Source organism: Ixodes scapularis, unplaced genomic scaffold (genome assembly GCF_016920785.2).
Source record: "Ixodes scapularis isolate PalLabHiFi unplaced genomic scaffold, ASM1692078v2 PGA_scaffold9__187_contigs__length_104089568, whole genome shotgun sequence".
Classification (NCBI taxonomy): domain Eukaryota; kingdom Metazoa; phylum Arthropoda; class Arachnida; order Ixodida; family Ixodidae; genus Ixodes; species Ixodes scapularis.
The window spans coordinates 84,123,912-84,195,033 of record NW_024609884.1 but is presented as its reverse complement, the minus strand read 5'-3'; the positions used below and the strand labels follow the sequence as shown (position 1 = coordinate 84,195,033).

Genomic DNA, 71,122 nt, shown 5'->3' with positions numbered 1-71,122 from the left:
AACCTACTATTCACGAAATTCGTGAAAATTAGGGGCTCGCAAACATTACATGTTTTATAGTAAATCAAGAGTTGTCGTAATACTTCTGGAAGGTTTTTCTACATAAGTGATGAGAACTAGAGATGCCACAAACGTTTTGCGAACCTGAGGTTCAAAGATTGAACCAAGAGGTTTGTAAAGTTTCGAAACGTCAAACTTATTGGCACATAAAAGAAAAATAAATGATTTTCGAACTTCCAATTTTTCGTGCTATGAAACTCGACATTTGCGAACTCTTGAGCTTATTATGCTAAGAAATTCAACAATTTTCAGACTTTCGAACCTGTTAAGTTCAAAAGTTTGACGAACTTTGAACTTCTGAACAAAAGTTTGACAAAGTTTGAACCAAGTGCAGCCCCATAGGGTCAAGCCAACAAATATAAATAGCACAAGATGTCGATGTGTGAACTGGAGTCGAAATTTCACTAGAGTCTTACTTAGCTGATTGTGAAACAAACAACTCGCTTATGAAGCGCTGAATGATCACTTTGGGGTGGCCTCGACCTCGCACCTTTTTTTTTTTCGACTTCGGCACAGAGCGCCTTCCGCGCAGAACTCCGTAGGTTGCCCCGAGGTAACCTGTGGGCCACCAGATCCCCGATCTGCTGGCTTGAAATTCAACTGAGGCACTTGACTGGGAGCGTCCTTTATAGCATTAGTTGTTTTTGAACGCAAGTCCGCCCCATTTCCTCGAATCAAAGAAAGGCATGTGCGAAGCGTGACGCCTATGCAGTGCGACAAAGGCTGAATTGGCACTTACTTTATTATCATTAGTAACCGGCTGCATTTTAGAGCGGCCAATATCTCCATTCATCGAAGAAGTTCCAGGCAGCAGCAATATATCTAGCCCGATAACAACCGGTTGGGACCTGGTTAGGGGGCCGGGAGGTCCCCTAATTTAGTCTGGTTGAATTCTCCTCAACCTTGACCTGTGTCAGGTTCTGTGCCCGTGTTAAATGTTTTCTCTATCCCACGGATCATCCTGCCAAAAATAAACGCCCAGAGCAGCTAAAAATTTTCGTGAAGCCTGGATGCCTTTATGTGCATGCATTGTCCTGTATATTTAGATGTCTTATGCCAGCATTGCATTTAGGCGATGTTTGATCGGATTGCTTCTAGTTCGCAAATGCCTAAAAAGAATGTTCACCTGACCGCCTCAGGGCTTTTCGATGAACCGTTCAACCTCTTCAATGCTTGTTTCATAAGTTACGACAAATAATGTGTAATACAGGTAGTACAGTCAGTACCACAGCACTGAGAAGGAAGAAGTATATATTTATGGCATATAATAAATGGGCAACTTTTTTAGTAAATTTTGTAGCACATTTTGCGATTTTTTTAGGTGCATTCGTGAAAACTTGGTTTGAACCTGCCGAATTTGATCTCTGCCCATGAAATTGTAAGGCTTTGAACTTAAAATCAAAACTTTCAAACTTTCCGAATTTGTACCTCAAAGAAATTCAAAATGTTTGTATTTTTCTGACTTGAATTTTAAATAAATTCAAAATGTTCAAATTTTTGACCAATCTGTGAAAAATTCGACATCTTCGAACTGTAACTTTTAGAAACCTGGACATTTTCGAATTATTTGAATTTGAACCTCGGCGGGTTTCTGCAGTTGTGAATTTTTCGAATTCAGACCCTAGCAAGGTTAGAAATTTTCTAACATTTTGAACTCTGAACTTTGGGAGGTTAGCGGCATCCCTAATTAGAGCCAACATTTGTTTGAAAATCTGTAAGTATAATGTGTGGTAAAATTGTCGCGGGAATGTTTTAGTTGGTGGAATGCATGAATATGCAACTTCCTTGTTTATTTCTTACCACTACATATTTTCATTGCAAAATTTTTGTTCCAACCAAGAGAAGATCCTAACGACGCCCATGGTTGGTGATGATGTTGCCGCTTGCGGCAATGAACACCTTGCTCAGTGGATGGAGTCCAGCAGCTTTTTTTTATACAGCGATTTAAGTGCTTAAACCATGGCTTTGTTGGCTTAATACCTTGATGCACTGTTACTTTGAAGGCCCAGGAGAGTGTAACACGTGTAGCTTAATCTGAATGTAGTCAAACATAAAAAATCATTGAGGTCAATGTGTGCCGTTATTGTAACAGGAAGAGTAACATGTTACATTTGGGGTACAGTACCATGAATGTTTTGAGGCTTGGTAATGGGCTTAGACTGTTCTTTTGTACAGAGCAACTATTAATGCCATTGATTTACTATTTGATGGAGTGAGTTTAAATGTCTGTGGAATGTGTACATGTTTGCATTATGGCTTATTTGCAGCCGAGGCATGCGCTTCGAGAATGTGTCGGTGCTCATTGACGGCATCAAGGACCTGGTGCGGGACATGCGCTACTGCTGGTGAGTTTAGACTGTTCATCTAGTCAAAGCCCTGAGAGCTGGATTTGTGCACAGGCTGGATCAGCAAGGGCTCATCTGCGGTCAACGAGGTGTCTTCCGAATCAACTGCATCGACTGCTTAGACCGTACCAACATTGTCCAGACGGCCATTGCCAAGACAGCCATGGACACCCAGGTAGCCCAGCACAGGCAGCAAAGACGGGAAGGCTCGAGAGGTGTTCTCCTTGCAGTTTGTTCGGTTGGGACTGCTGCCACCGGAGGGTGTGCTGCCCACAGCCTGTAGGAGGATCTTCCAGATGCTGTGGGCCAACAACGGGGACATCATCAGCCGCCAGTATGCGGGCACCGTGGCCCTCAAGGTGAGCCATAAACAGGCGCGCGAGCCGCAGCTGAGCCATCTGCTTTGCAGGGAGACTTCACTCGCACAGGATCACGGCGTCTGGCCGGCATGATGAAGGACGGCTACAACTCGGCCAACAGGTGGGGCACACACTGTGTGCCGCCTGACTGCGATGCTGAACCTGGCCCTCTTGCAGATATTACATGAATCGGTTTAAGGACGCCTACCGGCAGGCCACCATTGACATCATGCTAGGGAACCCCGTGACGGAGGACTTCATGGCTGTGAGCCCTGAGCAGGAGGACGAGCCCATCCTTGAGATGCAAGACCAGGAGCATCACGAGCACGTCAAGCAGCTCATAGAGCACTGCAAGAAGATGCTGATTCCCGAGAGTGAAGTGGTGCTCGGTGGTTGGGCCCTTATCGACGCTGACCCTGTGTGAGTGGCCTTCTGCCTCGGGTTGGATTTTTTGTTCGACAGTACAGATAGCGTCCACCGTCTAAGCAGGATAAATAGTTTCCGTAATAATTTAGTCTTGTGAAACTCCATAGTTCTCACAAAGATAAAAATCTTAAGAGTACCATTTTGGGGCCTACTAGGTTTTTGCTGAAAGCAGACTTGAACAAATGGAGATTTGTTTAAGTGAGACTCAATGAAAATGATTTTGCAGCACGGGGGACCCAGGTCAGGGAGACATGGATTCAATCCTGGTTCTGACTCAAGACTCTTACTATGTGGCTGAGTAAGTAGGCTTGGGCATTTGATTTTGCTGGGTTTTGCCTCAGGTCTTCTTTGTGGCAACAGGTATGACGACCAGACGGATCGCATCACCAAGTACCAGAGGGTATTTCTGGAGGACCTCGAGAAAATGGAACTGGGTAGGCATTGTCCCGTGGGCTCTTGTAGTCTGTACAGTTATACGTCTCTCCTTTTAGGGCCCGAACCCTCGCTCTTCAAGTCTCGGCATCACTGTATCCGGTTGCACTATCTGGTCAATGGTCAGGGAGGCTATTTCCACATGTTCCGGTCGACCGGCACGCGGTTCTTCAACAATGTGGCCGTACCGATTAAGAGCGAGGAGGAAGCCATTGGTGAGTGATGCGCTTGGGCCTCTGGCCTTCCTTCAGGGCATGTTTTGCTTGCAGAGTCTCTCAAGGCCATTTGCGAGTCCTTCAAGGTTGCACTGAGCGTCAAGTCCCTTAATGTGCCGCTGTTTGAAGGCAAGCTGGAGAGGCGGCGGAGCAAGCTTCCTTTTGTCCAAGGCGAGCGTTCGGGGAGCCTGGGCTTTCCACCCTTGCACCTCGAGCTGCCGTCGCTGAGTCACATGCCCCGCAACGTTTCGGAGGGCCAGCTCATGGCTTTCGTCAACGTGGGTTCGCGGGCCCTGAGCAATGTGACGTCGCAGTTTGCTCGCCTCAACCCGATGCGCAGCGTGCGGGGCCTGACCAAGCGACCGGCTGCAGCTCTCGGAGCCCTCTGCGAGGCACGGGGCTCTTTCCAAGTGGACAGCTCGTCCGACTCGGAAGAAGACTCAGCTCGCTGGCTGCGCCGAGCGGGGCCGCTGACCGCCGACCGCACCCTCAGCTCGGACTACTCGGAGTGCAGTGACTTGGACTCGGACGAGCCGGGCAGTACCCAAGACACGCTGCTCGAGAGCTGCGGCATCCTAGCCACCAGCCCGAGCCTAGCCAATGTCGAGGCCCGGCCACCCTCGGCCTTTGAGATTGACGACTTTGTGCTGGACGCAATGCGGAAGGCGTCGCAGCGGCGGCCGCGGCGGCCGCAGGCCCCCCAGATTCAGGTGAGCCCGCCGGCGCAGCCTGCCGCGCAGCCTGCCCTGCCGACTTTGCAGGTGAGCGACGAAGCCCCCAGCGAACTCCCGAGTCCGGCCCGGCGGCGCCAGCTTTCCAAGTCATCGGAGCAGCTGGACAGCCGTTCGTCGGCCAGCCCCACTCTGGGCGAGCTGTGCCGTCTGCTCGTGCACGAGGAGGCGCCTCGCGAGGCAGAGGGCGGCCTCTCAGGGAAGATGAAGATGTCGCACAGCGAGAGTGCCATTCAGGACTTCTCGCTGCCCTGCTCTCTTCCGAACCCCCTGTCCTCGCCCATCATCATCAAGAAGGACCTGGTGCTGTCCCCCCTGTCCCGCATCGCCAAGGGGGTGCAGACTCTGGGGCTGAACCTGCGGCCCGTCGCCATGGGAGGACGGCGCTCGCAGCTGCCGCTGGAGAGCGAGGCGCTGCGGCAGCGCAAGCGCACGTGCCGCTCGCACATTCTCGAGCTCTGAGCTCACTCCCGTCTAGTCGGCCGCCAGGGGTGGAGGTTACGATGGCCTCCCCTTCCGGGCTCGGTCGTCCGCTCGACGGGCGACCTGAGAGCAAACTAGTTTGGACGTTCTTCGAACACCAAGTGCTGAAAGAAACCACGGCAGAGAGCACACTTGCTTTTCTAAACCATTTACACTGCTGTTGTCACCTTGTAAATATCCTGTTATGGCCAGTGTGTATATAGGTCTACTTGTGATTTTACCGGTACCGTACGACTCGTATGGCATGTACATTTTTGTGCTCTGTGTCGTAACGTTTTATGCACGTAGCTCCCCGACGCCTTGCACGTGCACTTTTGGTGTATAGACGAGGTACAACGGGTGCGTTTGCCTCTTGAGGATTTGTAGTCTTTCCATTTGTATTGAAGACGGCATTTACTTCTGGGAGTTCTTACCGCGGGGGCCTCCCCAACCAACGAGTCTTTTTTTGTTCCCTTCGCCGTGGCTCGGCATCGACTCTCGAGCTTTCCCGGTGACAGTCAGCACTGTGGGTCACACAATGCTTACTGAAATACTCAGCAGTATTGTCCGAAGCACGAAATGTGCGGGTCGGTCAGAATTTTCCTCTTACTTTCCAACAATTCTGTTAACATTCCTATATATATTTTTTCTATACTTAGATCTGCAGATATACTCGACTTGCAGAACTTAACGGCGGAACAAAGAAGCGAGCCTGAGATGGGAAGGGGCTCTGTGAAATTATTTCTACTTGCAGTGCTGTTTTGCCTACCTTTTGGGCCCTGAACTTGTTATTTAAGTTATACACTTGTTTGTTTTTACGGCTCCTGGCCAAAGAGCTATTTATGGTGGGAGTTGCATGGGAGGGCAGAGGAGCTGCGTGCACATTTAGGCCTGTGCCTGGGCGCAGGGACTTGCTTGTCGGCCCGTGGGTGTAGCGCCCACAAATGCTGACCGTGTTAGGCGATGTATCCTTAGGTTCTTTTACAGCTAGAGCACCCACCTTGTCGGGCCACGTTTGTGCAATGTAACAACCAGATCCTGCAGAGTACCGTTGGGAAATGGGTCTAGCGACAGTCAAAAGCTTGCACAATCGTTCCATTCAGCCAGGTGCTGGGAGACACTTTGCCACGTGTTTGCGTGCTCGGGTGTCCCACACTGTTCCCAAGCACTGAAACCCGTGCTTGAGAGTGGACCAACGCAAAGTGTAATCGCAGTGGAAATGCAGTCTCCAAATAAAAGCTATTATCTCAACTTGTGGTGGATCTGATATTACAGCGGGGACAGACATGGCCTCGGTTTGTGGCATGAGCTTTCCACTTCTGTTCGGTCGAGCAGTACTGCAGGTGGCTACATTTCCCCACTTGCTTGTACCGCTGTTGCTGTAGTGTAGGTTATAGAATGGTACTGGCCGATACTGTGTCTTGTATGATGGGAAGAAAATGAAGCTTAGTGATTGGCTGGGGCCATACTGATGTCAGCCAACAGTGGCGTAGGCAGAGGGGAAGTTTTAAGGTCGAAATCCCCCCCCACACACACGCACTTCATGCCCAGCTCCATAGCCAAACCCCCCTCCTCCCATCATTAAAAAAAAAAAAAAAAAAAGAGTTCATGGTTATGCCGCTGTTAGTCAAGATGGCTGTCCAAAGCTGTTGAAGGGATCATATACTCAAAATATGGCACGAGGAGCCTTTCATCCTGTTGACATTCTCGTAACAAAATAGTTGTTGAGTTTGGCAGTCATTTGAAATAGCACCACATACACAGGAGAAGTATAAAGACCCATGGCCAAGATGGGGGCTTGGGTGCATGCCAGTGGCATAGCCTGAAATTTCTATAAGGGGGGGGGGGGGAGGAAGGGAGGGGGCGGGGGTGTTTTGCTTTGCTGGTGGGCAAGAGAAAGGAGGCGGAAATAGAGAGAGAGATGTAAACGACGCATACCATTTTTGTTCTTGTTGCATTTCAACTGAAATAAAAATTCACTTTGTCTTTTTATTGTCATTGCACAAAAAGGACTAAGCATCCATGAGACTGTACATTCAACTGCTATAAAAAAAAAAATATGTGAACGACACAAAGAATGACAAGAATTAGAATTGTACTAGCAAACTAAGGGTAAAAACACGGGCAAGCTGGTGAATAACTTCCATTACAAACCCGAGACGAGGAACGACAAAAAAACAGATGCAACACAAAAAATGTCTGTTTGTTTATCGAGCCTCATCTCGGGGGTTTGTAATGGAAACAATATATTATTTTCCATACATAATATGCATTAATGTAAAAGGTAACAGTGTCACAAGCAAAAGACAAGAGGACAACAGCACAGCTTTCCTGTGCAGTTTTGAAACATGAAATGCTTTCCTAGTGTAGTCACCTCCGCAGTCGGTGTCTCGAAAATTACTGCTACCTCTCTGTCCAGCTGCGTCGTGCAGTCTTGTCAAGGCGACGCTTCTGCGTCACAAATTGGCACGCCTCTTGCTCCAGCTACGTCACCCGCAGCACGGGGAATGCTTGTGCAACTTTTCCACTTGGCTTGGTGTCCGAGAAAGGGCTGCGACTTTTTACTCAGTGGTCCCAATGAACTTGAGAAACAGTTTTGTGACGTAGGGCGACGAATGAAAATATCCAGAGAGAGATTGTCCACTCCCTGGAGTGTGGACAACAGTGGATCGATGGGGGCTTTTAACAATAGCCCCAATGAAAGGGAGACTTGTTTGTATTGAACAGGATGATGTGCGGAAGAGAGTGGTTATGCAGTGTGACCTAGAGCTCCTGCTGAAATATGTGGAGCGCCCACTTGGATGTTGTGATGAAGTGCCGAGGTACGAAGTGGATAGCTTGTGGAAGAAAAAGGGGGGGGAGGGAGGGATAAAATTATTTTTGGGCATGTCCTGACCCCTGAACACCTAACTGCCCGTGGCTGCTCTCCCTTGTGCATGCAGCTTCGTGCTGAGAAGCGTTGCATTTAGTATTCTGCGACACTTCTGCGAGCTGTGACAGTGAGTAGAAACTGCTAGAAATGTGCGATTATAAAATTTCGGCTTGCAAATCGAATACGAATATTTTCAAATACAAATATTTTACATTTCATGTCGATTCAACATGGATACTTTTATGGATGGAAGCCTTTTCTAAGAAATTAACAGCTCTATTACTTCAGAAACATTTCATGTATACTTTTATTAAGCAAGAAAAGGCCCTGATGAGTTGGGTAAAACAATGCAACACCAAGCCAAGCATTAACTACCTCATTGGTTTGAATATAGCTTGAGGTTTCCTTTGCTGGCTCTACCCTTTGAAATCGGGCATCAGACTAGAAATATAACCCAAAAATGGCAGACCCCCATTGGTGAGCAAAATTTCCTAGACCGTCGAGTCAACCAAGTTGCTCCGGCCAACCGTTTCCCCTAGCATGCCGGTGCAAAGCAGAGAAAGTTCGAGGCCAGAGTGCTCGTGTGAAGCTTGATTCATTAATAATTTTTCCTTACTTGAAGAACTTGAATAACGAATCTAATGGCAAGCACTACTCTCAAATTGTTAGAAATTTAGAATATTTCACAACTTTAGCCTCTACCCTAGACTAGTGAATGACCCTGAAGGTGGGCTTTAGGGTAATATGGGCTTATTGGAACAGAAAACCCGCCTTGCATTGTGCAGACCAGGGGCTTGCAACCTTTCTACGTGCGGGGCATATGCAGTAAGAGTGCCGTGCTCTTTCCTTGTAGTGCAGAAAACATTAAATCATTGATTTTACGAAAACAAAATAAAAGGGATTACAGAACTTTTCCAATGACCCTTAGAGACGAGTTCTGCACATGCGCATGTGCTCTCCCCAAACAGAAGTGATGGATGCTTTGCTGGGAAAGACGCTACCTCCCCCGCCTCCTTTGAGTCTCATATGTTGCCATTCTTCTAAAAAATTGTTTCAGTAAGAATGCTCATTCCGCTAGATGAAGAATTTTAGGGGTAACCCCTATCCTATCAGGCTGAGACCTGGTATTGCCAAACGACACACTAACAGTTTAATACATGCCTTGCTCCTTGTCATGAGAGCCACAGTACGAAGAGGGCGCCTCAGGGCAGACTAAGAAGGAGCCAGCGCAAGGCTCTTGTACTCCGAACGCCGACACGATGGACGCACGCCGAATGGCATGCGGGCTCACTGCTAATGTATCTTATTATCTTTAACCCAAATTAAATGCCTTATAAATGCGAAAGCATTAACTGTCCCATGGAGCGAATTGGCGTTATCAGCTCTTGAAGCCGTGCCAAACAGCACCTAAATTCCTTTGTCCCATGGAACCATAGAGATCATACATCATGGAACGAAGCCTGTAGTCTGTAGCAGCGAATTGATAGATAAACTCCCATTGTCTGGCGCGCGGCATAGTTCCAAGGAGCACCACCCCACGGAGAAGCCCTCTCCGTGTCACAGCGGCACGGCCACCGGTAAAAGGGAGAGGGTGGCCGGGCTCTGCAGAGCGGCCGTGACGGCCGGCTCTGCACGCTATGTATAAGAATCAGGGATGGGCAGTATTTTAAATACAAGTATTTGAAATATGTATTTCAAATACTTTGTGTATTTAGCATTTGTATTTAATTACAAATTGGGTAATGTATTTGATGTGTGTATTTAAATTCTAAAACGTGGGTATTTCAAATACAATTGTAATTAAATACAGTTTTGTGGGCGAAAATAATCCCTCAAATTTAATGTCACGACAATTCTTGTTTTTGTGCATGTGATAGTAAGATATAGTCTCCATCCTTTATTTGGCCATGGGGCTTTTTTCTTTCTCTCCTCCGGCTTTATTTTAAAGGCACTGTCCAGAGCAGGAAGAAAACTACCGTTCTGCACCGAATGCAGTGTCTCTCAATCAAGTACAAGCGTTTAGTGACTTTGTGATTACGGTGCTAGTCCAGGGCAAGAATAGTGACGAAATCGACGTTCACAGGCAGACTGGCTAAATAAGTGCCTGTGACAACTTGTGATGCTTTCCAGCGTGATTTCCATCCATATTTTTGCCTGGAACATTCTAAATGCGCGGGTCGTCCAGATTTTCGTAACTGGTGCGAGTTGCAACAATAAAAAATTCTCTAGCTAGTGCTGCGCGTCTTGGTCGTCTCGGTTCATTGTTGGTCTATACCAAAATGTAATCGACAAAAAAAGCTGCTTGAAGCTCTGTACTTTTTTCACCTATTACGTCCAAGCTGATTACATTTTTTTGTAATTATATTTCTACTACGTTACTAGAGCCCCGCACACTAACTCCCGAGTGTACGATGCAAAATTAAAATGAGATACCCAGAAACCCGTTGCAGGTGCCCCGAAGTCGCTGACGCAAATTTTGAGGAATGTATTTGGAAAAGTATTTGGAGGAGACCAAATACATTTGGTTGTATTTGTATCTTGTACTTAAATGATTTTTTGGAAATGTAATTAGATTTGTAATTAAATACATTTTTGACAAAGTATTTTGTATTTGTATTTCGATACATATTTGGATGTATTTTGCCCATCCCTGATAAGAATGCTTTTGCATTCCAACACGTTCGCAGTCTTGGGTGTCTTTTTTCGCCAGCCTCGTCCCGACACACTTGATGTCATTTCCTTAGCTCTCCGACAACCGCAAGCGAAGATGGGAAGGAAAAACTCTTCTCACCAGTACTCTCCTCTTTGTGGCCCGGACATTGCTATTCTTCCTCTAGAAAATAATAGAAGAATAACCCGTCACAAAAATTTTGTAAAGCAGCTCTCCCCTTTCTCTCTTCAGTTGTGGTTCGAAATAGATGATGTGACATCAGTGCAAGGCATGTATTGTTTTCGTTTGCGTTACTTTGATTGAAAAATTGTCATAATGCTTGGAGAGAAAGCGCAAAGAGGCTGGAATTAAGATGAAATGATACACGGGCTTAATACACTCTAATTTTTCTTATTGAAAATTTATGTTGAAACGAGAACATACTGCCGGTACATAGTTTTGCCATAGTTTTGTTTAACCCGAGACTGGGGTATTTCGGAAAAGGGACCAGCTCGCCTGCACCCTTACAATTTTTTAACATAGTTTTGGCTTGTACCTAGGGAGCGAATCGGTGGCGTAAGCCACCCCCTGATTATAAGGGCTCGGTCATATGCATCCATTTTTTTCATTCATCCAACCCCACCAAGTGTAGTGTCTTTGCCAGCTGCTTGGTGGTTTTTATGCGTTAAAGGTCCATTCACAAAACACTTGATCACTAGAGCCACTGTACACACATTTCCATTTAGGTCGGAGCAGAGATAGTCGCAGAGTGAAAAGCACTGTCAGGCTGGAGTGCTTAGCCTGCATTTTCTCTTGGTGTGCTGTCCGCTCCAGGGGTCAGAATGTGCAAGAAACGTGGCTAGCATGCAAACATAGTCAAGTCATAATTTCAACAACTTCACACCCAACTCTGTGATTTTAAACATGTGAATTCATGTAGTAAGTCCGTTGTTTCTTATACTAGCTGTGAGGAGGTAATCAAAGCGTTGACTCATTCATCGTCTGCAACTAAGTTGAAGTTCTCTGCTGACGGGCATTGGTTCCGCTTGCTGCAAGTTTTGAACACAAACCACATCAGTGTGCATAAAATACAATATTTTTTTTTTTCTTTTGCGATTTGGTAGATGGTGAATGTACAGTAAATGTGTGAACATGTGTAGATCGAGACACTTTTTTTAAAATTTTGTTTGTTTGTTTATTCAACTCGGGAGAGTTGGGTCACTGCGATCAGGCGTTTTTAAAGTTTAGCAGGCACAGCGAAGTTCCGCATCTACCGTGCACTGTTTACAAACAAGCCTACACGAGGTGTGGGCCAACGTCCCAACGTGTCCGTTGCAACCTAAGAACGAAGGGCGAGGGAAATGCGGGCCGGGGAGGAGGAAGCAGACGGAACGTCAGCGGGAACCAGATTCGCGTAGAGCTTCTGCGCATGCGCCCTGCCAATAACAGCGTCAGCAGCGCCACCGTCGCCACGGCGCCACTGGCGCCACCGCAATGGCGTGACGTCAGGGCCAGCTACCATCCATCCATCTACTTGCATCCAGTTATCCACCCGGTTACCAATTTTGTATCATCTGCCGGTGCTGCTGGTCTACTGCTGGTGTGCATCAGAGCCGTGATCTAGAACGGCACGTGTTTCCCGGCTATTTTCAGGTGAACGACATATCTCACGATGCAAGTCACTTGTGCTGTGCTTCACAAATGCTCGTTGAAGCACTAAGGGTGAGCCATGTGGCGGAAACCGGCCGTGAGGAGTCTCGAAGTAGTCGTGAGGACAAACTTAAAAGGCTGGTACGCGGATCACGATGTGCGCCAATGCGCTATCTTTTTGGCGCGTTCTCGTACGAGATCCGGTGCTGCGAGGTGTTCGTGGCGCGCCCTTTGTACTACCTCATCTGCCGAAGAGAACAACCAAGTGCCCAAGAAAACGCCAGTTGTGTCTTACATGGGGCTGGGTTTTGGCAGAGTGCGGCAAACTCGACGTGAGCTTCTCCGGGAGGCCACCAAGCCCAAAATCGAAGACGGCACCATCCTTCCAGTTTATTTCTCGCAGCTTTGGGAAGCGGACCGGCAGCAGTTTCGTAAGTTGTACCCAAAGCTAGCAGATGCTCTCGAGAAGGAAGAAAAGAGCGACGCACCCGTCGCTCCGATCAAAGAGGTGTACCAGTACCCCTTCCAGCAGTTCGGAGTTTTTCGGGAGCAGAGCCCGGACAGTGAGCGGGCCGAGACCGCTAGCGAGAAGCTCGACGTCCGCGCTTACGACGTCCTGCAGAAGCGAGATACCGCCATCTCTGGGTTCATTCAGACGCTGGAATCAAGTCCGACGCGCGAAGACATAAGCGAGGACATAGAAGAACTCCGGGCAGAACTGTGGCGAACCAACTACGGCAGCGCGAACCCGTCGGTACCGGCGAGCCGGGTGCCCTGTGGCGGGTGCGGCGCGTTTCTGCACTGCACGGACGTTTCCATTCCGGGCTTCATGCCGTCCGAGGTGTTCGTGAGTCTGAACGAGGACGGGCTGCGGGCGCATTCGTGCCAGCGCTGCCTTTACCTCCAGCATTACAACACTGCCCTCAACGTGAAGGTGGACCGTGACGCGTACCTGACGATGCTGGCGCAGGTGCGGGACAAAAAGGCGCTCGCTTTGCTTATGGTGGACCTGACGGACATGCCGTGCAGCCTGTGGCACGACGTCACGCAGCTGCTGGGACCCAGGCAGCCTGTGCTCGTGGTCGCGAACAAGGTGGACCTGCTGCCCTGCGACACGCCTGGCTACCTGGCCAGGGTTAAGGCGTGTGTCGAGCAAAACCTCAAGGATGTGGGCCTCGTGCATGGTGTCAAGGGCGTCTGCCTCATCAGCGCCAAGACTGGCTATGGGGTGGAGGACCTCATCAGCCAGCTGCACAATGTGTGGCGCATGAAAGGTACCATCTTCCCCATCACTTGCCGAGTGCACAGTTGAGCTCGTTATTTGGGATGCGCTGGAGGTAATGAAAGCCAGTGGCGTCATTTCGTATGGTGAAGTACTGGGTGCATTTGCATGTGTATGTCTTTCTTAGGGCAATGATATTGAAATGTTTAGCTCTGCACTCTCTTCTCTTAGTGACTTTTTGCTCACCTGTACGCATGCCAATCTCTGCCGCGTTCTCTTCCCCGATGTTAATTCATATTTCCATTTTGTTTCATCTTACTGACACATGCTTGGATGAAGGGTCTTCCTCGGGTACTCAAATCAAAATCTGAAACAGAAACTATTAGGAGCAGAATTATTTCGGGAACCGCAACTGTAACGTTTGATGATGAAGCTAAACTCTGGAGAAATGGAGTGCTTACCAGTAAATTGTCGCAGTTGAGCACTAACAGCGTTTTGACGAACACTATATAAACGAGGTGAGGTTAGGCGGCCATGTGCATTAATCTAGAGCTGCTTACCACGAGTTCAAGTGGTGCCCAAAGACTTGTGTATGCTCAAGAGAAAGGAAGATCTTGAATGTCACACTTATGGACACTTTAGTTTTGGTGCCTGACAGAGTTAAAAGAAAAGACATTACTCAGAACAAACTTGAATGTTGGTAGGCTCATATAAACATCTTTAGGAACCCTCCGCCAGATCATACCGCTGTACTTGAAACACTCATTGGCATTCTGTGTTTTCCTATGCAAGACTTTCCTCGTGGGCTTGTCTGAGTACAGGTCACTGTACTCAAACCTCACCTTGTTGAGGACATCATTAGAAAGTCTTCCCTTATGCTTGTAGTTTGCTTGACCTATGCCTTGGGCTCGGTTAAACTACACCAACTATCCAGCTTAGCGGAGCACAGCCCAGGCCTTAGATGGTCGTTTATGGAACTGCAATGGAACATAACTAGCTACTATAGTCGGTGACAGGTTAAGAGTTTAGGGCGAGGGAAAGAAAGGCTGGGGAGGAGGTAGCAGATGGATTGCTGGAGAAAAGGAAACATCACCCTTGCTCCAGCATTCCGCCTGCTTTCTCCTCCTCAGCCTTAAAGGACACATGCAAAGGAAAAAAAAAATTTTTTTAGACAGCTTAGATGGAAAAAGGATGTCATAAAACGATTTTACAACGAAGAAACAAAATTTTTAGAGCTATATTTACGGCGCTATACGAATTTGTAGTTGGCGCTCGCGGGAGCCGCCGCTGGTCACGTGGTAGGCCCGCGCGCCGCCGCGCTGCGTCGCCGCCGCACGCTGAGCGTTGTGCGAACGCCGCTTCAACGCGTTTCTCCACGCCGCCGTCGCCGCCGCCGCACAAGTTCGTCTGCTTCGGGGCGCCGCCGCCGTCGTCTGACCGGCGCGCAGGTCTATCACGTCTGCTTGCGCTTTTTCAGGAGTTTCCTTTGGGCTCTAAAAGTTACTTATTCGTCTTAGTTTTTTGTTATACTTCAAACAAAGATGAATAAGTTACTTTTAGAGGCCATAGGAAGCTTCCGAAAGAGCGCAAGCACCACGTGATAAATAAAGACCAGTCACGTGATAAATACAGACCACTTTTCCGCGGTGCCCGCGGGCGCCAACTACAAATTCGTTTTGCGCCGTAAATATAGCTCTAAAATTTTTTTTTTCTTCGTTGTAAAATCGTTTTATGGCGTCCTTTTTCCATCTAAGCCGTTTAAAAAAAATGTTTTTTTCCTTTGCATGTGTCCTTTAAGAGTTCAGGGCGAGGGAAAGGAAGGCTGGAGAGGAGGAAACATCCCCCTCGCTCGAACATTTTACCTGCATCCTCCTCCCCAGCCTAAAGAGTTCAGGGCGAGGGAAAGGAAGGCTGGGGAGCACAAAGCAGGTGGATTGCTGGAGAGGAGGAAACATCCCCCCTAAACAAATAACAAGGAGGAAGTAGACGGAATGCCTGCTTCCTCCTCCCCAGCCTTCCTTTCTTTGTTCCTTTCTCTTGCCCTGAAGTCTTCACTGACTATAGTGTGGCCTGCTGCATTCCTGAAAGGACGCTATGTTTCTCTGATAGCAATGCCATAGTAGTTTTGAATGTGGGAAATGATCACATTGATCAATTTTTCTTTGCCGTTTCCCATCCAGTTACTAAAAATAAAATCAGACTATAAATGCTCAAAAATATTTATGATTAATGTCAACTGTACAAAATAGCAAGAAAAAAAATAATTCTGTGAAATTTAATAAATGTTGTTCTCTATATGAAACTCAAACTTTTAGTTGCGGGTTTACAAGGTATGCTGGGGTTATGATTTTGGCTATTCACGATTCCAGTGAACTATAGGGGGTGTGCTGGTCAGGCAATAGGAACAAGCCGACACTCAAGTTTCAAGTGTCGGCTTTGTGTGAAGCTTAAGCAGGTAACTGGGGAATGGGAGGGTAGAGTTCGGAAGATGAGGCCGAGCTTAAGGCAGAAGGAGAGAAGCGGGTGGGTCTCGAGGCCCAGGTTGAGGAGCTGACTAGGCAGCTTAATCATAAGAGGGAGCAGTGGGTCGACCTCGAGAAGCAGGTGGAAGAGCTGGGGGAAGTATGGAAGGCGGGTTTAGAGGAGCGTAAGAGGGAGTGTGACAGTTGGGTAGAGTGCCTGGAAGGGGTAATTCGAGCGAGTGAGTGAGAGTAGCGAGGGAAGAAAGGAGGAAGTGTCAGTTCTAGCAGGACGTGTGCTGTTAGGCTTTGCTGAAGAAGAGGAGAACGATGGGGGGTTTTTGGACATATAGAATAAACATAGCGTTTAGACAGGAGGCTACCGGGAGCGCTCTGTGTCAATAACAGCCAACAACACATGGTGTCAGAAGTTCAAGGACCCAGGACCCGAGAGGAACGGTGAGCAATGGCAAACGCCAACTCATTCCAGTGCCAACCTCCCGCGGAATTCGATTTCACCAGCCCCGATGAATGGCCTCATTGGAAGCGGCGATTCGAACGTTTCCGCGTCATCGGTGGTCTATCAGAAAAACCTGAGCCTGAACAGGTCAACGGTCTTATCTACTTTATGGGCGACAAAGCAGACAATATCCTTCTCTCGTTGAACCTGCCTCTAGCAAAGATGGAGAAGTACGAAGAAGTCCTTTCAGCTTTCGAGCGACACTTCATAGTCCGACGAAACGTCATCTACGAGAGAGCGAAGTTCCACAAAAGAAGTCAGCGGGAAGGCGAGGGCGTGGAAGAATTTATAACAGAACTTCATAGCCTCGCCAAGACTTGCGACTTCAGCGTCCTACACGAGGAGATGATTCGAGATCGCATTGTCGTCGGGGTCCTCAACCAAAAACTGTCGGAGAAATTGCAACTAGATCCGGAATTGACACTCGAGAAGGCTACAAATCTGGCTCGGCAGTCTGAAGCTGTCAAGAAACAGCAAGTTGCTCTCCACAAGTCCCCAGAAGAAAACATTGACAGAATCTTCAGAAAAGAAGCAAGTCAACAGGGAGGAAAGGAAAGAAATGGAGAAAAGAAAAGTTCTCGATCGAGTTTACCAACATCCGAGAAAGTCTGTTCAAGATGTGGCAATGAACGACATAAAACAAACAAGTGCCCTGCGATAAAAGCAACATGCAATAAATGCAGAAGACAGGGGCACTACGCACGGGTTTGCAGAAGCTCTACCACCCTGAGGGAGGTAACAACGTCTGAGACGGCATTTCTTGGCACCGTGTTCACGTCAGAGGGACAGCGATGGATAGTCAAGGTTGACGTCCGAGAAGTCTCCATAACATTCAAAGTCGACATGGGGGCCGACGTCACCGTGATTCCTGAGAAGATGTACAAAGAACTTTTCAATGATGTCTCTCTACAGAATCCCAAGAAAGTCCTCAAGGGTCCAAGTAAGAAATCCTTGACAGTTCTTGGTGTCATGAACGAGACCCTTTACTACAGGGGCAAAACATTCATGACCGATATCTACATCGTAGAAGACCTGGAACAGCCCCTTCTCTCAAGAGATGCAAGTGAACGATTAGGCATCGTACAGCGCCTTGATCAAGTTGGGGCCGTGCGAAGCTGCACAGTCGACCCAAAAAGAGAATACCCGAAGTTATTTTCTGGGTTGGGTCACGTCAAGATTCCGTACAAGATCAAACTGAGACCTGACGCTGTACCTTTCGCAATGATGACACCTCGAAGAGTGGCCATTCCTCTCCTCGGCAAGACCAAGACGAAGCTCGAAGAAATGGTAAAGATGGGAATAATCGAGCCAATCGAGGAGCCAACTGAATGGTGCTCTGGAATGGTGATCGTGAGAAAACCCAACGGAGAGGTCCGAATTTGCATAGATCTAACGGACCTCAACAAGTTTGTTGAAAGGGAAGTTCACCCACTACCTGTAGGAGAACATGTTTTCGGGCAGCTCACCGGAGCACGCTATTTTTCAAAGATCGACGCCAATTCTGGGTTTTGGCAATTTGAGCTTGCTGAGGAGTCCCAAGCTCTAACGACTTTCATCACACCCTTCGGAAGGTTCAAATTCAAGAGACTACCGTTTGGAATATCATCGGCTCCAGAATTTTTCCAAAAGAAGATGTCGCAGTTTCTGAACGGTCTCGAAGGTGTTGTATGCAACATGGACGACGTTCTCATTTATGCCAGCTCCCACAAGAGCATGATGACAGACTCCGTCTGGTTCTGGAACGTCTCCAGGCGAAAGGAATGACTTTGAATCCGGACAAGTGCGAATTTAACGTACAAAGAGTGAAGTTCCTGGGCCACATCATCGACCGCAAAGGAATTCGCCCAGACAGCGCCAAAATCGAAGCTGTCGTTGACATGAAGCCTCCCTCAAGTGTTCATGAACTAAGAAGTTTTCTGGGCATGGTCAGTTATTTGACAAAGTTCATACCGAACATGTCACATATCGCCTACCCACTCAATTCTCTTCTGAGCTCAAAGAATTAATAGGTTTTTGCTACAGAACAGCAGAGAAGCTTCGATCAGCTGAAGCACGCACTCACCACGAGTCCTGTACTGACGCTGTTCGACCCAAAAAAGAAGACAGTGATTTCAGCCGATGCTTCATCATATGGCTTGGGGGCTGTGCTTCGGCAGATTCAAAAAGACGGGTCCTACAAACCTCTGGCGTACACGTCACGGACACTCACAGAGACGGAAAAAAGGTACGCACAGGTAGAGAAGGAAGGCCTAGCGGTAGTTTGGGCATGTGAAAGGTTTCAAGATTTCATCACGGGCCTTCACATAGAAATTGAAACCGACCACAAGCCGCTTGTGCCAATGTTCATGTCTAAAAATCTAGCTGACATCACACCGAGACTTCAAAGAATGAAGATGAGAATGATGAGATTCTCCTATGTGATGAAACACATTCCAGGAAAGTCTTTAATTGCGGCGGACACATTGTCCCGACAGCCTCTAAGCGAAACTGGTGACAGAGATCTGGAGCAAGAGGTGACTGCATATGTCAAGGGGGTGACAGCTGACCTTCCCGCGACAGAAAAGAGGCTACAAGAAATCAAAGATAAGCAGGCCACGGACTCTACATGCAAACAGTTGGCATGGTACAGCGAAAAAGGGTGGCCCATCTGAAAAGAAATCCCTAACAGCTGCAAAGAGTTTTGGCAACATCAATCAGAGATCGCCGTTCAAGATGGACTGCTCATGAGAGGATCAAGACTCATCATACCGCTGTCCATGCGTCCTGATATTCTGCTGAAGATCCACCAGGGTCATCAAGGAATCACCAAGTGCAGAGCTCGAGCCAAAGACTCTGTATGGTGGCCAGGACTTTCAACAGCCATCGAAAGTATGGTATGCAGATGTCCAGAATGCATCAAAGAAGCGTCCAAGCGCCATGAACCTTTGATGCCATCCAACTTTCCAGAGCGTCCATGGCAGAAAGTAGCAATGGATCTGTTCTACCTGTCAGGAAAGAACTATCTTCTAGTAACTGACTATTACTCGAGATATCCAGAAATTGCTCTTCTGAATACTATGACATCAAACGGTGTAATAATACACCTAAAGTCAATTTTTGCAAGACATGGGATGCCTGAAGTTGTGTTCAGTGACAATGGACCACAGTTCCAGCGAATCATTGGAAGTGCATTTCAGCAGTTCGCCCAGGAATGGGGTTTTGAACACAGGACGTCCAGTCCAAGATATCCACAGAGCAATGGATTTGTTGAAGTTGCTGTTAGAATTATTAAGAGAAGCCTCAAGAAGACATCTGACAGCTACATCGCACTGCAATCCTTCCGTGCAACACCATTGGGAAATGGATATAGTCCCGCCGAATTACTCATGGGTCGCAAGCTGAGAACGTCCCTTCCCTCTGTTTCCTCTTCTTTGGAACCTAGGCTTGTGAATACCAAAGAACTCCAACAGTGGGAAAGAAAAAGAACAAATCAACAAAAGGCCAACTATGACAGACGACGGGGTGTAAGACAACGCAAACCATTGAGAAGAGGAGATGTGGTCTGGATTACCGATCAGCGAAAAAGAGAAACAGTGCAATCTGCAACGGAGTACCCAAGGTCATACTTAGTGGACACCGATTCAAATACTCTTCGCCGAAACAGCTTTCATCTTACACTGATGCCTGGGAGTGAAGACGCCGATAAAAGTGCAGCACCAGACATCGGATCGACTGCTCTTACACCGGTGCCTGGGAGTGAAGACACCGATAAAAGTGCAGCACCAAACATCGGATCGACTGAGTACACGACACGAAGTGGAAGAGTTGTAAAACTTGTAAATAGACTTCAGTTTTAAAGGGGGGAGATGTGCTGTTAGGCTTTGCTGAAGAAGAGGAGAACGACGGGTTCTTTTTTGACATATAGAATAAACATGGCGTTTAGACAGGAGGCTACCGGGAGCGCTCTGTGTCAATAACAGCCAACAACACAGGACGAGCCACCAGTCTGCAGGCTGGGGTCACTGGTGGTCGGTAGTCCAGCCTGTTGACTGGCGGGCGCGACGACGCTGGAGAGCTGAGGGACCCTCAGCTCAATAGTGCCGTCGAGCAGCAAGCGTCGGGCAGCCAGGTGACAGGAGGTAAGTCGCAGGACAAGGGCGCGCAGGTACCAGGGAGATCTAGGGTACTGGTAGTGGGGAGCTCTAACGTAGCACGGGTTAAGAGGAGTGTACTGAACAGGGTGAAGGGAGACCAAAGGGTAACCGTAGAGGTCCAGCCAGGGAAGTGTATGGTGGATGCTATGACCGCAGCACGTGAGGGGGTGTGGGATAACTGGGAGGGAAGGAACCTAGTAATAGTTCATGCGGGGCTTAATGATGTGCTCAAGGGTAGGAGTCAGAACCTCAGAAAGCAGCTAAACGTGGGAATGCGTAAGCTGAGGGACCTGTCTGAGAATGTGCATGTGGTTGTGTGCACCATTCCAGAAGTTCGGGGGCAGTCCGGGGTAACGGAAAGGAGGGTTGTCGAAGCCAACAGGGTAATTAAGGGTATGAGTCAACAGCTTCGGTACGACGTAATGGAAGTAAACAGGGAACTGTACGAGGCTGGCTCCCGCCCTTTTGCAAATGGCATTCACTACGGCGAGGCCACGGGTTACAGGGTGGGGGATAGGATGGGCCGCACGGTGACTGCGTTTTTGGGGGGACCGAGGGCCCTGGGGGCACCAAAGTAACTGAAAACCCAGCAAAGTCAGGAGAGGCACCCAGGGTTAAAAAGAGGAGAAAACGTAAGAACAGGTATAAACAAACAGCACAATCAGACATTGGATATATTAACATGAAGGGTGGTAGAAATAGGTTAAAATGGGAAGAGGTAGAGGAGCAACTAAGAAAGGAGGATTTAATGGTATATGGGTTTGTGGAAACGCATCTCAGAGACATGGAGCAGCCACCTTTAACCCTGACTATGTGTGGGAACAATGCAACAGAATGGAGGGAACGAGGAAGGGAGGTGGAATTGGAGCATTTATTAAGAAGAATATGAACTTTCAAAGGATCAGAAAGGAGTGCGCCGAACATTTGTGGCTGAAAGGAAAAGTCGCTGGGGAATCAACAGTCCTTGGAGTTGTTTATTTATGGACAGGGACAGGTGCTAAAGAGGAAAGCAGAAAAATGAGATTGCATATCAAGAGACATTAGTGAGCTAGGGGAAGGCTCTGAAATAATTATTATGGGAGCCATGGATGGCCCATATGGAGGGTCTGGATGGGTATACAGACTCAACTGTAAGCATATTACTAGAACTGGTGGAAAAGCATGATTTAGTTTTATGTAATACCATTCAGAAGTGTGACGGGCACATAACGTGGGAAACTGGCAATCTACATTCAACTATAGATTACATACTCATGTCACACAAAATATATGGTAAGTTACAAGTAATGAAAATAGATGAAGAAGGTTCCAAAAGTCTTGGTAGTGATCACAAATGTATTAAGCTGAATTTTGCCAGATAAGTAAATGCTGAGACTAGACAACATGATTCAAAGCAAACTTTCTGCAGCGACAAAGGGTTGGAAACAGTTGCTGAAAGAATAGAGGAAGCAGTTTCAGGGCAACGGTATAAAGATTGGACCTATGAGAGCCTAACTAGGGTTTTTGCTCTGGAACTAGACAAAGTTTAGAGTAAACCAAAAGGGAAGCAAGGACATAGACCAAAAAGCTGGTGGGACAAAGAAATGAAGCAAGCGATACAAAAACGTCAGGAAGCCTCTAGAGAACACAGGTATTCCAAGCGTAGTGGGGAGTCAGAAAGGAAGTAAAAAGAAAATGGGACACTTTTATAACATTTCGCCGAGAGGCATCCAGTTTGATCAATGCGAAAATTCAGAGAAAGGGTGAGGAATGGATGAGTAATGTAAGTAAGAAAGATAGAAACGCGGCCAAGAAGTTTTGGGAGCATTTGAACTCACTCGGTGAAACGATGCAAGCTAGACAGAGGTTCATACTCTCGCATAAGGGAGATCAATTACAGGGAGATGATGCGATACAATATATAGGAGCAGTGATGGAGGAGAAATTTCGGGAACGGGTACATGTGGAAGATAGGAGAACCGAAGGAAGTAGCATTCCAGCTTGTGACATCGCGGATTTTGGACAAAGAGAATGGGAAAAGGCGGAACGAAGAGTCCCTAGTGGCACGTCGACAGGCACAGTTGGTATCCCAATGAAGCTGGTGAAGAATTTGGGTCCTAAATCTAAAGCAAGTAGTGAGCACTATGATAACAAAAGGAAATATTCCAGATGAATGGAGGCTTAGTAGGATGAGTATGATATATAAGGGAAGGGGAGATAAGTCTGATATTAGGAATTATTGTCCCATAACCGTGACACCAGTTATTTACAGGTTGGTAATGCAGATTATAAAGAACAGACTGGAGGGAATGGGTAGATTGCGAGGGCGTACTGGGCGAGTTACAGAACGGGTTTCGGAAGCAAAGAAGGTTGGAGGACAATATATTTTCTCTAACACAGTGTATAGAAATAGCGCAAAAAGAAAACAGACAGCTCTGGCAGGCATTTCTGGATATCAAGGGTGCCTATGAAAATGTGAACCAAAGGAACCTGTGGGACATAGTGGAGGGTTTAAACCTAAATGAAGGACTAACAGCAATATTTAGGAACATTTACAAAGATAATAAGGTGATTATAACATGGTAAGGAAAGGCGACAAGGAAAATAGAGATAAGACGAGGTCTTAGGCAGGGGTACCCGTTATCGCCTTTGCTGTTTATGATATATCTGAGAGGATTGGAGGATAGACTAGAGAAGAGTGGGCTTGGATTCAACCTTTCGTACAGTAAGCTAGGCCAAAAAATTCAGCAATCCTTATCGGGATTGATATGTACGGATGCTATCATACTAATGGCTAACAGGACAGAGTTGCAGGAATTAATGAGCATCTGTGGTAGGGAAGGAGAGGAATTAGGTTTAGAATTTAGTAGTGAAAAATCAGCAGTCATGATTTGTAACGATGATGAAGTTTAGAGGCTGAAGATACAGAATATTACAGTTGAGAGAGCTAGTAAATACAAGTATCTAGGAGTATGGATATGTGATGGTGCAGAATATCTCAGTGAGCATGAAAAGTATATAACAGGTAAGGGCAGCAGAAATGCAGCTTTAATGAAAAATAGAGCACTTTGGAATTACAACAGGTATGAGGTGGTGAGAGAGATTTGGAAAAGGGGTCATGGTGCCTGGCTTGACTTTTGGAAACACAGTGCTATGCATGAAATTCGAAGTGCGTGCAAGACTAGAAATAAAACAGCGCGGAGTAGGTAGGCTGGCTTTGGGGGCACATTGCAAAACGCCAAACCAGGGAGTACAAGGAGACATGGGATGGGCATCATTTGAGAGCAGGGAAACGGTGAGCAAGATAGAATTTGAGGATTGGTTGAGGCAAAGATGGGGAGCAATGGGCACGACAGTTTTCAGCTATTTATACATGAGGAATATAGACACAAAGTGGAGACAGCGCACTAAGAAATTAAGAGGAAAGTTTTTGGGCTATAGTGGAGTTACGGAAGAGCAGGTCTCAGTTAAGAAGAAAGTTAAGGCCACAGAAAGAGATCGGTGGCTAGAGAAATGCAGACAAAGACTGCTCTGGAAGGCTGTAGATTAAACAAAACAGTTGTTGCCAAAGAAAGCGTTTATGACAATGGACCTTTTTCCAGTAAGCGTCTGCGCACGCGCACACCCTTTTCCCTTGCCCTTGACCGCCCTTTCGCCATTCTTGGGGGGCACTGTTTTCTTGCGACACTAATCTGTTTCCATGGGAGAAGGCGAGTCCGGTTGCCCTCCATTTGTAGTAGGCGGCGAAACCGTCATGAGGCGCTCCTTACTGGAAAAAGGTCCATTCTAGGGGAAGCTCATTGTTGTTTGAGGCGAGGACGGGTGTTCTGCGAACCAGAACATACAGAGCGAAGTACCAGGAAATGGATGCAGTGTGCACTGCTTGTGGAGAGGAGGACAAGACGACTGAGCACTTGATACTCTGCTGTAAAGGGCTTCACCTTATGCCTACTGAAGACAACATGGATTAAATAAAGTCATTGGGTTTTAGAGACAGTGAAGGAAAAGTGGATTTCAAGACAGTAGAGATTACCAAGCAAAGATTAAGTGAATGGTGGCAGAAAGCGAGAGAAAACTAGGTATTTTCTTATTAACTGATGGCAAGGGGTTTTTTATAGCCTCACTTTCTTGCAGTGCGGAGTGAATATAGTTTTCACATTTAAATATTCTAAGCTTAAATGGTAAAACAAAATGGCTAGGTGGCGTAAGCTACCGCCTGATCCAAAGGGCTCAGCCGGATTCATCCATCCATCCATCCATCCAGGAGGTCGTTTTCGTTGTTCAGCTTGCGATCCACCATAAATTTCTTGCACAGCAGCGTAATATTGGTGCTTCATATAAAAGCAAACCTATTTTACGGTGATAGAAACCTTTTAGTCGGTGCTTAGGAATGACACGGCGGAAGCATAAAAATAATTACCGGAAACAATGTTTGTTTCTATGCTGCCTACAAGGACCAAGCAGCAAAAGCGGACGACAGAGTCGAAACGACCTCTTCTTTTGAGCTTCTCGGCGTTGGCGCTACGCGGCGTTGATTTCGTTGGAGTGGCCAATATCTCTAGAATGGCATAAGGCAGAAGCATGCCTTTCCTAGCAATATATTCGGAAATGTATGAATATGTTGATAAAACAAAAATCATAGAATTAGTATTTTTGAAAAAATTTAGGTTTTAGGTGGCTTTATACCTTATTAAAAAATTCCTTCATTACATTAGAGTAAAAAAGAAAAAAAGGAGGGACTCTGCTAAACAATGGTAAGGGGTAGACAGAGATAAAATTGCACTGTTTTTTCTCGCCCCTTTTAGAAAAATGGAAAAGTTTTAACATGTTTTAACAAACAGAAACCAAGAACCTAGCAAACCAGAACATTCTCAAGATATGACTAAAGAAGGCCTCAGCATTTTCAATTTTTTCTTTTACACCCTTTCTTAAAATAAGACAGTTCTTACTAAAGGTTTAAAGTTTTGTCCTACCCCTCGTAATAATTATAATGATTCTGATTCACACAAGGGCTTAAATAAATTTGTGAAGCGTGTTAGAGTGTGCTGTTTTTTTTTCAAGACCTTTGTTTATGGAAACCATTTTTGACGCCTACCTTGTATAACTACAACAAGAACATTATAAAATATATTCGGTCTAGAAAGATGTTTTGTCTGCGTATAAAAACGGAGACCTCCCCAAAAAAATTTAACAAAGAATGACAGGAAATGCCTAAAACAACCCACTGATAACAGAGACATAATGGAACAAGTATGGTTTATAATGAGTTTTACCCAGGCTTGTACAAGATACTCACTAAAAGTATTTAAGTTAAGTTACTGAGTACCACGAAAAATAGTAACTGAGTAGACCACTAAATACTCAGATTTGTAAAGTAATTGAGTAAAGTACAAAATACTTCAAAAAATTAACTTGTTACTTTCAAGATACTCTCAAGTTACAATTTTCTCTGCAATTCATTGTCAAGCACAACCGAAGTCAGAAAAAAATTCTCCCTCCCAGCTACTATGGAATCTCCTGAAAATTTCTTAGCTAGACTTTGGCTGCCACTCAGGCTTCTAGGAGTTCCCAAGTAACTATGAATGAAACAAAAATAAAAACATCATTCAATCAACCTTTATTTACTTGTGAAAATGAAAATCAAAATGCCATTACCAAAAAGCTTTGTTCCCTCGCAGGAACAGCTGCTTTTCGAAATTCGTGTCCGATAGTCTGCCCCTGTTTTTTTTGTTTAAACACATGTCCGCCGATGCTGAATAGCCATTCGACAGACGCACTCGAAAGCACTGCGACATTGTGCCGAAGAAAGAGTTTGTGAAGAGTGGGGGGGTATATTTGCACGGAAGTGCACTGTATTACCTGGCACGAAATGTATCTGCAATGGCAGGGCGCCTAGCCAAAATAACTGGAGTTCAATATTTTCCAAGCTTTCCGCCTCTAAAGAAAATAAAAAAATAGAAAGTAACTTAAAGGTAACTTTAAAGTGAGTACAAGTTACTTGAAAAAGTATTTAAAGGGCAACTCCGGTCCATACTTTCGATTTTGGGATTATGACTGTTTTTAGCGCAGTCAGCGTCCCTGAATTGCAAGGTGTAATTTTTTTCTCATTTTTGTGCTTAGTTTAAAAGATATCGACGCCTCAAAGTTTTGTTTGGGACGCGGCCAACAAAACCGAAACTAGCCACTCGAGGTCCCGGCAACACTGGAAATCAGCCGCTATGTGAACGTGACGTCAGGATCGTTCTCTTTCAACGAGTACGCATGGCCGAGCGGCACCTACCCCTGTTGCGCTGGCCGTTTAAAGATAGGAGGTAAGCTGATTTTGTTTTAATTCTGTATACGTGGTAGTTATCCAGCATATGTAGCAAGAGTTAGTGCGTATACCCAAAAGCTAGCGACTGAAAACCCGTGAACTCGTTCGGTGCCGTACTCGACGGCCGCCGCCGTGCGTGCGCCATGCCGTACTCGTCGCTTGTATACCGAAAAGCTTGCGACTGGAAAACGAGTGAACTCGTTCGGTGCCATACTTAACGGCTGTCGCCGTGCATGTGGTCTTCCGTACTCGTCGCTAAGCTTAAATTGTCATCAGGGCTCCCGTCAATGGAGCGGTGTTGCTCTACGCCGCGCTGCCAGTGACGTACACTACTGGGGGCCCTCTCGCTTTCGCGCTGCGGGTCCAATCCCAGACACAAAGGTTTGAGGCTCTCCGGCGTGGGCCGCGGCGCCCGAACACACGTGTGCTGGGCTGTACAAGCCTGTATTTTCATTCTTTTTTCCTCGGGCGCGTAAAAGCCGAAGTCCAAAGTCCACTCATCGAACAGCGTTCACCCACAATTTCTCCGATTTCCGGTCCGTTAGAAATTTGTGAAAAAGCACCTCCGGATTACGGAGCGGGTTGTTTGAGCAGCCCACAGCGCTACAAGTTGTACTCGGCATCTTTCGAGGAACAGCTGGGCAGTCTTGGGCGCACCGAGTTGCTCGCTAAAACGAGTCTTGGAGCCCTCGCACGCAAATAAACAAACGGCTATACCGAAGCTACACTGGCTACAGATAAAAACAGCGGCTAAACACGCCAATCACAAGCCGAAGTGGCGGTGGTAGCGGCCCAAAGAAGAGCACTCCGCGCAACGCCCGGGCCGGAGTAAAAAAAGAGAACGATACTGACGTCACGGCCCAATGTTGCTTTAGCGATCGGCAACCCGCTGACCGCCCGCTAAGGCGCAGCGGCTCACTGCTGGTCGCATTTTTATCATCGGCATTAGTTGAGAATGCGGCGTCCCCCGGACGTAATTTTTCGGCTGGGGTCGTATTTTGTGTCACCACAGCGATACCAGTAATTTAAGTTAGAGTACTAAATACTGACGTTCGAAAGTATTTGCAATAGTGTTCTTTACTGTCATGGCTATGAGCGTTTTTGTGCACCACAGTTGGCACCTTCACATATCCCATTTTTGTATATTGTATATGTTAGAGTTACGCCAACATAAGATGACAGCACTGATGCCGATTCAATCTCGGTAAGTTTACTTTGCTATGCCGAACCATCTTAAAAATAAATGCTGAGCAAAAAAAGAAAATCATTAATCAATCGTCACACAGAACCTAACTTCCCTGCTGTAACTGAGGGGCAAATTCAACTCCACCTTCTCCAAATCACCACTGTACTCGGTTGTTTAGGAAATTAGACTTCGGAGCGAAAAAAAATATGCCCTTACTTACAGGGGTGCTCTAGAAGGAAGAGCAATATTCTTCCTTGCACACATAACAAGAAATGAGTGTAGAATGAATCTAAAAGAACAAAGTTCTAAGATATTCATCTAATATAGCTTTTGGAGCCAGTTATTGTACTTTTTAATAAAAAGGGCATACAGGTGAGGGTGCTCTCTTGTGAATAAGACTTTGGTGATCACAGTGAGAAACTGTGAAAGTGCAGCACTATAATGCAGCCAAGATGGGGGTGGAGTATTTTATATAAATGCCTGCTCGTTTCTTTTGGGGACTGCACTTGGTTTCCATTACTGACCGCCACTCAAACAAGATCTCACCAAATGGTTTGAGCACATATAGCAGAGCATGGATTTTTAAAAAAAAATTTGTGGTGTATGGAATTTAGACAAACTATTTAATTTCCATTCATTGTGTTGACTGATTGGACAATCCAATTGACTGTGTTACTAATCATATTTAGCTTTTAAATAAACAGAGAATAAACCGTTTGTATATTTTATTCTTTTTGGTGAAACAGCTTTCTCGCAACCCATTTCACAATGTTTGTCAAGTACCGACATACACTGCTTTCTCAAATCTTGTTACAGAAGTGATAAAAAACTAGACTCCTGAAAAATACAGAATGAAACTAATCTTATGTTGATTCTGGCACCCATATTTTTCCCCTCGAGTGCGTTCCCACCCAAACAGAGGGTGTTAAAGGGGTTAGGACACGTCAAAAATAAAATGTGAGATGATAACTACACCGCTAGGACCCATTGTATGTTAATTTTTTTGTTGCAAATGGCGCAATAGTTCTGTTGATAAATATATTTATATGCAGGACCGTTCAATCCACCCCATTCAGGAAAGCCGTCATGGTTGGTGGTTTGGCGACGTCATTCGCCCAGTGCGCATCGTCCCCTTGCATGCACTCGCAGACCTTACTCTCGGCGTCTTACGCTTCAGCTTTCTCGTTTACCTTCTGTGTTTTGAGCATGCGGTTTCGAGACGATGACGTCTACGGCATCGCTCGCTTTGTCGAAGTCTTGGACACTCATCGCAGCTGCAATGAGAGGTATTGCTTTCAGAGATGTTGGAAGCTGGTCGTTTTGACTTATGGCGACCAGCTCCAGTGACGAGGTGGTCACAGACAAACTCACTGTCGAGACCTCTTACCTGCATGCAGGGTGGAAGGGCAAGGGGGCGAAAGCAAGAGTACCGGAATATCGTGAGAGTGTATGATCGGCCTAGAATGAGGGCATTCAACAAAATATCATGCTCACATGGTTTATGGGCACCATGGTGTGACTAACTTGGGCACTGTTGCCTGTTCGCCACATGAAAACAATCATTTGTAAATTAATTATTGCAATTGCTAGAGCTCTAAAAATCATGAAACATGAGCATTTCATTTCAAGAATAATCTACCCATTTAATTTTCGTGTTCTAATCCCTTTAGCAGCCTATGCTTCAGGTTTTTACATCAGGTGTCCAACATATCGTTCGTAATGTAATTCTTTGGCACTTTGCAACAAATGTGCAGTGGAACCACAAAACACGGACAATAGCAACTATGTAGGAAGCAAAGCTGGGACAGCCATATATGTCAGTCACCTCTTTGCATTTGAATTGAAAAGACTGGGAATGTTTTTTGCAGGTGATATCTACCTGATTGGCTGCACCAATGTGGGCAAGTCAACACTATTCAATGCTTTGCTTCAATCAGACCTGTGCCAAGAGAATGCCTCGGATCTGATTCAGCGAGCTACCACGTCAGTCTGGCCTGGTGAGTCGGGCCCATTAGTGGCTAAGTGGGTACAAAATGATCTTGCGAAACTAGGTAATATGCAGTGGGGTAGCATGAAAAAAAAAATATGTGGGATGCCCATTATTTTGAAGTCACATTTTCTGCTCCACTTGCTGTCACGGCACTTGCAAGTTCTGATACAGAGTGAAGTAACTATTCCATGTGGTACTAGCACTTGTTTGTGTGCGTGAAGTTTCAGTAATACAACTTCCAAAGCTGCATGTCACAATGTGTATATGGGCTGTTCATTTTGGTGAGGAGGATCTATGCAGGCTGTGTACGGGTGTAACTTCAGCAGGAAGGGAGCACACTCAATGACAACTCTGGAAATATGTTTACTTTTTTCTTGTTTGTTTATTAAAGACACCAGGATACAATGATAAAGGGTTTAATGGCGAAAAATCTGCTAATGCCGCAAGTGGTCACGAGAAGGGCAGCTTGCACTGAGTACCGCATTGCGGATTCGGCATGCAGCTCAATAAGCACGCACCTCTCTGAAGAGTCAATTGTGGATTGTATCATGTGAGCAGTTAGCAGTTCAGATAATCGAAGTATATTTTTGCTTTAGGTATGACTGCAATTTTATTTATACATTGATGAAGGGCCTTTGACACCAAAAACATAACTATTTGCATTGTTGTATTGCTTGTTTTTACATGTTTTTTCAATGACAATCGATCCTTTGAAATAATTAAACTCCTGGATGTAGTCACTGGGAAGCAAGCAAGCTTCAGCAGCCCTCCCACTCGATTGAAATCTATGGGCTCATAGCTTTTTCAGATAAATCCGAATTGACGGAAATTTTACGGGCTAGTGCAGGGGTGGCCAAACTACGGCTCGTGAGCCGCATGCGCGATTTCAAGTACGGCTCGCGGCTCCCTACTAAGTGTGCCCCTCTTCCTCCTCTGTGCCCCCAAAGCAAAAAAGATTCTAGAATAAAAAAAAAAAAAGAATGAAAAAGTTTACAGTCTTGGCAGTTTTGTACTACACTACGTACATACAGCTGGACTACTTCTTGACACATGGATGTGTCCAGTGACCTTGTTTCCATTATTGTTCCGGAAATAATTTTGAATCGTATACCCGTAACGGGCATCAGCGGAAGTGACTGGCTAGCGAACCATGCATTCATTTTTGCTTGGCGGTTGAAGAAATGTTCTGCTGCCTCGTGTTATTTGTTGTAGTCGACAGTCATACTGGTCCCATTTGAATAATTATACTTATCCTTTTTTTTTCCATGTGGCTCTTTGAATTTTTGTAGTTTTGTCTGCGGCTCTAACCCCATGTCACTCTGGCCACCCCTGGGCTAGTGTTTTTGGAATTTATCCGAAAACACGAAACTCTTAACTATCGGGCATGAATGAAACACAAACTGCCGATCGTGTGGCCCCTCAATACATACATGCTGCACTACCTGGAGGCCACTGGGAGCTGCTCAAACTGTGGAGGGGAACGCGAATCTGTGAGGATGTGCACATCGGAGTAAACGCGCACCCTCGCAGCCTCACTCTTCGCTCTGCAGTTTTATCAGTTCCCAGGGGCTTCCAGGTAGTGTGTCGAAGGTCCCGCATTTTGCGTTTCATGCGTGCCCAATAGCATCCGGTATGTGTTTCGGTATAGTCTGCACTCACAGATTGAATGAGGCATAAAGTGTTGAGTAAACCTTTTGGAGCAGTTTTGGTCTAAAAGACTCGCCTACCAAGAAAACATATACAGAAGGGATTTGCCATCTTCATCCTTGCATAACTTGGTGCTTGGCACTTGGGATCAGAGAGTGTCCTCTGCATTTATCTTGTACCATTGAGCTCTGTTTTTGTAGATCATGCTCTTGAAGTATCAGAAGTCAGTGAGATTGGCTTTACGCAAGTAAGTCCTGAGTCCCAGACTTGTATGGTACTCATTGCAAGTAATCAAATTACTTGTAATTGATTGCTTTTTGGAGCAATTTGCTAATTATTTTAATATTTTTTATTAGGTAGTAATCACGAGGGTAATTTGATTACTTTTAGAAGTAATAACCTTACTTGTAACCATTAGTACCCCCCCCCCTTGGTTTCCAAGTTTATGACTACTTGCGAAGTAAAACTGCTGCGATATGACCACGTTATCAGCTTCTAAATCTCGCGAACAACAAAGAATGAAACAATTGTTACCGAGCTGTGTGAAAGAAGGTCAGGCTCTTTGTCTGGCCAGTTTATATGGCGGTCTGTTGGGTTTTAAGCTGGCAGTGTGAAGTCTGACTTGTCGAGAAAAGCCTTTTAGTACATAGGTTGATGGTTAATGTAGCATTTGCATCTTTATTCACACTTCAAACTGTTCTTGCCTCCCTTAAAAAAAAAAAAAAAAAAAAAAAAAAACACCTTAATTAGGCTGAAAGCACCTCTACACTCTGGAGCCCCCCCAGATATCCAATACTAAATGATGTCACAGCTAAGGTGTGATAGTAAACGTTTGGCATTCCACAAGAATGCACAATTTTCTGAATTCAAGTTTTGAGTGCTTTTCTGTGCAAATTAGGTGGGCGTGGAACAATCGAGTGCGAACGTTCCTTCAGGCGACGAAGCTATACTCCGTCTCGCTAAAACCATGCAGTACAGCCAAAGCTACAGGGGAGAGAGCGTATGCCAACCTGTTTAAGAGGAGGGAAGGAGGAAGGGGGGAATTTCAGCCCCCCCCCCCCCCTCTCCCATTCCTCCCTTCCCTCCTCTTGAACAGGTCAGGGTGCACTCCCCCGTAGCTTTGGCTGTACTGCACGGTTTTAGTGAGACAGAGTATATATCCTGTTTGCTCCCTTTAGCTACTTGTGACAGATAGAGCTCCCAAAACCTTTTTTCCCATTGTGGCTTATCTTTCGCCCCCAAGTTCATACGAATTGGCTTTTCCCCTTTCTAATGGCACCCTTTGTGTCCACAAGTTTCCTACCACGGAATTCTCGAAACTAAAAGCCTCCGACAGGGGAACGGTCTACCAAAAATGGTGGATTGAAAAGATGAGCAGTTTGTCATCCGGTGCCTGTTTTCAAACTGGCAGAAATGTCTTCCATTTTGAAAATCTGAAGTAATAGGAAGGGTGATGGTTAGTTTTTCAAGTAATGTCCAATTACTTTTCCTCTGAAGTAATCAAGTGATAAATTGAATACTTTTTTAACCAAGTGTAATTGTAGTTGTAATTGATTACTTTTTTGAGTAACATGTACAAGACTGGTGCTGACAGTGTACTGATATAAGGGATACTTTCTTTTTGCTTTGATCAGTTTTTTGAACTGTCATGTAATGTTTTGTAGTATTGGTGTTATGTAACTATCTTGAGCTGTTGCACTTTAGGGGGCAGACACCTTGTAAGGCACCACACCTTTATTTCTGCTCCCTACGCGATAAACCCTAAAAAAAAAGAATATTTGAAAGACGTGGAATCATCACGTAATGCTGGAGGGCCATTGTTCAGCCCTGTGCCGTTTGACAGCAGGGTTCGCACGGGTCCTTGAAAGCCCTGAAAATCCTTGAATTTGAAAGTGGCAATTCTCAGACCTTGAAAACCCTGGGAGTGCTTAAAAACCCTAAAATTTCCTCATAATAGCCTTTTTTTTTTTCAGTAATTACTTTTTGTTACAATAATAACATATCATTATTATTCTTACATTTCTGTTAACATAAATTTTGAAATTCTACCCAGGAAGTTTTCTTATATGGCATATTTAGACACATTTATCAGATGCCCGTTAAGCGCCGAGCTACAATGGTCGCTGATCTGACAGCTTCAGTGAATCACTTCGCTGAGAAAGCAGAGGCAACAGGTGGCATCACCTACATTGTCAAGTCGAACAGCCTAAGGAAAACGGTTAAAACCAAAATGCAAGAACTTCTAACCATCAAGCAGGAAGTCAAGGAAAAGCTGGAGTAGCTCTACTGAACCCTTCACTAGCATCTCTTTTTGGCCATTGTGCCTTTTCCTAGGAATCGTGCAAGGAAGAATTTTTGCAGTTCCTTTCAAAAAGTTGTTACATTATTTGTTCACTAAATAGAGTATTGGAAGGGGTACTTGAAAGTATCCTTACAGGCCCTTAAAAGTCCTTGAAAATCCTTGAATTTTTTCCTTTGAAGCCTGTACGAACCCTGGACAAGGGCTGATGTAAAACACACGAAAAGTGTATTTTGGAAGGTACGACAGGAGATTGAAGTGTTGCTAGCCCTTGCACGTCGTTTTATTGTCCCCTCATGTCGCGGACTAGCGGTGCTTTTCCGACAGTCCGAGTGGTCAGTTGGAGACGTTTGCTTGTGTGTGCTCCAGGCACCACTCTGAACCTGCTCAAGTTCCCCGTCATGCGGCCTTCCGGCTGGCGCCTGCACCTGCGCCTCAAGCGGCTGGCCAGGGACGGAGCCTTGCTGCAACAGGAGCTGGCCCATCGCAGGCAGATGTACCAGACGACCAAGAAGCCCCAATATGCCACGCTCATTGGCAAGTTGGCTCATCACTCTCGTTTGCTTTCTGCGACCCTGCAGAGGTTCAGCCAGGGCCAATGAATAAGCTATGCTTGGAGTGTTGGTGCTGCATTCCTTGCCTGCCTCGTGGGCACCGTATGCAAAGCACAATTGGCTATAGACTAGAAAATACGACGCTCTGGACTTTAGATATGGTGTCGTTTTGCTCTGTTGCGGGACTATTCAAACATTTCTGGAGGATGGAAAAGCGTTTTCTGCAATTCCTGGTACGCCTCTGGTAACTGGAAACAATGATTTTGGAGCACCAAGATGGCTGAAGTGTTGTTAGTCTGGAGTGTGACTTATTCAGTGTCTCTCGGTCCAAAAAGTGACCCGGGGTTGTTTTCAAGATCATGGCAGATCGTGCTTCGCACCTGTTGGCGCGTCGTCAACCCGTGCCATTTCTGGCTGTTTTTTTTTTAGTTCACACGTGGAAGTTTGCTCATTGCGTCGTGACGTTTTGTGTCATGCAGCACCTGTGCTGCATTAAATAGAACCTTCTGGGCTGCCTAGGAGCGATTTTCTTCAGGGTGCAAGCCGACCTGTGTTGTAGAGCCGAGACAATTTCTGCCAAGCACCCTTGATAAAGGCGTGCTCTCTGTTTGTGTAAAAATAAAAACAATGCTTCTTTGTAGCTGGAGTAATGCATATAGTTATTCTGTAATGAATTACAGCTTATCGAATTTATAAATCTGGAACATGGTGTTCTTCCAAAATCAACTTTCGTTGCTTGTGCTGAAAATAGTTGGTATGTTCCTAGCTCTGCTAACTGTCATTTGGAAATTTGTGAAGTCACCTTCATAGTAAGGCATTTAAACTGCAGGGAGGATTGGCATGACATTCAAGGCCAAGAATTCAGACTCTGAAACGGTTGCATTTCGCAAGCCCTACAACTCCGAGACCTCCATCTTCAAGCGGTCTCACTTTTGCTACGACACACCGGGTGCTGTCTACAGAGATCAGGTATGTGCAACAAACGTTCTGGTGTCGGTTTCAGCCTTCATATTGTTGTAACGAAACATTGGATTTCCTGCTAACATGGAGTTAACCCGTGGAGACAAACTGCAACATGCTATGATCTGCTGTTGCTTTTTTCTGGTGGTTTTGGTGCGTGAACAATCTTTTCATACGCTTATTAATTTGGATATGAGTTCTGTATAGCGTCATTAGGTGACAAATGTTTTATGCAGTAAAACGTGGCTAATTCTAATCTCACAGGAGTGACAAAAATGTCTGAGTTATCGAAAAGTCGGAGTGTAGATTGAGCGAAGAAAACTATACAAAATATTCCTTCTGGGACTTACCTTTATTTTGTAATAAGCCGTGTCAGGGTTGCCTGCTTTTCTGATGAAATTTGTGCAGTGATGACAAGTTTTCTGAACTTGGTCAAATTCTCTATCATGCGTGTAATGTTAAGGTTTCTTTGCAAATTTGTGACACAGCAAAGGCTTCTGCGGCTTCTCTTACAGTGTGTCACAACAATGTGTACACACAATGGGCTGTCCTCATCTGAAGTATGAAACATTCCTGTCTGGCTGATGACTGATGCTCCTTATCAGTCAGCAGACATGGGACAGCCAGCAAGTTGCATTATGACGAGGCATGGGGCACGACAGCATGAAATACATGTGAAAGAGAACAGAAAAAGGGCAACCCCTCGTAGCTCTTCGGAACTGCTGCTTCTCTATTTCCAGGTGATCGCAGACAAGTAAGCCAATTGCGAGGATTATCTGGAACTTTGGTTGTGTGCCTATTGTGGATCATTCCTAATAAAATCTTTTCTGCTGTTCCTCACACCCACAAAGAAAAGTGATTTTAAACAGTGCCGAAAAATGCCTGGCAGGTTCGCCTTTATGAACAGATATATTAAGGTTTAAACAAAGTTTATTTCTGGTAGAAAAGTTTTCAGGTTGTCAAGAGCAGAGGGGAAGAGAACACTGAATTTGACGACTATGACACAACGCAGACATCAGGAAAAGAACCCCCAATCTTTAAGGAAGGATGTGGGCCCCAGGAAACAGACTTTTTTTTTTATTTTTAGAGATATCACAATGAAATTCTCAGGGTATGTTCATAACACCATCACAAGAGTAACTGCAAAGTTTCATGGTCCTGTACTTGCTAGGTGTCAAGTTATGGGGTGTTCATAATTGTTCATGTGCTTCTGTTGCTACATGAAATGTTCTTGGTTTAGCGCTAGTAACCTCCGGGCATTTCTTCTCGAGCTGTGCCTCCAGCTGTCTCCTCTCCGTCCCATTGACTTTCCCTCTCAGGTCGGCCTGTGTCCGCAGAGAATGGGGAATGACGGGCTGTGGCCGGTCACTTGTTAATTTTCCCGCTAAATTTAGCAGGTAAACTTAATTTATGTGTAGGTCATGTGACGTCAATATTCCCGCTAAAACTAGCGGGGAAACTGTAGTGTCACAGGCCTAGGCTTCACGAAGATGCGGCTTTACAAAATCGGGAGCAACTAGCAAAAGAATGTTTTACGTTAAAATGATGGAAGGATGGATGTTAGTGGCTATACCCATTATATTGGGCGGTATCTTGCACCACTATACATGGCAGCTGACGATAATGATTCATGCTCCGGCACTTTGTTTTGGTTGCACACTAGCGTCGTCTCTACCTCGGTTAGTTTCTATCACCATCATGGCACTCACTGTGCCTTGTAACCCTTTGAAACTCTGCATTTGCACTTTATGCCAGCACGTTCGCTGTAACAAAGCATAATGATCAGCACCGTGAGGACCCTTCAAATGCATTGCGGTGACCTGGTCTGGGAAATGGTGGAGGTTTTTGGGGCTAGTTTGAATTAACCACTTCACATTAAACCTCCACCAAACTAACAAGCTTTTGACTTGATAGGCAGTTTGAATTACCCAAATTTCCAAATTAATGAGGGTCGAACAAATATAACCTTTCTTTTTTTTTTAAAGTACAGTCAAACCCATTTATAGCAAACAGCAGGAAACGCTATGATCAGTTCGATATAGCAAGTAGTTCAATATAGCAAAAAACATTTACAACAAACTTCGACGATGAGTTTGTTGTAAGGCGAGAGCCTCTCTTTCTCATCTCTTGACTTCCGCCTTGTAACAACGCGCTAGAAAGATTTTTTTTCTCTTGCTCGCATGCAGAGTTTATTTTAGCTCGTCTCTCTTTCTGAATCGCTTCTCTTCGTGGGCAAACGCTTTGGGATGAATTTTTTTGTCTTTTTTTGCGTGTATGCAGAGTGTATTTTTTAGCTTTTTCCCCTTCTGCATTGCTTCTCTTCGCTCAACTTTGTTCGCAACTTGAGCTTTTTGAATTTTCTTTCTTTCCTGCTTCTTTTTTTGGGGAAGGGACAGGCTAGAAGACGATTGTTTGCGCATTTTGGAAGCCTTCCCGGGGAAAAAGTTTGATATAGCCAATATGTTTTTCGTTATAAAACATACTTTTTACATCCATTTTTATTTAAATGTTCCGCGAGTTCGATATCGACAATAATTCGCTGTATGTGGGCTCGTTCTAAACGGGTTTCACTGTAGTTGTAGTCAGTTTACAAAATTAAATCTTTAATATGTCATTGCTTTTAGAAGCAGTACCTCAAAAGCCTCTACCAGCATTGCAAGCTTACTCAACTTTGTTTTTGTTTATACTGCTTAGAGTAGGACAATTTTTTAATACGAGCAACTTGAAATAAAAATACAGTTTGCTCCATTAGTATTTTAATTAATGAGTGTCTAAAGGACCTGTGATAGCGGTGTTTTAAACTTAGCACACCTTTTCTTTCGAGTATACTTGGAATAAGCTTTAAGGCGAGCTTGTTACAGAACATGAAAACAGCAGAAGCTGTTAGCCTCATGCTGGAAGCCAATGTTTTACTATGGGACTTGTCTTCTTCACAGCCCCCGGGAAGCTTGGGAGTTCTTGTAGCAGAGACCTAGAATGCTTCTCTGACTGCTGTGTTGACTGCATCCTTATTTATGATCCCTCAATTTCTGCCTGATGACTTTATCGAAGTGTCATGCAGTTGCCTGTTGTGATTCTGGTGGTGGAGGTGTATGCGGAAGACGCCCCTTCTGCTACAGCTTGTTCTGCGGCCAGACAGGCGACGGTAGCTAAAGCAGACATGAAATGGGACACCACGACGACAGTGCCCCTTGCGTCCGCTTGCCTTATTCTTAGGATTCCGTGTTTTCGGAGTTTATTTCTCGTGAAATTCAGAGGGCGTTTTTCGGACTTTATTTTTCGCTGGAAATTCGGGGTTTATGAGAATTTTTTTTTCTTAGATTCCCAATCCTTTGAAATTTGGACTTTATTTTACTGCGTAAGGTAAAACAAAATGCAAAAACAAAATAAATGAGGTCCAGGTACCATCACCCGTTGTCCCGAAGGAACCTCGACGTGCTAAAAGGCTAACCCCTCTTTTCAGTAGTTCTAGATTTTAAAGAAACTGAAGTGAAATCTCCTCAGGACCACTGACCTTCTGCTCTTATAAAGTTTAGTTGTAAAAGTCCACTTTTTTTGCTGTTTATTTTGTCGCTGTGACTCGAATTGACAGAAAATTTACCGGCGAGCGTTTTCCGGATTTTTTTTCGGATTTATCCGAAAACACGGAACCCTACTTATTCTCCAGCTCTTCTACAGGTGTCTTCCCCAAAAAATTTACGGGGTGTCTTTCACTGCAAAATTAAACCATGCATCGCCTAACACTCATTCTCTGCCCAAATTTAGCGTTAGTGGTTTGAACCAGGTGCCAAAGTTTTAGAACAAACCATTTTCTTATACAAAAGTTAAACGTGATTTTCTCACAATTTCAATGGGGAAATGGCGGCTGACGGAGCTGTCGAACTCGTGAAGCTGAATGGCGCCAGTTACAGAAAACTAATGTCTTTGAATTTTGAATAGTTTCTCCAAGCCTCTCACTACTGCACCACGCTTAACCAAAAACCCAGCTGAACTTGTGAAGGTAGTTCCCAAACTTCCACTTGTTCATTTCTAAGCTCAGTTAATTTTAATATAACTATAATTATGGGCTGTAGCCTCAAAGTCCAATACCTACATTGAGATAGCATGTAAAGGACACATTTTACATCAAATTAAACCTATAGAGGTGCCCAGCTAGACTAAATCGAAGGAATTTATAAACCGTTTTGCTATTTGCAAATATCCTTTCTTCATTTTTAGTAGTCGAGAAATTCTGCGCTAGAGAAGCGGACAAAGGTTTCTTTGTCCTTCGCAGATCTTGGACATCCTGACATTGGAGGAGCTGCTCAAGGTGCTGCCAAAAGAGATAATCACTCCGAGAACTGTGCTGCTGAGGCTGAACCAGACGCTTTACCTGTCTGGTCTTGCGAGGGTAGACCTACTCCAAGTGCCCGTAAGTTCCTCACCGTCCGAGCACATGTAATGTTTCGACGCACTCATACTTAGACGGTGGTCACGGGTGGTGTACTTGCGCCGCAGCATGGTCCTCGTATCAGGTCTGGAAATGTTTTGTCACGCCATGGGAGAGCTTTCCCCTTCCCCAATGCTGAGAATGGGCAGCATTGGGGGGGAGGGGGGACCATGCTTGCATCACACAGTCGCTGAGCATTCCGGAAGTCTTTGCGGTTTTCCAGCATTCGAGAAGACAGCATCGACAGCTGTGGGATTAAAATAAACTTTGTGCATGATTTCGAAGGTTCATGCATATGTCCACCCAGTCTCCACAATGGAGTACAAAAGTCCCAAAAATGAATGGGGGCACTGGAAAGGCAGCATACAATAATTTGTATTGTGCTTCCCAAGCCGAAGCCCATTGACTCCTAAATCTCATTTTCTGGAAGTCGCAACCAAACGAGACGGTGAAAGGTGTCTGGCATTCTTTCAGCGGTCAAGGCACATCTATGCGACAGTGTTTGCGTCGCCTCAACTGCCGATCCATATAGTGGACACGCCCGACGCGGAGGAGTTCTATCGCTCCCACCTGGGCACGGAGATGCTGGGGGTTCCCTTGGGCTCGGCCAAGCGGCTGGTCGACTTTCCCGTCCTCGAAGGCAAGGAGCTCACCTACGTGGGCCAGGGCTGGAAGTCGAGCTGCGGAGACGTGGTTCTCTCGTCTGCCGGTGAGTTGAAATGCCGGTGCGCTGGTAGTGCTCGTGGGCACATTCGGAAACTTATCGACACTGAATTCCCCTTAAAAAAAAACATTCTTTGAAGTGCCTGGATAGTTCTTATGGGTCACAAAATAAACTCTCCCTGAAAAAAAAAAAAAAAAAAAAAAAGCGCAATATTTATGTTGCGAGGCTCATTTTGAGTTTGGAGCAGTTCCCATGTAAGCACTTAAAAAGGATGGTATTTTCGAGTTCAGTGTCTCTAAGGTGGCCGAGTATGTTAGTGGCACTGCAGCCGGTGGCGTGTGCAGGAAAAGCTCGTGCTGTGGAACCCAGGGATTCTGGATTCCATTCCCACTCCTGCCCATTCAAATTTAAGCTTATCTCTCTCGAAAAACATTTGTAGGATGTGTTACGTGAGGATGGGGTAAAAAAATCAAATGTTACGAGAACAAGCTTTGTTTGCAACCTATTTTAGACAGTAGCATCGAGTACCGTACTTACTCGCACAAATTCCACGCGCCTTTTATTTTTAACTTCGAGCATCAGAAAAAAATTGTGCATATTATGCAAACAAAAAGAAAAAGAAAACGTTTTTTAAAAAATATTTTGCGCACTCCACACCGTTTTGTGACAGCTTGCCAGCCGTGTCCCCGTGCCAGAGGTCGGCATTTTTGGTTGAACTCGCTCACAGCTAGCTCAAAATAAAAAGTTAAAAACTGGTTCACCCTCACCATCACGGCTGCACTCACCTTCAAGTCCTCACTCATGAACTCACAAACTCGCGCCCCTCACCAAACTCATGAACTGACTGAACTCGCACACTCACGCCCCCCCCTCCGAGATCTGGGTTGCATGTCACAAGATCCCCAGGCGGTCCAAATTAATCATTAGGCCTCCGCTAAGGCGTGCCAGATGCCCTTTGTAGGTCTGACACATAAACCCTCAAATTTATGTTTATTTTTCCGAAAATAGTCGAGTCTTCGCGCCAATTTCTACAGGCGCGAGACATATATACTCATACACTGGAAAACGCCTGGCGCATAGTGCGACCGACGCGGTCGTCGTTTGACCGTGCATGTTTCTCCTGTACCTTTATGAAACTGTACGGCAGACTACGCGTTCGTTGTCAATAGCAAAATAGCCAGTGGAAATTACCAATGCCGTCATAAGTATGCTTCAGTGCACATTTGTTTGGTTCCACAACACAACTGATATTTTCATGCACGTTTCTGTTGTTAGCTCGTAACAGCAAATTAGTGTCATGAGCAGAAGCAATCAAAACAGATTGTTGTCCTGCGATTTGGCGACTACGGCTTCCCGGAGTTCCACCAGCACGGGATGTCCAACCATACATTCAGATACGCTGTGTTGCATGGAAACATGTGAAAGACAACTCCCGGGCTGGTCAAGGGGTAGTTCGAGAAGGCAGCAACACAACTTCGGGACCCTATGGATCTTTCGCCAGGCATCGCAGCGAGGCATCAGAGATGCAGCCCGCGCTCATATCGTAAACAAAACATAGTTCTCAAACTACAGGAGAGGCGAGACGAAACAGACTGCTCCCAGCTCCGAGAAGCGTGCAGGGCAGCGCAAACTAGCGCATCCATGTTACGGTGATCACGTGGACACCGTTGAGCCAACACCGGAAGGAGAAACTCATGATGTCATCGTTCACTTTCGCCCCGAGAAGTAAAAACAAACAAAACATGGGAATGACGTAGACATGACTCTCAATGTTGGCTGCGCCAACTCTGTGGTATTGACTGCGCCTTATGTCGCACGCTAGAGTTAGAATATTTCTGCAACTTGGCTTATTTGAAAGTTTGCTGGCCAGTTCAATAAATATATAGACAGAATTAGATCGTAACATTTGACACGTGGTCTTCCTATACTCCTCTCACTAAAACTGTGCAGTACAGCCAAAGCTACAGGGGAAAGAGCCTATGCAAACCTGTTCAAGAGGAGGGAAAGGAGGAACGGGAGAGAAAGGGCTGGGATTCATTCTTCCTCCTTTCCCTCCTCGTGAACAGGTCGTTATACACTTTTTTCTCTGTAGCTTTGACTGTACTGCATGGTTTTAGTGACACGGAATATACTGCTCGCCCTTTCTCTCTTCGCCTGGCGTTGCCTTCTTAGCTTGCACTGCACACAACTAGTGACATGGAGTATAGATGATACTGAAGAGGGCTGCATAGATTTTTTGATAACAGAAATGAAGCAGAGTTGCCCTTTAAACGGTCTACAATTCGTCAAGATTTGTTTTGTAAGATACAAAAATTTGGCGCTCATAATTTCTTTGGGCAGGGAAGGTTGCTTCTTTGCACGCACGTGCATGCACGCATATTCAATATTTTTTAATGACTTCAATTTGGATCTTACCCCCTACCCCCCTTTTATTTACTCGTATAGTAAATATAAATGTTGCTAAAAAGACAAATAGCACTTCTCGTAAATGACCGGGACGTTCACCGGTGCGAGCTGTACCGGTTAATAAATAATAATATATAGGAATCATAACTAATATCTAAATACTATTGGAGCTGGTAAGAAGACCCTTTCTACGGCACGCAAAGCATTTTCGGGTGCAGCCAGCAGTCCGACTATGCTCAGTGGCCCCCTTTTGAGCGACTATTGGGGTGTCGGACAGCAGGGTGAAACGTCAATTTGTTATCGCTAATATTAACATATTTCTTCGAATGTAATCTAGAAACTTATTGTCTGCAATTTTTTTATGACAATCCACAATCAAATCCACTTTTATATCCTACGAAATAAATGTAGCAGCCTTTAAACCCAATTGCGAACAAGTCCGGCGTTTTGGGCGTACTCGAGCACGAAGACGTGAATTCATACTTTTTTTTACAGAACTCGAGGCTACAACTTGAACAAACAAGTATACAGGCGAATCACGACAGTTCCCAGCCGGTTTTCATTTTAATATTGGCTTCAGAATTAGCGACCGTGCATAAGACTTCTGCCTTCAGGCATACCGGTGTAGCGCTTCGTTTGCCTCCTTCAGAAAATAAAAAAAATGCCGCAAGTATATCGGTGCCTCGCAGTCTACACGAGAACGGCCGAGGCGAGCAGTTGAGCCCTGTCCCCTTTCTCGTCACCCCGCCACGAAGCAGCGACCAGCGGCAAAAGACCATGCCAAGCCGTTGCGAAGCGAGCCGGAGCCGAAGAGCGCAGCTAAATTAATAGGCACCTTTCGTCCTTTCTTATCACTCATAGAGGACCAGCCGTACGAGCTAGCAGTGCCATTGTGAAGCGAGCATCGACTCAACTTCCCCGGAAGTGTATGGAGAAGTCACATCACCCGCCCATCCTTGACGTCACCTCACAAACCCTCGTCAAACCCAGGGACCCTCAGGACCCTTGTGCCTTGCCAAACTCATGAACTCGTTGACTTCATGAACTTGCTCCCCTCACCGAACTCATGAATTCACTGAACTCGTAATCTCACCGAACTTGCGCCCCTCACCGAACTCACGCTTTTCACTCAACCTCAAACTCGTGAGTTTTCGAGGATTATGAACTCTCTCATCCTCACCTCACACCTGACCTGTGAGGTGAGTGAGTGCACTCATGAGTGTGTTTTGCTGAAGTATGCCCCACACATGCGCGAAGTAAGCTTGGGAAAGTTGGCACAATGCGAGAGGAGTGAGGAGGATGAGGGGGGTGGTGACAGAATCCCATCAGCAGCTGCAAGCGTGCCACTTTTGCACATGTCAGTCAGGCACCTTCCTTACGAGCCCCGTCTAGTTGCCATTGTGAAAAACGAGGGATAAAGCGCTAGACGCACGACGCTAAAACAGCCGACTCGTACAACGAATCGGAACACGTTTATAGGGGTTCTTTACCTCAGAGTTTTCCGGTGTGCAATTTGCACAGGTCTAGGGCTTTCTGACGTGTCATACTGCTTGTCAGATATTTTGTTGTGCGTGTGTCTAGCCCTTCTGTCAGATGCGTGCTCACCACGTCAGCATACAGAAACGAGGCACCTTCACTTGCTTGCATGGTGAGCCCAACACTTTTGCAGGGGTTCCCAAGAACCACACCACAACAACCAAAACGACAGCCCACCGGGACAACCAAAACTCACAATCGCTCGACGCAGTCGCTCGTTTAATTGCTTCCGACATTATGTTTGGTAAACAGTTTTCCTGGTAACTACACACTAAAACATGTTATACCTTTAAGGGTCTGAACCTGCTTGTCCCGTGGCTAACGCCGTAAAGAACATATGCAAAGAAAAAAAGTTTCTTTTTAAACAGCGAGGATAGAGAAAAAATGTCAAAACAAATTTACATCAAAAAAATATTTTTTTAAAGCTATATTTACGGCGCGAAACGAATTTGTAGTTGGCGCCTGCTGGAGTTACGTAGTGGACCTGTGCGCCGCCGCCCATACAAGTTATGCCAGAGCCGTTCAGCGCTGAAGTTGAAGTCCCCAGTACCCCCAAGCCGCCGCCGCACACTGAGTGTAAGGCACCGCCGGCTAAACAGTTTTTTGTTTGTTTTTTATACATAGAAAATAATTTATAATATTGTTTAAAATAAAAAACTACAAAATTTCATGAGTCCTATCAAGTTGTTTACAAAAAAAAAAAAAAATTATGAAAAAAGTCATTATCATTATCATTACTCAGCTAATTTTCTCCATGCCGCTGCTGGAAAGGAACTCTCCGGCGCACCGCCGCCGTCAATTTCTGACTGGCACACAGATCTATCGCTAGGTGCTTGCGCTCTTTCGGAAGCTTCCTATGGGCTTTGAAAGTTGCTTATAAAAGGAGTCCTGCAATCCTATTTCAGCGTCTACCTTTTTTGCGGTTTCTACGTCTCTTGTTGTTCGGGCAACCCAGTGGGCAAGGAGCAAGTAACTAAATATCAGTGTGTCATAATTTAACCGGATGACGTGGAAACCTCCTCCTCCCATGGGGTTGTGTCGAACGCATGCGGCATGCGACGAAATTGTGACGTTGGTCCTGGTCAGCCAAGCGGTTCTCTCTCCTCGACCTCGCTTCCTTTCCCTGTCTTCCCCTCCCTTCCCACATTCCTCAGTCACCGCTGTTCACGGGCGCAGGAAAAGGGGGGTAGAGGACCAAGAATGTCGTGAACAAGGTTATTTTTTTGCTTGTTTTTGTAATTTTAATGTGCCTATAACTTAAAATAAAGCGAATTTCGAGAAAAGAAAAAGTTCACTAAGTTACTACGTTCAGTGCGCTCAGGTTCGGTGCAAATAAAAAACCAGTAAAAAAGTCTTTTGCAAGGTTAATGTTGTTTTGACGCAGAACAATGTCTTTCTCCGCGCTTGGAAGGGGGTGCAAAGTTGGGAGATCGATGTCACAAAAACTTGGTTCATGGAAGTGACGTCGCACAGATAACACCGGAGCAGCAACCAATTTGCATAGCTGCGCTCCCTGATGGCATGCCATGCCTGCTGCCGAGAACCGCGCACTGCACACACGCATCCTTTTAATGCTATAGCGTTCTTTAGCTACCCCCCCCCCCCCCCCCAGATTTCTTGGACTCTCTGGCCTCCTAATGCATATTAGGTATGCACAGTAGACCATTTTAGCTTACATTCTCACACTCCTTCACATTTGCACCCTCTTCGAAGGACCTGACGAACTTGAAGGTGTTCTCAACGTCGTCCTTGAGGTCGTCCTGAGGTTATCCTAAAGGTCATCCTAGATGTCCTCTGGGACGTCATCCTTGAGGTCGTCCTGAGGTTATCCTAAAGGTCATCCTAGATGTCCTCTGGGACGTCATCCTTGAGGTCGTCCTTAAGATCGCCCTAGAGGTCTTCCTGGACGTCGTCTTAGACGTCGTCCTTGAGTTTATCCTAAATGAATGCTATCGCAATTCATAGACAACCAACAATGGTGGTTTCTGTATCAATTTCTTATCTGCTGGCTTGTTCGCTTCAACGCGATGCACTCCTGTCTGATTGAAACGGCGATAGACGCTGCTCTGGCAGCTGTGATTCCTTAAGCTTCGGTCATCGCTCTGGACAGCGGCCGAGCTAGCTTCCTCTGCGGCACGAGCAGTTTGTGTACTCTCAAGCGCAACTCAGCGACGCATTAACCCCCCACCTTCCTTCTCATTTCTTGTGCCACCCACGCATAGTTCTACGGAAATTTCTGCAGCATAGTACACCTATGCACTGACCAATTTTTTCATTTGCACTTAAAACAAAGATTAATAAGTAACTTTTAGAGCCCATAGGAAGCGCCCAAAAGAGTGCAAGAACCACGTGACTATAGTGGCCAGCCACGTGACTCTAGTAGCCACTTTTCCACAAACTTCCTTGGGCGCCAGCTACAAATGTATTTCGCACTGTAAATAAAGCTCTAAATTTTTTTTTTTTATTGTAAATTTCTTTTATGTCATCCTTCTTTCATCCAGGCTGTTTAAAAAAATGTTTTTTTCCTTTGCTTATGTTTGGTATTGCAGCAGCACCTTTTGGATGCTGGTGAACATCCTAAAAATAGGCTGCTGGCGACCCTAGCAGAGTCCTAGAGAGCCATACTATGAATATGCACTAATCTTTGCTACAGTGTATATGGTATCTGTGAAACAAGGCAGTAAATTAAGATTAACATTCAGTCTTTCTAAAATGCTGGTACAACTGAGCAAGCTGAATGCTGGACTTCACATTCATACCACGGTATGACTGTGACATCGCATATGTTCACCCCTGTTGCCATAACAACCGATTACCGATGTTGCTGTCGCTGTCTAGCCGGTAGTTTCTGTTTCACCATAACCACACTAAATTAAACTCTTCAGACCAAATATCTACAAAGTCAAATACAGTACGAGAAAAAGAAGGAAAAAATTATACCTCACTATTCGGGTTGTGTTTTTTCGGTATTTTCCTTCTAATTCGGGGGTGTTTTTTCAGTTTTATTTTCAGTGCCAGGCAAGAAATTGGGGTTAACTGGGGTTAATGTATAAAACAACTGCATATCTATAAATTTGTGACACCAAGTTGCCCTCCCCTGCCCCCCCCCCCCCCCGTGTCCTCTTTTCTATGGCCACCCCCTTGAAAGCGTGCAGCAGAGAGGAGCACCTCTCAGTAATCCGGGTTTTGGGTACAAAGGGCGAAAAGTAAGTTTGTGGATATTCATTGCAAGGTGTTGAAACAGTATGGAGGCGCCTGTATAACACTTGGATGAGTGTACGAGTGGTACAGAAAATTTTAAAACAAAGTCTGACTGATTGTTCCAGCCGGGCTCACACTTCGATGACGATGCAGTCGATATCAGAAGTTGAACGGCTTGTACATGAAAACTGCCATGTCCCTATCAATGAAATGGCTGAGTCAATTAATGTTAATTGTGGCACGGTGCACTACATGATTCATAATATTTTGCGGTACCATCAAGTGTCTAACAGGTGGGTACCAAGACAACTTAAGCCAGACATTAAGGAGTGCCGTGTGGGCGTGTGCAAGATGCTGCTCCGACACTATGAAGCTGAAAGAGAGGATTTTCTTCAGTGCATTGCAACTGGGGATGAATTTTGAATTCACTATGCCCAGCCAGAGACCAAGCAGGCAAGCAAAGAGTGGAGGCACACTTTACTGCCAATACCACAGATGTTCCGACGCAGGGCAAGACTCTGCTCACGGTCTTGTGGGATCATAAAAGACCAATAGTTGAACATTACACCACCAGGGGATTTAGTGTCAAGAGCACGTCGTATTGTGACCTCCTCGAGAACAATTTAAAGTGTGTGATTAGGTCAGTGCGATATGGTTTGCCAACCTTTGGTGTATCGCTGTAGCACGACAATGCGCATGCGACAGCGGAAAAATTACAAAGGTCTACATTCTCGGTGCATTCCACACCCACCATAATGAAAAGACCTGGCACAGAGCTATTATAATTTCTCCAGGACACTCTAAGCAGTTCTTGGCAGAATGAATTTCTGTACATAAGGTGAGCTGAAAGTGGTGGTGCATCCCTGGGCTTCGGGGTCAGCAGCAATATGTTTTCTTCCGCGGCATCTATGGGTTTGTGAAGCGTTGGTGGACATGTGTTGAACACGAAAGGAACTGTGTTGGAAAGCAGCAAATCGTTTTTAATCTTGTCTTTATTATTGTGCAGATCAATACTATATTGCGTTTACTTTTTGACTTTGCCTCGTAGGAAAACTTCACCGGAGTTGCTTTTGAAAAGAGAAGAAATTTGTAGTAAACTCCTTTCAAAAATAGGTGAATCTCCTGAAAGCTTTGGATGCACTGCAGTAGGGTGGAATAACGCAACACTTCTAGGACTGCAGAAATTTGCTTTGATGCAAATATTATAGAAGTTATGGACTTGCCAACTCAATAAAGTCTTTGCACAAGCCAATGGGCAGGATTTTCAGCTCTACCAGAAGAGGGCATAGCTCTTAAAGGGGTCTTATTATGGTATTCCAGCATGTGCCTATGTGGAATAACTTTCTGCGCATACAAGTAGATACCGACGTTTAGTTCATGCAGCAGGGTCCCACTTGAGTATTCAATCGAGCTCTTGGAATTAAGTTTTTTATTTGATATTTTTGGTTTCTAACCAATAAATACCTTTCCTTCAATCTGACAAGCAGGATCTGTAAGAATGTGCGGTGTCTTTTCGTTGCCAGGCTGGATTAGCTTCACCTTCAACTACGGCGAGGAAGCCACGGTGCGTGCGTGGACTCCCGAAGGCCGAGGCATACACCGAAGGGTTCCTGCCATGTTGCCCGAAGCCGTGCAGCTCAAAGGCAGGCGGATCCGTGGAACTCCCACTTATGCCAACCGCAGCTGCACTGCCCTGTGGTAGTGCTCAGAACCTTGCAAAGAAGAGGCTTCAAATTCTGGGGCCATGGAGGCTCGCCGCACAAGCAAGGTCAGCGCAAGTGCATATCCTTTGTGTCATCGCCAAAGTCTGCGGGCCGAAAAATCCACAGTACCTTGCCGTACAAGGGGAAGCTGAAATGCTTTTAAAATACGCTCTGTAAACATGAATTTGCGTTCTTGTAGTTGCCAACAGTTGTAGAACGACAGGCTAGGGTTTCAGTTGCCGCATCTCCGGCTCAAGCCTGCAGACTTCCTCGTGCACATTCGAAACGTGCGCGGCGACAGGATGCCACGGAAAGTAGAAAACTCGCTTTGGAAAGAGGCCGGTGTGTGTGTTTTCTTCCTTTTGTTCTTGAGTCTAAGGTTTTCAAGATGTACAAAACCTTCCCTAGACTCGAAAAGCATTCAGAAACGTTGACGAATTATTGATAAGCAAGAATGAAATACAATCACGCAAACAGGTGCGTCTGCCCACTCTACAATGGGCTTATTGGTACAAAAGTTTGCACAAGGCAGTTTTTCAGTGCCAAACAGACTCGGGCTAATACAGTTTATTTGGAGTAAGATCAAGCTTCCGTGAGCATGAGCCAAATGAATATTAGATCTACGGGAATAACAGGGGTCGACAAGGTGTTCGCAGCCTTTTCATTCGACATTGGCAGACAAAGCACAAAGTCGATTCCACCTTTGCGTTTCTCCTATTCGGTACTTTGGTGAATTACCACATACAGTGCAATCCATTTATAGCGAGAATGAGAAAACCCAAAAATGCAATCGTTATAACAGATTATCGTTGTATCTGGACTAGAAACTGATCGTTATAAGCGGTATATCGTTAGATGTGGTATCATTATAAGTGGATTGCACTGTATTGAAAGTGCTTCAGCTTCCCCTAAAGCAGTGATTGTAACATTCTCTCGTTGAATGGTCAGGATAACAAGAGGGGAGACGATACAGGCACTATTCTTGTTTGTACGTATAGTGACTCATTTGATTTGCAAAATTGTTTGTGCAACCTGATCTTAGAAAACGCCTCAGCTGCACTAGCCTGGATTGGTGCTACGCTTTGAGCACCGGTGCAGAGTGTGTATCGAACTTGGGTTTCTGCTGTTACTGTTCTAGATAGGCCTCTGTTTTGCTGTTTGTTTTAATAAAAAATATTTATAGTCACATGCAAATAGTGGATTTTGTATTCGAAGGGAATACGTTGGGGTTTTGGCCAATTATTTTTTAATTGAATTTTCAATATTTTTTTAAGCCTTTCACTACTGTTGTACATTGCCCATTATAAAGCTAAGTTAATGTAGGTATCAATATTCACAAATTTTTCTTTTTAAATATATCAGGTGTACGTGCACCACCCCGCTTTGAAGTTGTGCTCTTTTCCTATGTACACGACTGCTACATTTGTATTGTTCTAAATGTTGATTGCGGTGGGTTAGCCTCGTTGAGCACGCTTCTTACCGAGCACAGGTGCCTTGCGGAGGAACAACGCTTAGGAAAGAAGCACCGCAGATGTTGCTTCTCTGCAGTGCACCTGTGCTCGGTAAGAAGCGTGCTCAGCGGGGCTAGCCCGCCACGATCAACACTTTCAAAAATATGAATATCACAGTTTATCTCGAAGTAAATGTCAAATAACAAATTATTTGAATATTCACACAGCGCTGCTAGACTCCGTTTCACCAAAAGTCCAGACTGGGCGGACACTACGAGCTATTTTAGCCAATCCTGCTCTGTGCCCCGTCTTCAAGGTCATGTGACACTCGCATGGCCTTGGATTGGCTCCGATGGCTCGTAGCATCAGCTGCGCTCAGACGTAAGGTGAAACGGAGTATAGGTTAGGACCGGTGGCTTGCTGATTTTATGCTGAGAGGAGCAATATGTGAGCAAGTTGGCCGTCATGACTTACCAAGAAGATGTCAGAGTTAAAAAGAAAGAGTGGGGGCAGCTTCTATTTTCTCAAACATTTCGCATGCAGGTTCATGTGCTTGACTTTTTTTATACATGAGGGATTAGCGTATGTTTGGTGTTACGCTTGGCATCATTTCGGGCGTGCACTACAAGTGGTTATTGAGTTTGGAACATGTTGCACACTGAACGGAATTGCGCATCAACTTGAAACAAATGAGAGTGCATCTCGTGTCGTTTCGAGTTTAATTAATGAATGAGTAAAATGGTTAGTAAATTTTCAGATTTACCCAACTCATCAAGGAAAAAAGATTTCCTTTCGAAACAAAAACAGAATGTATGGAGATCTTTGGAAAATACCCCAAAAATGTGGGGCTCAATGTAAGTTCTATGTCACAAGTGCATAGAAGCTTGCTAGGGAGGGGCTGGTGTACCTCGCACTAACAATGCATTGTTTAAAGGAAACAAGGCTGCTAACATTATACTTTGAAAAAAAGATCTTTGAAATCACAAGTAATTACATCTTGGCACTGCTTGCCTTGAATTCGGAAATGTTCCAGAAGCTGGGACTCGTCATAATAAAACAAACTACACCGTCTGCCTAACAAATATAACAAGGTTTCAAGCCAAGCATACATAACAAATACAACAATGTTTCAAGCAAATGCAAAACTTGTTTCCCGTTCTGCGCTTCTCAACAAAGGGCATTCTCTGCCTCTCGTCTGTGCTGCCCACAGCTGCTGAGGCCGAAAGACACTGCGTGTCCTCTGCTTGAACTGCGTTCCTCCCTGCAAGAGTGCAGGTGCTTGTTCCTTTTCAAAAATTATAAAGACAGTTGCCATTGTGAGATCAGTGGCAGTTTCCACTGCCCCCTGTGTTGTTTGACTGTCGAGAAGTATTCTTATTGACGTCAAAGCGTATAGGGCGTTTTCACGTGACGTCAGTCCGCCATTTTATTGTTAGATTGTGTAAGAAAGTTGTATTGTTCGGAAGGAAAAAAAAAAGGCGCGATGAAACTTACCAGCTTTTGTGCACTACCGATTTGAGAGTGTAATGTGAATCTTCAGGATGCTTGCCTTGAGCACACGCTAGACTGCTCATGACAAAAAAAAAAATGGTGGACAAAATTACGTCGGTGAAAACATGCACGGATAGCTTTGCTCTTGCATTGATTTTGTGAAAATATGCTTGTGAAAATAAGATGTGATGCATCTGCTGTGTTTGTCTTCGGCAGTTTTAAAATCATATTGCGACCTTTCCACAAGGGAACTGCTAAAGTGTACATTACCTATGTATAGCAGTATTTAAAAAAAAAAAAAAAAAAATCTTTTACTTTAGTGGTGATAATTTTTGAAGGTGAAAATCTCGAACTCGTAGGTTTATCTTTGGCAGTTTCTCTTGCTGCGCAAGAGTTTGTGCAGCCAAGGTCGGTTTTTGAGCGAAGAAATCTGGGAAGCAAAAATTAAAACGAGACACAAGGCATATGAAAACGAAATAGTATAAACTATGTCAGACATTATAAGAGCAGAGCTACGCTTCGAGTGGAAATGAATGGGCGGCATGAGATCATTATGGGCGCATGCCATTTCTAGCGCTTGAGACATGGGAATGGGCGCCCGATGCTCACAGCTGGTTACCTGCGGGCCCCAGGTTTAAGACCCCTGGCTTAAAAAATTGAAAAAAAATTCTTATATTTTTAAATTATACAAAAAAAAAAAACTGTTCGTTTGATGATGTTTGGCAAAGTTTGGTAAGTTCTTACATGTGATGGAGCCACCTCGGTGGCTCAGAGGCGAGAGCGCTTGCCTACGGATCCCCATGTGGCGAGTTCGAATCCCAGCCGAGGTGCCCGCAATCTGACGGAGGCTTATTGCGGAGAAGGCGCCGCGTAACCGAGCTTTCGGTTGCACGTCAAAAGATCCCCAGGTGGTCGAAATTATTCCTCAGTCCTCCGCTGGGGCGAGCCAGATGCCCGTCGTTGGTTTGGCACGTAAAACCCCCAAATTTGACTTTTTTTCTATTTAAGATATTTGAACGAGTTGGACATCAACTGAAAGCTCTAATTCAGCTCTTTTTAATTAATACAAATTCAATATAGGTACAAATTAAAATCTGTTACATGGATTTGAATGAACCAATGTTTCGTAGCAAATTCGGGATCGGTGTTGTCAAAGCCCTATTTTTTATTTGCTTAACTTTTTATTAGTAGAAAGGTATTGTAGTGGTTTATTATAAAATATCAGTATAATATATAGTATTTTGTTAATGGACTGTAATTCAAGCTTAAATCTTGTCAGATGTGCATTGTAAAACGGCTAATTAACTTTGTTACGGAATAAAATACTTTTTACGCTGCATTACACGCAATTTAACTTCATTTTAATCTTACATGTTGATTGAAGTATTAATATTACGTAGCTATACCATGCCACTTTCTTGACCAGAATAGCACCTATGCGAGGAAGCAGTCGGCAAACAACTGACAATATTCAAGCTTTACTTGTGGTCGCAAACAAAATACTATATTACATGTTTATATTTTCTGATAAAGCACTATCAGACTTTGCTACAAATAAAACATGAAGCAAATAAAAAAAATAAAAAAATGGATTTTCAATAAAATCTGTTTTGCATTTGCTGGATTTCTGAAACATTCATCACTCAAATGTATTTTCATGTATTCTATTTTAGGCATATAATATTGAATTTGTAGTCAATAAAACAAGCTAAGTTAGAGCTTCTGTCTGATGTGAAGGTCGTTAAAATATTTTAAGTAGATAACACTTAAAAGCTTGCCAAACTTCGCTAAAAATCCTCAGAGGGGCACAGTTGGACATTTATAAAAATCACTTCAAAAATATTTTTTCCCCAATTCATTAAAATAAATAAATATGGAGTCCCACAGAAGAGTCCTAGTGCAGTATTTTCAAAACAAAATAGCTAGTGATCAAAAATGTGATTCATGACAGGTGGCTGAAGACATGTGTCCCTTGGATGATTTTTGGAAAAGTTTGGCAAGTTTTTAAGTGCAACCTACCTACTTAAAATATTTAAATGACTGACATCAGTGGAAGGCTCAAACTTGCCATAAAATCCCAAACAAGCGCCCACTCAAATTTTGGAGATAATCACGTAAAACTGGGGGCCTTAGGTCAACAGTATGCAAAGGTATGTCCTTTGTGTATTTTTCGAATGTCACAAAATTGAGTGGTGGGCGCTTATCGTGGAATGGGCGGATGCTTGGTATTTTAGGGTAGCTCTTTCTATTGAATACAAATTCAATATATGTTCCATATAAAAGATGTTACATACCGGGTGTTTCAACAAAGGATTTAAAAAATCCCTAAAAATAGGATGGTTGAGAAGAGAAAAAACTGGAAACGAACTGCCAGCCATGGCAATGTCAGGAATTGCAGAAAACATACTGTTGAGCTAATTAACTAAAATGTACTAATTTTAGTTAATAAAAACAAACGTATACAGTGATGTCTCGTTAATATGGGAACCTCCGTTCCCGTACAAAATCATCCATAATGTGGGTTGTCCATATTAACGAGACAAAAATGCATGTATTTTCTCAGTTTGCCCCCGAAAGGGGTGTCCATATAGTGGGGTATCCATACTAACGGGGTCCATATTAATGAGACATGACTGTAGTTCAAATAAGAAACTTGCTAAGCATCATGAAAAACCACTAAATCAACTAATTTTAGAAAGATATAATGCAGGGGCAGCATTTCATGGCGTTCCGAAAAAACTTAATTCTGACGTGTTTCTAAGTTTCGGTTCTCTATCGCGCATCTTTGTATTATGGGCCACTGCTCCCCTGTGGCCGAGACGCGCAGCATATATGCACTATTCCTCTATCCTACAAGGAAAGTGTAACAACGCTCATGAAATATTTGATTACCAGTTCTCCAGGTGATTAGCTGAAGAACCAGTCTAGCGAGAGATTCCTTGGAGATTTTTAATGCATTAGCATTAGAACGCTCGTTTTCACGAAAACCTGCCGGTGTCAGTCAGTGCATGCGTTTGTAAGCGCCATGCATGACATTGCAAGGAGATTGGGTGGTGAGGTATCGTGTCTGCGGCGGGAAGAGAGGGAGAGCTGGACGCGTGCTGACGTCGGCCTTTCAAACTAATATGAGCATCGCACAGCTGGCATGGAGCCAGAGACTAGCAGGCGCCGCTTTGGAATGCGGCCCAGCTCATTTGCCGCTCCGGCGATAGGTGTGCTTCTTTCCACGAGTGATGTGGCTGACCGTATCCGAGAGTAACGATGGAAGAAAGCCGGGCCATGCGTTGGCGGTGTCAGGCCGAGACAGAGGAAGAGCGTAAGCATCGTTTGGCTGCTACCCCTGAGGCAAGGCAACGAAGCGTGCATCGGAAAGCAAAGAGGGAAGTCGTTAACAAATGACAGGAAAGCAGTGATAAAGGAATGGCAAGGAGTCCTAAATGAATGGAAAGGGTTGAAAAGGGAGTGAGAAAGAACCAATGCCAACGCATTTCCATGGGATGAATCCCATTGATCGTCGTTTAGTACTCGTGCAAGACTACCAATCCCCTCTTGTGACGTCAGCAGGCTTGGAAAGCGTGCCGAAATGGAGCGACTGGAAGTCTCTTGGGGGCAAGAGACAGCTTGTGTTTCTAAAACTTTTGGTGGAATTTCCGGAGAGAGGAGGAGAGCACAAGACTTGCACAGCTTTGATCAGCGCTCAAGGACGTGCTCCTGGACCTTTGACTGCATGCATGGCCGCAGAGCTCCCGACCTCTCAGTGGCACTTCCAGCCTACTATGTGCCACTATGTGTGCCAGTGCCGCTTTGCAAACATAGGGGCTGTCATGCTTCACAGTAGAGGCCGTAATACAGCGAGCACGTTTCCAATCTGGCCGTGACGTGGCCAATGGGGCTCTGTCGCCCCTTTTTCCTTTACTAGATCAAGTTCACTGCACCTAAAGTCACTGGATCCTGGGAAAGTACTGCCATTGCCTTCCCTGCCTGCCATCCGGACACAAACAAGTACTAACATACAGATTACCAAATTTCGCAAGGTGACTGCTGATCAGTCTCTGTTGCCATGGCAATCACTATTTCGGTCCTTTCAAATTTTCATCACTATGGAACATCATTGTACTGAATGCATTCCTCGCCAGTATGAGTGTCTTTGGCTTACTCTGGCACTATGTATGCAATCAACTTATCTACCGTGCTTTTCTCTGCCAATCCCTTACAATTATGTTCTTACCTATTTCGAAACACAAAAATTATTTTTAATACCGCCAAGCATTGGCACCGCATGTGGTGACCGTGCAAAGTTGTGCGCTTGTTTCGCTGGTGCGTGGATAGCAAAGTCTCGGTGTACAAGAAATGTCTTTATAAAGCAACCTGTCACGGCAAGAGCCTTTCCAAAAGTATGTGCCACCTAGAAGCTGCGTAGCCCATTATCATAGTCCGCCATTGCTTGGGCACTCACTCTGAGCATCTATTGGACACGAGAGCTGCGTTCAGCGGGAACTCGGCTCAGCTCGTATTCAAAACGAGTGCTGCACTGCGTCGGCGTTCGGTGAGGACTCTGATTCAATCACGCTTTGTGCCCAAGAAATGGCAGCCGCCAATGTGGCTTGATGGGGTTTTGAAAAAGGTCTATTTAAATCGGCCGACCAAGAATGTAGAGTTCAAGGTGAAACTGATCATTCCATAGACCAAAGAGAGCTGGGCGCTACGTTTTGATGGGGAAAAAAAGTATTTTTTTTTTTTTAGGATTTGGTGACTCTAGCCTAGCCAGCTCATCTATCGGAGGATGCTAAGCTGGGTAGCTTTTATTCTCCGATATGGGCTTCTGGTCTGCAGTGCAGTGATTGCCGCATGCATGCCTTCGTGAAAAAATTGCGGTAGCTTAGCTCGGCTATGCCAGGATATATGTAGCATGAGCTTATGCGCACAAAATGAGAGGCGCTATCAAGCAGCTTTGGTGCAGCGTCAGACTTGGTTACTGTGCAACGGAGGCACACAGCTGGGCACGCGGCGGCGCCAGTGCGTCTGCCGCGGCTACGACATCACTCCTCTGGAATGTGAAGACCGGCGAGGCGCGCGGTGGCGGCGGAGCCTGCGGCGGCGGCGGCTCCAGCACACCAGCTGTGCACCGTGTGACGTCACTGCTCCTCGCGCTTGTGCAGACCGGTGAGGCATGCGCAGTGGCGGCAGAGCCCGCGGTGACAGCGGCTCCACCCCGCCAGCTGTGCGCCGAGTGACGTCACTGCTCCTCGTGCTTGCACAGCACGCAGCACGGCTCATTATGCGAGCCACGCGAAACTGCTCAACCTCGGCCAGTGTAGCTCATGCTACAAAATATCACCCAGTAATTAAAGATCTTGCGGCTTCATAGTCAGCGTTGGGCCAATCGTGGAATGTTGACCACAACAATGCTTTGGTCGCACATGTCGGCAATATTTATTGACAATCAAAACAGCAGGGAGGAGTTTCAGTTATCTCGCCTCAAGCGCGAGCCTCCCACCTTCAATGACACTTTGACATATTGTTAGCCTTGAGTGTGCACGCGCAGCCAAAGCGTGGCGGTAGATGAGAAGCGCATGCAGGAGGCTGGGCGTTCGAAAGTGGCGTTCGCTGGTTTCATCCTGCCAGTGACTACAGCACACGACACTGGCGTTTGGCATTCAGCGTTCCACTGCCAGACTGTGACGCCCTGCACAAAGGGCAGATGACAGTCTTGTTCGCAAGGAATGGAGGGAGACAGTGGCTAGCGAGATAGGTAGTGCGTCTCTACACTGTCGTTCCCATCAGAGCTGTGTGCTCTCACGTCACTGCACCCTCTGTGCAAGAAGCACCAAGCTCTCTCATCTCCTCTTTAAGTTGCGCTCGATATAAAGAGAGACATCAGGAAATAAAACAGTTCGTGGAGAGGAGATTGAGAGGAATGATCACTTGAGAAGCTTATATGAAGGACTTCACACTGCAGTTTTTGATGGCATTACTCATGTAGTAACGGCTCCGAGTTTTAAGGACGGCAAGGGAAAAACAGACGCTGTAAAGATGAAGGTAACCAGGTAAACATTAGACTAATTCACTAAGGGGTCTTTGGGTGGTGTCATTTTGTTTGACTGCAGCACAATCTGCATACCTTTGGGCATTTCAGTGGAATCGTCGGATTAAAAGATGCAAAGGGTATGCACCCGATCCTGGTAGCAGACTACAAACTGGCCGCCCTCCACGGGCCTTTGAACCGATTTGGTGAGGTAGAAGAGGGAAAGGGCACGCGCCGTTCTCATCGTTTGGGCAGTTCCGGTGGGCTCTACCGCCGGAACTGCCCATACATAGAGGCTCATCTTTCTCTCTCCTTTCACCCTGGTAGAATGATCTAGAAAACAATAATATATTTCTTATATTATTTCTAGTGATGCCAAGGGCAGAACTTGCGCACGCTCCGGAGCGTAAAAACACTCCTGTAACACAAATTTGAATTTTTAGAAAGAGTATTTTTTAAAATGCCTAATTTTGCTGTATACATCTTCTCAATTAAATAAACAAAAAGTTTACTCGCTAGGTCGTGCAAGCTGCTGCCCTATTTGTAGGGTACGGCTGCATCACTCATAAGTCCCGTGTGTATGAGGCTTCTCTTGTTTGCACCTGGTTTGCTCAGTGGAAGAGGGTGTCTTCTCTGATGGGCCCCCTTCAAAAATCCCTCCATGCAACACTGCATGCATTGCACGCTGGGAACCAGTTGGCCACGGAGCGGAGTGGCATGGTTTCGGTTTTGATCAGACAGCTGCTGTCTGTACTCCTGCAGCCAAGCATGTGAAATTCCAAGCCTGCATAACTGCTTTTCATGCGCATGCGAACATGCTTGCACGACAGGGGCACCAGCAGGGACGTTGCAATCCATCATTCTACATTTGCCTACCTTTGCCCAAAATCCGCCACGTCGGGAACCATAAAAACAGTGCCAAGTGGTTGGTTCTTTTCGGTATCTCTCAACAACACCTACAGTATTGTACACTTGTAGGAAGTCACAGCAATGAAAACGCAAGCAGCGTGTTCCGTCACGACACAATGATCATAACAAAATCTGAAGCTGAAACCAAAACTAAGTGGCCAACCGGTACCCAGAATTCATTTCGTGCCACTGTGCCACCAGGGGCCCTTTAATTCGGGAAAAAATCTATTGTCCTCTAGCATGTTTCCTGCATACATATCTGTGGTGCAAACATGTTTGCAGACATTTTTTATCTGTCCAATGTGACAGGACTGGGATACAAGGAAACATGCTAGTGTCTGCAAACAGTCTTTTGTATGATGTATTCACAGTGTTACTGCAGCCTAAAGATTATTTTTTTAATGCCAAATGTGTTTTTTGCAGTTTGTGCACCGGGTGCGAACTAGAGTTCCAAAAATATGGTACTCCGTCTTGTCATGGCGAGGATAAAACAGCCTGGAGCTCGTGCAGTTATCTCGCCTTGAGCACGAGCTTCCCCGTCTATAATACTTTAGTGTCTTGTGAGCTTCTAATGTACATGCAAGGCCACGAGCACGTGCTGGAGGTTTGGAATTCGAAAGAGAGACCATACGCCCCATGCCCTGTCTGAAGTTAGGATATTAAAGGGCCCATGAAACGGATTTTGGGTTGGGATAAATCATTTTCGATTGGGATTTTACTAATAGCACATCGTTCAGTGGGCGAAAAGAAAAAAGGTAGAAAGACAAAAGCCTGACTTTCAGAGCGAAAATTTGAAAACGCAGCGGACTATTTCGTACCTCCTCCCCTTCGTAAGGTCTCTGCCTTTTCACTGTGATACATCCGCGGTCCCAAAAGCGCGTCATCGGGTCCAAACGCACGTCACACAAAACCGGACCTCATTTAGTCCCTTCACCCCTAAGCTGACATTGTGGTGGAAGCTACGCGCTTGCCGAACCAATCAGCCCTTTCATCACCTGACCTCAATCTCTGCGCGTGGGTATGCGCGGAGGAGCGTGATCATGTGGCAAGTGTGGCTGGCCCAACGAGCACATAGCTTCCACAGCACTGTCAGCTCCGAGGTGAACGGGTTGGGGAAAGCAACTTTTGTCTGAATTTTGAGCGACAAGCTAATCTTCTAGGGGGACAATGGCTCTGTCCGGGTACATAAACCAGATTCAGAGCAAGAGGGGCCTCCCCTCTTCTCGTCTTCTTGAACTATTTGGTGGCATGCGCGATTTATGAGTTGAGGAGGAAAGCTAAACAGAAAAAAGTTGGAAAAGCGTTTCATGACCCCTTTAAGAAAGGAAGCCCTCTCTTTCACAATATTTCCATTTATTTCACAAAAAAGTCATTTTGTCAGAATGACTAGTATTTTGTTTCCCTATACCTGCACAAATAAATGTATATTCATATGTGTTATTTTTTTTTATACAACTGAATGGTTTTATTTTGTCGACACCAAATTTTATGCAATTAGAAGTTGGGCACAGTCATGTTGGAGGCAATAGTAAGCATTCTAAGTCCTGAGCTGCTGACAAACTATAATCTGTGATAGGTTAAGAATGCAGCGAAAGCTCTGCCTCCAGCATGACCTCATTGCCGTCTTTCATGTTTTGGTTGCTCGTGTTCACCGGACGTCTACATCACTCGGCTTTGTCAGCCATCGATAAAATTCTGTGTATAAGGTCAAACATAGTTTAACCAAATTGTTTTAAAAGGTGAGGGACAAAAACACCATGCAGAACTGGAAGTATAAAGTCACAAATACAAAATACTATTTTAAGCTAATCTTTTTTCAATTAGAATATACACACTAATTGGAAAACAACAGCTTAGTACATAAAACATTCTGCTATAAGGTTTGTACATTATAATATGCCCAATGCACGAGCTAGTCAAAATTTTAATTTTGTATTCAAATACATAGAAAATATCAACTCACTGTACATAAAGCTTTTCTTTGATTTTCAAGAAACATGCAAAACATTTTATAGCATCTACCTGCACTTAGGTCAGAAACTAATCACAGCCTGACAGTGATTATTAAAAAGACACGCTGAAGTGACTGCCAAGTGCAATTCAGCTTTCATGATACAACACCTATGATTTAATCTCAGATATTTGTTTAGATATAGGAATAACAGGACTGCTAAAATAACTAATAGTACATTGGTTTTGTGTTATAGCTCTTGTTCAAGACAAATGTGTGCATGGGACACTATCATTCCACAGCTAAGGATGATTGCTACCGTACTTACTCGCAGAATGAACGCATGTTTTTTTCCAAAAAATCGATGCAAGGTTGGGGGGGGGGGGGGCGTTAATTATGCCAAGTAAAATTTTTGTGTCCGCATTTACTCGCATAATGAATAATGAACGGACCCTTTATCCTGAAAAATCGACCTAACTTCTCCTTACCCGCGGCGCGCGACCCCTTAACCAAACTGGGCTGTGCAAAAAAAGAAAAAGAAAAGCTCCTTTTTTTTTCTCTTAGTTCGGTGGGTTTTTTTTTTTTTTTTGCCGCCTTTCGCAAGCTGTTTTGTTTGCTTAGGCTAGGGCTTCTCCGCTTATCTTTCTTATCTCCTTGGGCGCGACGCGCGACCCCGTAACCAAACCGCTGTGCAAAAAAAAGAAAAAAGAAAAAAAAGCTCGTCTTTGTTGTTTTTTTTTCTCTTAGTTCCGTGGGTTGTTTTGTTTTTCTTCTTTTTGCCGCCTTTCGCAAGCTGTTTCGTTTGCTTAGGCGAAGGCTTCTCCTCTTCTTTCTTACCTCCTTGCGCGCGACCCCGTGACCAAACTGCAAAAAAACAAACAAAAAAAAAAAACTTTTTTTCTTTTAGTTCCGTGTTTTTGTTTGTTTTTTTGCCGCCTTTCGCGAGTTGTTTAGTTTGCTTAGGCGTTGCGTAGACGAGGGTTTCTCCGTTTATCTTTCTTATCTCCTTGCGCGCAGCGCGCGACCCCAAAATCCAGACTGCGCTTTGCAAATAAAAAAAAGCTCCTCTCCATTTTTTTTTTCTTGCTTCCGTTGGATCTTTTTTTTATTTTTTAACGCCTTTTGCGAGGCGTTTTGTTCGCCCACGCTGCCCATGCATTCGCGACCTCGCTGCACCAGGATAGAAGAGTGCGTTCATTTCGCGCGCGTGGGGGGAGGGGGTCAAAATTTTGACGTCCGAGTTGGGGGTGCGTTTAATACGCGAGTGAAAAAAAAAGTCGAAATTTTGAGAGCAGACTTGGGGAGTGCGTTCACTACGCGAGTGCGTTCATTGTGCGAGTAAATGTTATGGACGCGTCAGGCAGCCATCAAGTGAAGCAGAAGTTTTACATTAGAGATGCCGGCAACTTTTTGGATCTCTGGTGTGCTGGTTGGCGACGTTTGCCTTTACTGCTTGGTTTGTCGCGGCAATGGTGCCTTTCTATCGTGTTTTTTCGACTGTCGGCATTCTGTCCGGAATTGAGCGCTGATCAGGGGGGGACCTCGGGAGCAGTAACTTATCCCCCCCCCCCCCCCCCCCCCACCGAATGTTCTACACAAAGTAGGCAAACTCTAACCTCGGGCGGTTCGCAACATCTTAGGTTCTGATGCACCACTTATTCTGCTGTATGTTACTATACATTGAATGACCATTGATCCTATAATGACAGTCGTCTCTTGGGGAAAATGATTGCAAGTCAGCGAACAGATCAGAATTTCTGCATGTTAGCCAACATAAGTACTACTGCTAGTTGGCAAACAGGGATATGATGTATAATAGCTTGAAATGATAGTGGTCACAGTTAAATAAGTTGCTAGTCATGAGACCACAATTGAATGTTTACTTGTTCTTGCAGACATTCATCGAGGATGAATGAACACTTGACGTTTGTATATCACATGTTTCTCACTAATGCAGCACAGTGTTATCCCATCAGAGTGCAAATGAACCCTGCACTATATAAAGCACGAAAATGTCTGCTCACAAGAATGCCCTTCTCGAGACAAGTATGATTCTCTGTAAAAAATGAGGGAGAGGAGAAGACGAGCGTGCGGGAACGTCAGAACGCCGAACTCTGATTGGAAAGATTAGTGAGTAGACCTAAAGCTAGCTGCCTTTGTCTCCACTGCACTCGCCGAACGCGCTAGAACATGAAACGCTGGCGTCTGGCTTTCGCATTCAAACGCGTTCAATGAGTCCAGTGTAAACAAATGCAGCCTTTGCATCCACTGCACTCGTCGAACGCTTTAAAATGCAGAATGCCGGCGTCTGGCTTTTGGCTCTCGCATTTGGAGACTGTTTGACGAGTGCAGTGGAGACAAATGCACCTAGCTTTAGGTCTACCCACTAATCTTTCTAATCAGAGCCAAGCGCACTGGATGTGCTCTCAAGTAGGGTGGCATAACTGGAGTGGTCCAGCCCGACTTGTGTACATTTACCGATTCCAGAAGCCGGAGCTTTCCAGACATGAAACAATGTTTAAATAAATATTGTGTCAAGCATGATACGGATTGCATCGTTGAATATGCCCGCCTATGTAATTGGGATAACACAGCATTATGACTTTTCAGATTTGTTTGAATCTGAAACCCGAGTGACTAGTGTTACTGTGAGGTCATTTAAGCCCTGTCCACACAAAATATGTAAACACTTTTCTTTATTTTTTTTTGCGCAGATGGAAATTGTTTTTTTCAGCCGCTTTCACCCTCTTTAAGACATTACATGCCCGCTATGCGATAATCCCCGTGACCTTTGTTATAGGCCATTTTCAAAGGAAACTACATATTTCCAGGATGCTAAAAAGTGTTTGGAAACGACTGGGCACTGCCGAGAAACGTCATATCTGTCAGCATAAAAAGATGTGCGTCCGCAATGCATGACAACGCTTGCACTGTGTGGATTGGCTGAAGTTTGTACATCATATATGCTTATCATGTTTTAGCTTTAAAGGGCAGCTCCACTCATATATTCATGCCCAGAAACTGGATGGATGGCTATTAATGGCTATACCTTTTGTAACGGGCGGTAGCTTGCGCCACCTAGCCAAAGTCTAAAAAGACAAAACCTTTATACGATTCCTCTTGCCCTTCTAAGACCAATTTTCTCCCCCTAACTATCACCAGGCAGCATGGGATATCACCAGGATGACCTTCGGGGGAGTTTCCTCTGGTCAAACCTTGTCGGCGTTACCCCAGCACCGGGCCCACTGGAAGACAGGGTTGAGACTTTGGGCCGAAGCCACGCGGGAGGGAGTCCCAATTTTGCTCTGTCCTGTCTGTCCCCAGCTGTGCTAGTTAGTTGTTCATCATTCAATTTTCCCTAGATAATTTCTACCAATCTTCTAATCGCCTCTTTGCCATTGTAATCCTTTTCTCTTCCGTCCTTCCATCGTTGCCAACGAAACCCAGGGCCCCGGCCAAATCAGTTACCCCTTTAGGAAGGGTAGGGTGAAGCCCCGTGCACTTCAAAACCAAGTGCTCGAGTGTCTTGCTATCATTATGGCAGGCGGCACATAATGTGTCTGTCTCCTGAAATTTAGCCCTATATGTCCTTGTCCTCAAAACTCCCGTTCTCGCCTCAAACAGCAAAGAACTTCCCAGTGTGAATGTTGGTCCAATGTTTCCTAGTTGTAAGAGAATTGCACCAATGTCCTCACTAACCATGGCACTTCTCTCTTGATGATGGACAAGAGAGCATAAGTTGACTGCTGGAGGGCTAAGTTGGACATTTACATGAACGTTTTAAAAGGTCACCGAAGTAATGTAATGGCGTCTGATTAGTGGAGCCAATTGCCTCCACCAATCAGACGTCATTACGTCACTTCCGTGACCTTTTAAAACATACATGTAAATGTCCACCTAACCCTCCAGATGTCTGTATGATACATCAGTCATGACCCCATTTTGTTAAGTTTTTATTTTGTGTGTCCATTTGTTTTGTTTGGCCTCTATATCGTGTAGTTCAAATTTAGACTTTTTGGAGTCCACAGTTCTTGGCAGCAGCGCCAAGGTTTGTTTGGTTATTATATGTAGGGTTTCTGGTTGTCGGTGTATAACTTTGCCGCAGTGCTTATTGTACGAAGCTAGAATTAGAGTTTATTTTTGTCTGTTTCTCGTGATTTCGACTTTGCGTAAAAAATAGGTTGCAATAACGACAGAAGCAAACAGCGGTCCATGAAGACAGGAAAGTGGGGCATAAAAAGTTTGTTCTCCTTCATTTGGTTGCCAGAAGCTTTTCTGATTTTAACTCAGAGGTATACAGGTGACACCAGTGTCTACATTAACACGAACTCAGCCATGCTTATGTGCATACAGGATACCAAATAATAACTATTAAATGGCTTATCAAATTTTCTACGCCCATTTTTTTCTCCGAGACCTGCCGAAATTATCTGTAAATACCGTGGAAATCTAGCAAGTTATGGGCACAAATGTCATGTTTCAAATATCGCAGCACAAGCATTCGTCTTTCATTGGCACAAATGGGTTATGCAGCTAATGCGAAGAAATAAGCAGTATACTCTTCATTCATAAAAAAAAAAAAAAAAGCAAATTAGTAAGCGTTTTTGTTTAGACAGCGTAAGGTTGATCTGCCTTTGAGGTATGACGACACTGGTTTACGCCGTAGATGAGAAATCTAGCCAGTGCAATACGACTGCTAGCCTGGGATCTTTAACATGCATCACGTAGTGGTGACGCACGACCGCACACCGGTACGATGCTCATCCAGAGAGAAACAGGCAGGGGTGGGGATTGAACCTGCAGGATCCCTGGGTTCTGCAGTGCGACCTTTTGCTCCATGTGCTCCGAGTTGCGGTATGGTGCGTGCGTTAAAGGGCTGCCCAAAAGGACACAGCAGATGCCGTGCACGGAATTTGCTGTATCGGAAGTCGAGGTTTTCCTCCATTTCCAGTCCGCTTTGGGACGTTTTCTTTGTTGTTGTTCTGGCAGGGGAAAGCTACCTCCGCTTGCGTCCTTGGGTAGAGGCTTGGAGCGTGCTTATCAAGTGCAACCGGGCTGCCACTCATAAGCTCTGCTGGCTGTTGCCAAGGCCTCCGCTGTTGTCAGTTCCCAATCTCTCGAAAACAAGGAAGGGGAAGAAACGACCGCAAGGAGGAAAGCCGTGCTGTTTGCGTGGTTAATGTCCTCGCTGAAAACATAAGCGCACGTCAAAACTTCCACACTTTTAGATTTTTTTTCTTTTTCCTTTTGCTGTGCACGGCATTTGCTGTGTTCTGTTTGGATAATTCTTTACACACCGACCACCGATGCCCCCCTTCATCCACACCAAGATGAACATGTGACCGGTTCGACAGGAAGCATGTGCCTACTCGCCACAGTTTTCAGGGCGACCCAATCCCTCGCCTCTGGTTGCACTAAAGCCCCTCTGTGCGGAGAAGTAGCGGCAAGGCGCGGCTCGAAGTATTTTGTTTTTGTGGAACAGGCGGTATGTGAGTCAAAAGAAGGGATAGAGCCATAACTGCAGAGAGCAAGGAACTTGTTTTAACGATGTCTATCCCTCTTCACTTTTTACTTTTCTCTCTTCCACTCCTTCTGAGGCGTGTCACCACTTTTCCTGTGTGAACCGGTTATAGGGGACACTGCCCGTCGCAAGCTAGTTTTCAATCTCAGTGGAGCTGCTCTTTAAAAGCATGCACTGTCCAGTCTTCGGTGTTTTAGCATACACTTTGTCGCGTCACATTTGAAAATATTCTTAAGCATTGCGGGACCCGGCTCGCACCGCTCCATCCTGGGTTCTTGAGATGTGACAGGATGCTCGGTGCGTGTGCCGGTGGCACCCAGTCATGAGTCCATCTGCGATGTTTCCATGCGGCCTATCTGGAGAGCGAGGAGCTTCACCATGACTTGCTGATGCACAAGGGCCTCGTTCTTGTCACAGAGCTGCAGAAGAGTCAGATGACCGTTAATCTCAAGATTAAATTTATTCTCTAAGTTCTTTTAATTAACTATAGTTAAAAAAGACGCCCAGGTCTGACTGAATTCTGGCACGTAAAAGACTTTTGCGTCAGAGTGGCACCACCGCAAATCCTCAAATGCAGCATGAGCTCTGTGTGGACAAAGCCTGTGCATCTATTTCCCCTCGCAGCACGCGAAAAGCCAACCCATTAAAGGCCTGTCCAAACAGGACACTTAAGAAATCGTGAGGCGACACACCTCCGTCAAAAATTGTGGAAGTTGAGCGTCCGGCAGTCTGATGTCTGTTTGCACACTGGCGAAGCAAACAATGACCGGCAGAAAACAGAGCTTGTGAGTGGCTGTCCAGACCCACGTGATGAGCATGCTCAAAGCCCCCGTGGAGGACACTGGCGAAATCTGACTGAGGGAACTTCCGCCCCCTGGTGAAAAAAACTGACGGAAGCGGACCGCCGCACGACTTATGTCGGAGTCGTGTCGCCTCACGATTTCTGAAGTATCCTGTTTGGACGGGCCTTTATGGAGGTGGACCTACGAATGGTGACGAAGCACAGGTAATATTTGGAATGCAAATGGCGACCTGCACGCATATCTAAATCATTAATAACGGTAATAATTATTAAAATAATCATGCCTATATAACACTCACTCGTTTAAGCACTATGTTTATATGCAGAACATGGCATCCATCAGATTGCCGTTCACTGAAGAACACGCATCAGTATAACCAAAATACATTTACAATACAAAGTGATGTCTTTACACAGGAGTTTAACAACCATTTACCCAATTGATATTTTAATTGACTCCAACTCCAAACATCCTGTCTGGAATGTTAAGGCCAATTAACACAATTGCTTCTGTCTAGATTTGACTGTGCAGCAGGGTTTACATCCACATCCAAGCATCGCAGCATTTGGTTGTCATGGCAACTTTCAGTCGTATCTCGATGTAGCCAGACGTAGTCAAGCGCTGCTGCGTAAATGGGCCTTTATCAAAATAAATTTTAGTGCAGACATGCATATTGGTGAAGGGTCAGCTTGAACTCTCATCGATATGTACCAACTAGCTCAACTAAAGACTGTAAGTAGATTGCATGCCTGGGTGGGAAAGTGGTCTGTGTTCCTCGCCATTTCCTCGCTCCCTTTCGTAAATTGCAATGATTGGCTCTCAGTATGCTGTGTGGAAGTATAAGAACACTGGCTTTTCATGGAAGGCACGCCTTAAATTGGAGTTTATCGAGGCGTGCCAGTAAGTGTGAATGAGGCTGTCACATTTCACTTCTAATATTTTGTGGGGTATGTACCATTACCATGTACCGTGGGGCCCCTGAAAAGAAAAAACTTATCTTTTTTTTTTTTCAAACAGCGTGTCAAAAAATTCATTTTACGAGAAAAACAATTTTAGGAGCCTTATTCACGGCGAGAGATTTATTTGAAATTCTGCGCGCAAAGTCCATGACGTCACGGAATGGTCAATCGCTCTACAAGATTGTAATTCGCTCTTTCCACCTCAACGTGAAGGTGAAGCCGATCCACCTCTCCTCCATGCACCCAAAATGCTGAGAGAGAAAACAAGTGGAAAGGAAGTGACTACCGACTAACTCACGTCTCGTGCCGTCAATATTTCTCTAAAAAACCTTTTTTTTTTTGCGTAAAATTAATTTTTTTACACGTATGTCCCAACCAGATTGTTTAAAAAAAAAAAATTGTTTTTCTTTTCAGGGGCCTTTTAGGAACAATGATACACTGGCGCGGGATTCTGAGTTAATATGATTCACATTTTGAGGTACAGGCTTATCCCATATAGTGTAAAAAAACATGTATTTTTTTTACACTTTTTACTCAGGTGAACTCATGCTTCAATTATTCACAAAAAAAAAAAAAAATCAAAACAAACCTTTGTGCTAAATTATATTGCATCAATATGTGTGGTCTCTTCAAATGATCAATGCGCCATCAGGTCCACCCCGTACCTAGGAGGTTAACTTCACATGGTGATTTGTTTAAAACCGTAAACATTTTGGTTTGTTTTGAATTCAAAGATTGTATCGTGATCACTCTGCGAACTGAGGATAGGTGCCACTTACATTTTCTACAAGGTCGTCTATCAGGCTCTTCTGGTTGTCGATGCCCTTGCTCTTTGCGATGATTGTTCCCAGAACATCTGCGCAAGACACGCACGTGAATATCCTTCGTTTCAAGTAGTGCGAGGGTGCAGCCTGGCGGGGATTTGTCTTTCTGACTTGCCTTTTCTCGACTGCAGTTCGATAACCTTCCGAGTTAGCTTTCTGTTTTTTGCCAGCTGGACTTCGAACGCCTCGCGATATATGTCGGATGTCTTGGCATTGTCGAACATCTGCGCTTCCAGTTTTTTGGCCTGCGGGAAACAAAAAGAAGCAGTTGGCTGCTGCGCAACTGGGTGATCCCGAGTAATCTGCTTCATAGAGCTATTGTGTGCAGTCGGTTTTCCAATTTTGCTTTCAAGTCTCCCTGTTGTCGAGTTATTGGTACACACGCACACACACACATGCACGCGCAAAAACACGTGCAAACACACACACACACATCATTGTGAAATATTTATATTTCAAAATAGTAATATAAGTGGGGAGAAGGGATAGAAATCAGACAACCCTTCAGGTCACAAAATGACCTCTCTCCCAGGTAAAAAGCTATCCAAGAACCTCCGCTGCGCAGCATCATTAAAACTATGCAGAGTGCTGCTCGAAATGAGTGCCAGGTCTTTTTCAGGCTTAAATCAATTAACTTTTCTGCCGTCGCGAGACATTCACATGCCTATACAAAAAGCGACCCAATCAAATTGCGATGTGCATACCCGTTCCGTAAGTTCGTTCAACTGTCGCTGCTTGTAAGAGACCGCGTGGGCACACTTGCAGGGTTCCTGGTTCGGTCCCCTGCACGTGCAGGCCGCGAGAACTGCTACCTGGGCAGAGTCATTGCAGGTCATGAGTCAGAGAGGCTATTCGGGGGTCGGGTGCCATCCGAACGTTAGAATACCGCCAATCTTTTGCCCCAGCTGCCCCAGGCCAAAGCTTTCATTGGCGAAGGGCACTCCCGAAAGAGATCCGGGGGAACTGCGAAGAAGATCCGATGCGTGTGCCTGGTGCAAGCGCATCCCGCCGGGGGGTATTCAGATAACTAAATGATATTTTCACAGTTATAGTGCTTAATCTCCTCTTTAGAAATCTGGTGTTAGATTTGATATAGCTTTTTTTTTTTTTATGTTTTGGGCACAGTGCACATGCAGAAAAAAAACATGTTCTTGCACACACCTGGGTGTAGCAACACACTTGAAAGAGCCTAATAAAATTATTTGCTCCTTTTAAACCACTAAGTGCAATGAACAGCAAAAATAATGTGTGGGAGACTTTTTTTTCTATTTTATAAAACCGCAAAAATGCCATTTTCAAGGGGCTGACAAACGTTCCTTAAATTTTCCATAAATAAAAAAAAATGTATATATTCTAACCACACCTAGAGAGTCGCATTCTACATATTCCAAAGTATATGCATACCAAATTTGGTTGCGATGGGAACATATTAAGAACAAAAATTCCTGTGCACAAACTGGGAAGATGCCGCAAAATTACGTAAGAAGAAAAACGCGTCCGAATGTTACCATAGATGTGTAGCGATACTCCTTCGCGGCGGGAGAAATATTTTGTTAAACATTTTTGGAGAGGAGATTCTGTATTTGACTAATTCCGCGATCGTAACCGGCACTTATTTTTATACATAAAATATGACTATTCAAAGATAAAGCACCATAAAACCTCAAATCAAGTGTTTAGCATGATATTGCCGTTTCTCGACTGCACAAGGTGAGTGGCGCAACTGCGGTCCGATTTCACTGGCGACACTGGCAATAAAAAATATTTTCGGCAGCAAAACCAAAG

The 71,122-nt window shown here is 45.1% G+C and overlaps 3 protein-coding genes across 7 annotated transcripts in view; 2 read left to right on the top strand and 1 right to left on the bottom strand.

Moving 5' to 3' along the window:
- Positions 1 to 6,281, top strand: part of LOC8042892 (phosphatidylinositide phosphatase SAC2) — a 25,055-nt gene extending 18,774 nt beyond the window's left edge. For 2 of the 4 annotated variants that reach the window (XM_029990876.4, XM_040500292.2), the window contains 9 exons: positions 2,328 to 2,405; positions 2,460 to 2,580; positions 2,636 to 2,764; positions 2,815 to 2,885; positions 2,942 to 3,184; positions 3,417 to 3,488; positions 3,551 to 3,624; positions 3,682 to 3,837; positions 3,892 to 6,281. In XM_029990876.4, coding sequence (XP_029846736.2) covers positions 2,328 to 2,405; positions 2,460 to 2,580; positions 2,636 to 2,764; positions 2,815 to 2,885; positions 2,942 to 3,184; positions 3,417 to 3,488; positions 3,551 to 3,624; positions 3,682 to 3,837; positions 3,892 to 5,030 — 2,083 coding nt within the window. In that variant the 3' untranslated portion in view covers positions 5,031 to 6,281. Of the gene's footprint in view, positions 1 to 2,327; positions 2,406 to 2,459; positions 2,581 to 2,635; positions 2,765 to 2,814; positions 2,886 to 2,941; positions 3,185 to 3,416; positions 3,489 to 3,550; positions 3,838 to 3,891 lie in introns of all 4 variants that reach the window. The other 2 variants (XM_029990877.4, XM_029990875.2) reach the window with 2 other exon arrangements.
- Positions 6,282 to 12,031: 5,750 nt separating this feature from the next.
- On the top strand, positions 12,032 to 50,597 carry LOC8042894 (nitric oxide-associated protein 1). The gene is made up of 7 exons (XM_029990878.3): positions 12,032 to 13,476; positions 29,883 to 30,011; positions 34,320 to 34,487; positions 35,334 to 35,473; positions 39,738 to 39,875; positions 40,368 to 40,602; positions 49,224 to 50,597. The coding sequence occupies exons 1-7, from the start codon at positions 12,282 to 12,284 to the stop codon at positions 49,400 to 49,402; spliced, it is 2,184 nt and encodes a 727-aa protein (XP_029846738.1). The 5' UTR covers positions 12,032 to 12,281; the 3' UTR covers positions 49,403 to 50,597.
- Positions 50,598 to 64,059: 13,462 nt separating this feature from the next.
- The window catches only part of LOC8042896 (coiled-coil domain-containing protein 125), a 22,408-nt gene continuing 15,345 nt past the window's right edge, over positions 64,060 to 71,122 (bottom strand). For both annotated transcript variants that reach the window (XM_002415861.5, XM_029990879.4), the window contains exons 7-10: positions 70,042 to 70,149; positions 69,453 to 69,582; positions 69,293 to 69,369; positions 64,060 to 67,170 (exon numbers count right to left, since the gene is read on the bottom strand). In XM_002415861.5, coding sequence (XP_002415906.2) covers positions 67,072 to 67,170; positions 69,293 to 69,369; positions 69,453 to 69,582; positions 70,042 to 70,149 — 414 coding nt within the window. In that variant the 3' untranslated portion in view covers positions 64,060 to 67,071. The remainder of the gene's footprint in view (positions 67,171 to 69,292; positions 69,370 to 69,452; positions 69,583 to 70,041; positions 70,150 to 71,122) is intronic.

Bases quoted from the DNA above. Each gene is read 5' to 3' on its own strand.
- LOC8042894 (XM_029990878.3), top strand. From the start codon at position 12,282: ATGTGGCGGAAACCGGCCGTGAGGAGTCTCGAAGTAGTCGTGAGGACA. The intron at 30,012-34,319 runs GTGAGTCGGGCC...TGTGTGCTCCAG, and splicing joins TACCACGTCAGTCTGGCCTG to GCACCACTCTGAACCTGCTC. The intron at 35,474-39,737 runs GTATGTGCAACA...TGTCCTTCGCAG, and splicing joins GTGCTGTCTACAGAGATCAG to ATCTTGGACATCCTGACATT.